Raw genomic sequence first — 72089 nt, 5'->3', positions numbered from 1 at the left:
CGGTTTGATGCATAGCATGCGGTGTTGATTGCCTCGGCCCACATCTTCTCCGAAGTGTTGTACTCAACTAGCATTGTTCTTGCCAAGGTGATCAATGTCCGGTTCTTTCTTTCTACAACCCCATTTTGTTGTGGTGTGTATGTTGAGGAGAACTCATGTTTGATTCCCATTTCATCACAATACTCTTCAATGTTGGTGTTGTCAAATTCTTTGCCATTGTCACTTCTAATTTTCTTGATCTTGACATCAAATTGATTTTGGGAATTCTTTGCAAACATCTTGAATATGGATGCAACTTCGGTCTTGTCTTGCAAGAAGAATGTCCAAGTGTACCGGGAGAAATCATCAACTATGACCAAGCAATACTTGTTGCCTCCAAGACTAGCATATGTGGTTGGTCCAAATAGATCCATGTGAAGTAGCTCAAGCACTCTTGAAGTAGAGAGATAGGCCTTGGTTGGATGAGTGTTTGCAACTTGCTTGCCCGCTTGACATGCACTACAAAGCTTGTCTTTTTCAAATGTCCCATCCTTCAAGCCTCTAATCAATTCTTTCTTCATCAACTTCTTGAGTGTGCCCATTCCAACATGTGCTAACCTTATATGCCACAACCAACCAAGTGAGGTCTTGGCGAATAAGCAAGTCTTGACATCAACTTCATCGGATGAGAAATCAACTACATATAAGTTGTTGTGCCGGAAGCCTTTGAATATCATTTCATTGTCATCCTCCTTGGTCACAATTACTTCCTTCTTCTTGAATAAGCATTCAAAACCAAGATCACAAAGTTGTCCAACCGAGAGCAAGTTGAAACTCAATGATTGCACATAGAGCACATTGGTGATGGAGTTATCATTTGATATAGCAACCTTTCCTAGTCCTTTGACCTTGCCTTTTGAATTGTCACCAAATGTGATCTTCTCTTGGTTGTCAACATCTTCATCAAGAGAGGTGAACCTCCGGGGATCTCCGGTCATATGTTGAGTGCAACCACTATCAATTACCCAATGTGATCCACCGGTCTTGTAGTTCACCTACACACAAGAGATCAAGCTTGAGATTTAGGGACCCACATTTGCTTAGGACCGTTGACCTTCTCTACTAGTTGCTTTGGCACCCAAATCTTCTTTGGCCTTTGCTTGTTGGGCGGCCCCATGAAGCTAACCTTGACCTTGCCACTCTTGTCTTTCCTTACAATGTAGTGAGCATTGAATGCAAATGGTCTAGCATGCTTGGGCAAGGGAGGTGGTAGTGGTGCCATACACTCATGAGCAAAGTGTCCTTCTTGACCACATTCAAAGCATCTCTTTGGCTTTGGCTTGCTTGGTTGATCATGAGTGGCTAGTGACTTGATGAGCTTTGTTTGATGAGCCTTGTAGCTAATCCCACTCTTGTCCATCTTCATGATGGTGTTCATGAAAAGCTCACTTTGAAGGTCCTTCCCTTTTGTGAACTTTGCTAACCCCTTGGTTAGATGTTCCTTCTCTTTCTTGAGCTTGCTATTCTCTTGAGTTAGCTTCTTGATGATTGGGTCATTGTTGCTAGCTAACTGATTCAAGATGAATGTCTCATCTTCTTCTTGCTTGTCATACATTAAACCAAGCTTGAGATATTGGTTTTCTTCCTTGAGTAACTTGTTCTCATATGCAAGCTTCTTGTCTTGATAAAGTGACTCAATCACAATAGTCTTGTGCTTGGCTTGCTCTTGCAACTCTTTCTTGAGCAGGACAATTTCTTCCTTGAGCTTGATAGTGTCCTCATAGCTCTCGGCCACTACCACTTTCTTGCCCTTGCAATCAACACATTTGCTTGTGCTCTCCACAAGTAAGTCATCACAAGATGTGGCTACATCAAGCTTAGCAACATGGTTAGTAGCAACATGTGTTTCATCAATTGCAAGTTCATAAGCAATCTCAAGGTTGTCATAGTTGGCTTTTAGAGTTGTTAGCTCTTCTTTCATTGCTCTATGTCTAGTGATAAGCTCATCATGAACACTCTCAAGTTTATCATGTTTTTCTTTGAGCTCTTTTAAAGAGAGTTTGAGCTCCTTAAGCTTGGTAGTCATGATCTCATTTTGATCTCTAAGCTCATCACTAGACTTAAGCTTTGCTAGAAGTGTTTCATTTTCAAGTTCAAGTTTCTCATTTTCACTTCTAGATTTTCTTATGACTTTTATATATTTGTTTAGCAATTTTACAAGTTCATCATAAGAGGGTGATTCATATTCACTCTCACTCTCACTACTCTCATCCTCACTTTGTACCTTCCGGTCACCTTTAGCCATGAGGCATAGGTGTGTAGAGGATGTAGATGGTGGTGAAGATGATGGTGATGGAGCATCGATGGCAATGGTGGCAACCTTCTCATCATCACTCTCATTGCCGGAGGAGTCACCACTTGAGCTCTCAATGTCGATGAGCCAATCACCAACAATGTAAGCCTTGCCATTCTTCTTCTTGTAATGCTCATTCTTCTTGCCACCTTTCTTCTTGTATGGCTTCTTTTCATTCTTCTCATCATCACTTGAATCATCTTGCTCTTTGTTCTTCTTCTTGTATTTGTCCTTCTTGGGCTTTGGACATTGATGAGCAAGATGGCCAAGCTCACCACAATTGTAGCAATCCATCTCGGAGATGGGCTTTCTCTTGCTACTTGTGAAGAACTTCTTCTTCTTGGAGTCAAAGTTGACTCCATTCTTGTTGAGCTTCTTCAACATCTTGGTGGTTCTTCTCACCATGAGGGCAATGGATGCATCATCATCACTTGAAGTTGATGACTCAACTTCAATCTTCTTGGCTTTGCCCTTGTGAGAAGCTTTGAGAGCCAAGTCCTTCTTCTCCTTCTTGGCCGATGAGGAGCCATCTTGGGGGTTCATGTGCATATACATCTCATGAGCATTGATCTTCCCCAATATGGCGGTTGGTGTAGCGGTGGAGAGATCGCCTTGATGAAGCACGGTTACTATGTGCCCATATTTCTCAATGGGAAGCACACATAGTATCTTCCTTGCGACATCCGCCGCACTCATTTGAGTGAGCCCAAGTCCATTAAGCTCCTCTACAATGACATTCAAGCGAGAATACATTTCATTAGCATTTTCTTTGGGAAGCATTTCGAAAGTATTGAGCTTGTTCATCACTAAGTGATAGCGTTCCTCGCGTTCACTCTTTGATCCCTCATGGAGCGCACAAAGTTCCTTCCATAGAGCATGGGCGGTTTTGTGGCTCCGAACGTGGTTGAACACCTCTTTGCAAAGACCTCTAAAGATGTGGTTTTTGGCCTTTGCATTCCACTTCTCGTTTTCTTGCTCTTGTGGAGTGAGAGCGGTGTCTTTTGCCGGAGGGGTAAACCCTTCGGCCGCGGCTTTTAGGCACTTTGTATCACATGCCTCAAGGTATGACTCCATCCGTATTTTCCAATACGGGAAGTCATCCCCATCGAACATGGGTGGCGGTCCATCCCCATTAGACATCTTTCTCTAGGCGGTGAAGCCTAAGTAATGAGCAATAGGCTCCGATACGAATTGAAAGGATCAAGATGCCCAAGAGGGGGTGAATTGGGCTTCTCTAAAAATTTAAGCAACCTATAAGCTCAAATTCAACCCCTTGTGCCTAGTGTGACTAGAGAGCTACCGGATAAAAGTTTTGCAACCTAGTTCCAATCCTATTCTAGCATGGCAATTCTAAGAATGTAAAAACACAAGGTAAATGCTAGAATGTAAAGGAGTAGTGGAAGAAAGTGCTCGACGATGTTTTGCCGAGGTATCGGAGAGTCGCCACTCTCCACTAGTCCTCGTTGGAGCACCCGCGCAAGGGTCTTGCTCCCCCTTGGTCTGCGCAAGGACCAAGTGCTCTCTACGGGCTGATTCTTTGACACTCTGTCGCGGTAAATCGCCTAAAACTGCTCACAAGCTTGACACGAGCCACCCACACGAGACACTCCGTCTACGGGCTGATTCTTCGTGCCTCCAATCACCACGGAACCATCTAGGTGATGGCGATCACCAAGAGTAACAAGCAAAGAACTCTCACTTGACACAAACAAGGCACTAGAGAGTGGTGGATGCACACTTGACTCTTGGAATTCACTAGAGAAGGATTCTCACAAGAAATCACTCAAATCTCAATCCTCTCTAGGCTCTTGCTACTCTCTTGCTCCACAACAAGTTTCTCTGATGTTCAAATGGGCAAGAGACCTCTCATGGACGAGGTGGAGGAGTATAAATACCCCCCACGAAGTCCAAAGGTCAGCCAACCGTTTTCCACTGAAAACGGGGTCATCGCACGCTGTTGATGTTGCACCGGACGCTCTGCACCGAGCGTCCGGTGACACCCAACGGCTAACTGTACCTGCGTCTGACAGGTCACCGGACGCTACTTCCTAGCGTCCGGTGGCACCGTCCGGTGCTCCGGGGAGTTTTACAAACTCCCTGAGTTTAAGACCGGACACTACCCGGTGCGTCCGGTGCTAGCGTCCGGTGCTCAGGGCAGGTTTACAACCTCCCTAGGTATGGGACCGGACGCTGCCCGGTGAGTCCGGTGCCAGCGTCCGGTGCCTAACCCTAAGCACCGAAACCCTCCAACGGCTAAGGACCTCAGCGGACGCACTCACAGAGCGTCCGGTGCCTCCTTAAGCACCCTAACTTCGTCGAAACGCGATCGTTCCAAAATGAAGTTGGTTCCTCTCGATCTAGGGACTATCTCTGAGCTACCTAGTGCTAGGTTTAGCAAGTGTGCACCATACCTAAACCTAAAGCCTTGCCTAAGTCAAGCTACTAGATCAAAGCCCCTCTTAATAGTACGGTCAAAGGAAAACAAAGTCCTAAACTACTCTAAGTGCCCTTCTTCACCATATGGCACTTAGACCTAGTCTAGTCTTGACGATGTCCATCCATCCTTTGAAAACCGAAACGATTTCCACTATTAAGTAGGCATGTACGTCCCTGTTCATCGAGTACCTATTACCATGACCTCACTAATGACTTTGCCTCTGCAAAACACCCGTTAGTCATAGTAATCAACATTGTCATTAATCACCGAAATCATTAGGGGCCTAGATGCTCTTTCAGAAGGCTTGGTCATGTTGGAATGAAACAATTGAATAAGTTGATGAAGCATGATCTAGTTAGAGGCTTGAAAGATGTCACATTTGAGAAAGATAAGCTATGTAGTGCATGTCAAGCCGAAAAGCAAGTTGGTAACACACATCCTAAGAAGAGCATCATGAGCACATCTAATGTATTTGAGTTATTGCACATGGATTTATTTGGGCCAACAACATACACTAGTATTGGTGGAAACAAGTATGGCTTTGTGATAGTGGATGATTTTACAAGATATACATGGGTATTCTTTCTTGTTGATAAGAGTGATGTTTTTGCAACTTTCAAATCATTTGTCAAGAGAGTTCACAATGAGTTTGAAACAACCATCAAGAGAGTGAGAAGTGACAATGGTAGTGAGTTCAAGAATACAAGAATTGATGAGTTGTGTGATGATTTTGGAATTAGGCATCAATTCTCGGCTAAGTACACTCCACAATCAAATGGGCTTGTTGAGAGGAAGAATAGGACACTCATTGATATGGCAAGGTCTATGCTTAGTGAGTATAATGTAAGTCATTCTTTTTGGGCTGAAGCAATCAACACGACTTGCTACTATAGCAACCGCCTATATTGTCATCCTATGTTGGAGAAGACACCATATGAGATCTTGAATGGTAGAAAGCTCAATATTGCATACTTTCGAGTTTTTGGTTGCAAATGCTACATATTGAAGAAAGGCACTAGACTGAGCAAGTTTGAAAAGAAATGTGATGAAGGCTTCTTGCTTGGTTACTCCACTACTAGTAAGGCTTATAGAGTTTGGAATTTGGCTAATGGTACTCTTGAGGAAGTTCATGATGTTGAATTTGATGAAACAAATGGTTCCCAAGATGAAGATGAGAATCTAGATGATGTGAGAGGTACTCAATTGGTCAATGCTATGAAGAATATGGATGTTGGTGATATAAGGCCTAGAGAGATGATTGATGTTGAAGATGACAAAAATCAAGTGCTCTCTAACTCAAATGTGCAAGCTAGTGTTTCTCATGATATATCTCAAGCTAGTACAAGTGGTGCTCAAGTGAAAGATCAACAAGTGGCTAGTTCATCATCTCAACAAAATGGCCAACCAAGTACAAGCAATCAAGTTCAAATACTCCAACCAACCAATATTGCAAGAGATCATCCATTAGATCATATTATTGGTGATATATCAAGAGGTGTGCAAACTAGATCAAGATTGGCATCATTTTGTGAACATTTCTCATTTGTGTCATCTATTGAACCAAAGAAGATAGAAGAAGCTTTGGTAGATGTTGATTGGGTAAATACTATGCATGAAGAGCTAAACAATTTTACTAGAAATCAAGTATGGGAGTTAGTAGAGAGGCCTAAGGATCATAATGTGATTGGAACCAAATGGGTCTTTCGAAATAAGCAAGATCAAGATGGGATAGTGATAAGGAACAAAGCAAGATTGGTAGCACAAGGTTACACACAAATTGAAGGTCTTGACTTTGGAGAAACATATGCCCCGGTTGCTAGATTGAAAGCGATTAGGATCTTGTTAGCCTATGCTTGTGCTCACAATATCAAGCTATATCAAATGGATGTGAAGAGTGCATTCTTGAATGGATATATAAATGAGTTGGTTTATGTTGAGCAACCTCCCAGTTTTGAAAATGACAAGAAGCCCAACCATGTTTACAAGTTGAAGAAAGCATTGTATGGTTTGAAACAAGCACCTAGTGATATGACCATGCCACCAAGCAAGATGTCACAAGCTCCAAGTCAAGCCACACCCACTCAAGTTTCACCTACACTGACACCAGCTCAAGTCATCGATGGACCGATTACTCGTAGTCGTGCAAAGAGGCTACAACAAGAGGTCCACGCACTACTTTGTGAGATTCATTTTAACATTAATGAGAATTATATACTACCTAAGTGTTGTACCTTGATTGTACTCAGGTATATAGAAGAAGAGAAGGAAGAATCGGACCATGAAGAACGGACCAGTGCGAGTTCCAGAAGAAGTCAAAAACGGACCAGTGGAAGTAAAAAACGGACCAGTGCAAAGAATCTTCATAACTTTTTACTCACAAAAGCTATGAAGGTCCATGAGCACTTGTTGCAAATCTTGACTAGTCTACTTTCCAATGAATCTAGTGGCGACCAGTTTTGATACACCATATTGCCTGTAGACCAGAATTAGTACAGACTGCTCAGAAGGTCAACAGTCTATCATGACAGAATGTTGATACAACTTGCCAAGTAAAACTGTACCAATCTACAATGTTTCGTGCTGGTTGGCATACATTGCTAGAAAGCCCTTTGAGTCTAGTTTCACACCCAAGAAACGGATCATCATTTGGACTTCCCAATAAAAAGTTATAGTCAGTTTATTTGAAACTGCTCTGGAGGCCAACAGTCACGCGAAGCCACTTCGGGAATCCATTTCGAGGGGACCTTTCACATAGCCTTCCCTCAGAAACTCTATTTCGTTTTCATACCTATCTAGCAGGGCTGTTGCTAGTATAAATACCCCCTAAGGCTCATTGTAATCTCAAACTTTGATAATTGAATGCGTGCTAACAAATCCAGAGAGTGATCTCTACCCCTTTGCTCTTGTGATTTCCTCACGGGATTACATAGGCGGCGGCTTCATCCGCTCCCAATTGGTGCTCCTACTCCCTTCAAGGTATTCCTTGATTGATTGTAGGCTGTGTTGGTTGGTTCCTTGAGAGTGTGGTTGGGCGAATCCTCGATTCAGGTTGCCGGTTAAAGACGGTGGTTGGCTTCGAGTTTTATTTGCCAGGTTGCACTAGTTATCGCTGCCTGCAGCAAGTTATCCGGCTGTTCTTCAGCTAGTTATTGGTGTTCATCCTACGTCGTGAAGATCGGGACAACGTGACGCATCATCTGGTATCAAAGCTTTCGTTACCACGGTAGGAATTTTATCCTTAGCTACATATATATTTTGCTTCGTCCTATCCACCAAAAAAGCCAGAAAAATATATTGTTTAGACCTTTGTTTCAATCTGTTATTTTAGTGAGTTCGGTTAAGTCGCAGTCCATTAGAGTCTTTGTTTTAGTTGCTGATCATTTATCCTTCGCATGTTCTTTGTGCCTCTTTTTATCTAAAAATCCCCAAAAAAAATCTCTATAGCCTATATCATCCTTTGTGTTAACTTTGATCCTATCTAGCTACTGGTTGTTGTTTCATTTTTGTCTTTAGTTGTGCAAGTATCATAATCTGATCCCTGTTATTAGTTCTATATATATATATAAAAAGTGTGTCAAAAAAAAGAAAGAAAAGAAAGTGCAAAAAAAATAAAGTGAAAAAAAAAGTTGAGAAAGGTTCAGAGAGAAAGTGTGAAAGATTAGTTGGTTTATGTGCACAAGTGCTGAAAGTTTCATATCAAGTTCTACAACCAGTTTGCTATCTTTGTTTGGTGCAAAACTTTGGTTGGGTCGACTGCAACACTTGCATCCCAATCATACTCCTTGTTTGCATCAATTCTGAAATTTCTTTGCGTGTGTGTGATCTATTTATACACTTCGAATCTTTTGATCAGCACTAGGCAGAGAACTTCTAGTTTGGATCGTTACTTAACTTTACAACAACTAGAATTCAGATTGCATTCCTTGTGTATTACTCCCCACCAAGCTCCACATAAAAAAAACCATCGTAATCGGTACTCTCTGTTCTTGTATTCGCCTCGCCATCACTTTCAGTTGCCACCACACATTTGTTTTCCTTGTAATCTGCAGCAGAGGAATTCATAAGAGCCTTGGTGGTTAGAGAGGTGAGTTGTGAGGGCCACCAAATTTTTATATTCCACAAATACAAATTATTTGTATTCAGCTAACCTTACAGGAAGATGGGTGATGGAATAGAGGATTGTGTCACTTTGGCACAATTTAGTGAACTCCGACAAAGCATAGAAGAAAAGCAAGATAGGTTGACACAAGATCTTCAGAACCTTATGACTGAGATCAGAAGGCGTCGCCAACCTCATGATGGAGCAAGCAACCATGGTGAAGATGGAGATATGAGTGATAGAAGTACTGCTAGTAGAAGCTCAAGGGAACAAAGAAGGAGGAACCGAGGTAGGGGAAGAGGTCAAGGTCGAAGAAATCATGATGATGAAGAATCCAAAAAAGAGGATGATGATGATCATTCTCAATATCGATATGGTCGCCGACATCGTAGAAGAGGCAATCATGAGGAGAGGCTAGGAAAACTGAAGTTTACCATGCCAAAGTTTGATGGTGGGTCTGATCCTGAAGCTTATTTCACTTGGGAGCTGAAAGTGGATAAAATCTTTCGCTTGCATAATTATTCAGAAGAGAAGAAGCTAGCAATGGCATCTCTGGAGTTTGAAGGATATGCTCTGATATGGTGGGAGCAGCTCCTCAGTGATCGTGAAGAAGATGGAAGACATCCTATTGCAACTTGGGATGAAATGAAGAGAGAAATGAGAAGTCGTTTTGTGCCGAAGCACTATCGGCGTGATCTTTTTGATAAATTGCAGAATTTGAAGCAAGGAAGTCTCTCTGTTGAAGAGTATTATAAGGAGATGGAGAAATCTATGATTAGAGCCAATGTGTATGAAGATGAAGAGCAAACTATTGCACGTTTTATGGCTGGGCTGCATCGCAATATTCAGCGCATTGTTGAGTTTCAGCCATACCGATATCTTATTGATTTGGTACATCAAGCAACCAAAGCTGAACGTCAATTGCAGCAAGATGCTAAGAGCAGCAAGTCCTTGTCCTTTGGTATGAGGAACTTCTCTGGAGGAAGCAAATCAATCACCAAGTTTTCTACTGAACCATCCATGGTGAAAGGTTCAAGTGGAGGCTCACGATCTAATTTTCAGGGTACTTTTAGTGGAAAGAACACTGCTGTCCCAAGTTCAAAACCAGCAGCATCAAACACTACTTCAGTGGGTTCCACTTCCAAGAGTAGTGGAATTCAGTGCTTCAAGTGTGGAGGCCGTGGACATGTATCAAGAGAGTGTCCAAATAATCGTGTGGTCATTGTGAATGATAGTGGAGAATTTGAATCAGCTAGTGAAGAGGAAGCTGAGGAAGAACATGTTGGTGAGGCCCATGAAGATGAGGAACATACTGGCTGTGAATTTGAGCATGGTGCTGCTCTTGTGGTAACTCAAATCTTGAGTGTTCAAATGAAAGAAGCTGAAAATGGGCAGCGACATAATTTATTTCAAACCAGAGCAAAGGTACATGATAAGGTGGTGAAGGTGATTATTGATGGAGGGAGCTGCCATAATCTTGCTAGTCGTGAGATGGCTGATAAACTTGGCCTGAAGCTGCTACGACACCCTCATCCATATCATGTACAGTGGCTGAATGATTCGGGAGATATCAAGATTGGATATAAAGTAAACATTCCATTCAAGATTGGTGAATATGTTGACACAGTAGAGTGTGATGTGGCGCCCATGTCGGTGTGTCACTTGCTGCTTGGAAGGCCATGGCAATATGATCGATATAGCCAACATTGTGGGAGAACAAATCAGTTTACTATCAATCTAACGGGGAAGAAGTTTGTTCTCAAGCCTATGACACCCCAACAAATCATGGCTGAACATTTACAAAAGAAATCTGAAATTGTTCCAGTGAGTAGAGAGGAAGGAGAGCAAAAGAAATTGAGTGCCATCCACAATTCGGTGAGTGAGTGCCACAAGCCAAATTTGAGAGAGAAAAAGAAAGGAGAGGGAGAGAATTTTGTCATGCTAGCCACAAAATCTGAAATGAGAGAAGTGAGGAACAACCCCGAACAAGTGCTCTTTGTACTTGTATACAAAGACATTTTAATTTCAGCTAACGACATGACCTCTCTTCCTAGTGTTGTGTCTCATCTTTTGCAGGACTATGGAGATGTCTTTCCAGAAGAAACACCGGCGGGACTACCTCCAATTCGTGGGATTGAGCATCAAATTGATCTCATTCCAGGGGCTGCACTACCTAATCGACCACCATACCGAACCAATCCAGAAGAAACAAAGGAGATACAAAGGCAAGTGCAAGAACTTCTTGATAAAGGTTTTGTTCGTGAAAGTTTAAGTCCTTGTGCTGTTCCTGTAATTTTAGTACCTAAGAAAGATGGTTCTTGGAGAATGTGTGTTGATTGTAGAGCTATAAATAACATCACTGTTCGCTATCACCATCCTATCCCATGTTTAGATGACATGCTTGATGAATTAAGTGGTTCCACCATATTCACTAAAATTGATTTGAGAAGTGGATACCATCAGATAAGAATGAAAACAGGGGATGAATGGAAAACTGCATTTAAAACAAAATTTGGGCTGTATGAATGGTTAGTTATGCCTTTTGGTTTGACTAATGCTCCTAGTACTTTCATGAGATTAATGAACCATGTCTTGAGAGCTTTCATTGGAAAATTTGTTGTTGTCTACTTCGATGATATCTTAATTTACAGCAAGTCTTTTGAGGAACATGTGAATCATATTCGGCAAGTCTTGGAAGAGCTTAGAAAGGAGAAATTATTTGCTAATCTTGAGAAGTGCAGTTTTTGCACAGACCATGTTGTGTTTCTTGGCTTTGTTGTTTCAGGAAAGGGCATAGAAGTGGATGAAAGCAAGGTGAAAGCCATCAAGGATTGGCCAACTTCAACAAATGTAAATCAAGTAAGAAGTTTTCATGGCCTTGCTGGTTTTTATAGGAGGTTTGTGAGAGATTTCAGTACCATCGCTGCTCCTTTAAATGAATTGACAAAGAAAGGTGTTGACTTTAAATGGGAAAAATCACAACAAAATGCATTTCAAGAATTAAAGAAACGTTTGACTGAAGCACCTGTACTTGTTCTTCCTGATTTCACTAAAACTTTTGAAATAGAATGTGATGCTAGTGGAATTGGGATAGGAGGAGTTTTAATGCAACAAGGAAAACCTGTAGCATATTTTAGTGAAAAACTAGGAGGTGCTCAACTGAATTATTCTGTGTATGATAAAGAATTATATGCTTTGGTGCGTGTGCTTGAAACATGGCAGCACTACTTATGGCCAAAAGAATTTGTTATTCACTCTGATCATGAAGCTTTGAAGTACTTGAAAGGACAAGCAAAACTGAACCGTCGTCATGCCAAATGGGTTGAGTTCATCAAAACATTTCCATACATTGTGAAATATAAGAAAGGTAAGGACAATGTTGTTGCTGATGCTCTGTCACGAAAGAGTGTGTTGCTAAACCAACTTGAGGTAAAGGTTTTGGGACTTGAAAGTTTGAAAGAACTGTACAGTAATGACCCTGAATTTTCAGAACCATATAATCATTGTAAAAATGGAAAAGGTTGGGAAAAGTATCATATACATGATGGATTTTTGTTTAGAGCTAACAAAATCTGTGTTCCAAATTCTTCGGTTAGATTGCTTTTATTGCAGGAGTCTCATGGGGGAGGATTGACAGGCCATTTTGGATAAAGAAAAACCTATGAGCTGCTAGAGATCATTTTTATTGGCCCAAGATGAGAAGAGATGTCATCAGATTCGTGGAGCGATGCGTTACCTGTCACAAAGCTAAGTCTAAATTGAACCCTCATGGTTTATATACTCCTTTACCTACTCCTAAAACTCCTTGGGAAGACATAAGCATGGATTTTGTCTTGGGGTTGCCTAGAACTCAGAAAGGAAAAGATTCAATTTTTGTTATGGTTGATAGATTTTCAAAGATGGCTCATTTTATTCCTTGTAACAAGAGCGATGATGCTTCACATATTGCTAATTTGTTCTTCAGGGAAATTGTGCGGCTGCATGGAATGCCTAGAACCATTGTATCTGATCATGATGTCAAGTTTGTGAGCTATTTTTGGAAAACATTATGGGCAAAGCTCGGAACCAAGCTTTTGTTCTCCACCACTTGTCACCCTCAAACTGATGGACAAACTGAAGTGGTGAATCGCACATTGTCAATGTTGCTGCGAACTATGGTGAAAAAGAACCTGAAGGTTTGGGAGGAATGTTTGCCACATGTGGAGTTTGCATATAACAGGGCAGTACACTCTACCACTAATATGTATCCTTTTGAAATTGTATATGGGTTCAAACCTATTGCTCCGATAGATTTGTTGCCCCTTCCATTGCAGGAAAGAACCAATATGGAAGCCTCCAAGCGTGCTGCATACATCAAGAAGATACATGAGAAGACCAAGGAAGCAATTGAACTCAAGGCAGGACGCAAGGCTGCAAGTATGAACAAACATAGGAAGAAGGTGTTATTTGAATCCGGAGACTTGGTGTGGATACACTTGCGCAAGGATCGCTTTCCTCAGCAGCGCAAATCAAAATTGCTGCCACGAGGAGATGGTCCATTTCGTGTTCTTGAGAAGATCAATGATAATGCATACAGGATTGATCTTCCTGCAAGTTATGGCGTGAGCAACTCCTTCAATGTTGCTGATCTCTCACCATTCACAAGTGAAGACACTTTAGAGTCGAGGACGACTCCTTTTCAAGGGGGGGAGGATGATATGACCATGCCACCAAGCAAGATGTCACAAGCTCCAAGTCAAGCCACACCCACTCAAGTTTCACCTACACCGACACCAGCTCAAGTCATCGATGGACCGATTACTCGTAGTCGTGCAAAGAAGCTACAACAAGAGGTCCACGCGCTACTTTGTGAGATTCATTTTAACATTAATGAGAATTATATACTACCTAAGTGTTGTACCTTGATTGTACTCAGGTATATAGAAGAAGAGAAGGAAGAATCGGACCATGAAGAACGGACCAGTGCGAGTTCCAGAAGAAGTCAAAAACGGACCAGTGGAAGTCAAAAACGGACCAGTGCAAAGAATCTTCATAACTTTTTACTCACAAAAGCTATGAAGGTCCATGAGCACTTGTTGGAAAGCTTGACGAGTCTACTTTCCAATGAATCTAGTGGCGACCAGTTTGGATACAACATATTGCCTGCAGACCAGAATTAGTACAGACTGCTCAGAAGGTCAACAGTCTGTCGTGACAGAATATTGATACAACTTGCCAAGTAAAACTGTACCAATCTACAATGTTTCGTGCTAGTTGGCATACATTTCTAGAAAGCCCTTTGAGTCTTGTTTCACACTCAAGAAACGGATCATCATTTGGACTTCCTAATAAAAAGTTATGGTCAGTTTATTGAAAACTGCTCTGGAGGCCAACAATCACGCGAAGCCACTTCGGGAATCCATTTCGAGGGGACCTTTCACATAGCCTTCCCTCAGAAACTCTATTTCGTTTTCATACCTATCTAGCAGGACTGTTGCTAGTATAAATACCCCCTAAGGCTCATTGTAATCTCTGACTTTGATAATTGAAATACAGAACCCCTTTGTTCAGCTGCGTGCTAACAAATCCAGAGAGTGATCTCTACCCCTTTGCTCTTGTGATTTCCTCGCGGGATTACATAGGCGGCGGCTTCATCCGCTCCCAATTGGTGCTCCTACTCCCTTCAAGGTATTCTTTGATTGATTGTAGGCTGTGTTGGTTGGTTCCTTGAGAGTGTGGTTGGGCGAATCCTCGATTCAGGTTGCCGGTTAAAGACGGTGGTTGGCTTCGAGTTTTATTTGCCATGTTGCACTAGTTATCGCTGCTTGCAGCAAGTTATCCGGTTGTTCTTCAGCTAGTTATCGGTGTTTATCCTACGTCGTGAAGATCGGGACAACGTGACGCATCACCTAGAGCATGGTATGAGAGGTTAAGGGATTTCTAACTCTCTAAAGGGTTTATTAATTATGGGTAAGGTTGACACCACTCTCTTCACTAAAAAGATAGGCAAGGACTTATTTGTGTTGCCAATCTATGTTGATGACATTATATTTGGCTCAACCAATCAAGAATTTTGTAAAGAATTTGGAAATATGATGGCAAATGAGTTTGAGATGTCCATGATTGGAGAGCTTAGTTACTTCCTTGGTCTTCAAATTAAGCAAATGAAGAATGGTACATTTGTGAGTCAAGGCAAGTACATCAAAGATATGCTCAAAAAGTTTGGAATGGATGATGCTAAAGCTATTAGTACACCTACGGGGACAAATGGAAACTTGGATAGTGATGCTAGTGGCAGCATGGTGGATCAAAAGTTATATCGGCCTATGATTGGAAGCCTACTCTATGTGACTGCATCAAGGCCGGATGTGATGTTTAGTGTATGCATGTGTGCTAGATTTCAAGCCTGACCAAGAGAAAGTCATTTGAAAGCAACCAAGAGAATATTGAGGTACTTGAAACATACACAAAATGTTGGATTGTGGTATCCCAAAGGAGCAAATTTTGAGTTGATTGGTTATTCTGACTCTGATTATGCGAAATGTAAAGTTGAGAGAAAGAGCACATCAGGCACATGTCAATTATTAGGAAGATCACTTGTGTTCTGGTCATCAAAGAAGCAAAATAGTGTAGCACTTTCAACCGCTGAAGCAGAATATATTTCAGCTGGTAGTTGTTGTGCTCAATTACTTTGGATGAAGGCTACTTTGAATGATTTTGGAATCAAGTTCAAACAAGTGTCATTGCTATGTGACAATGAGAGTGTTGTGAAGCTCACCAACAACCCAGTTCAACATTCAAGAACAAAGCATATAGATGTCCGTCATCATTTTATAAGAGATCATCAACAAAAAGGGGACATTTGTATTGAGAGTGTGGGCACCGAAGATCAACTTGCCGATATATTCACCAAGCCACTTGATGAGAAGAGGTTTTGCAAGCTAAGGAATGAATTGAACATACTTGATTTCTCAAATATGTGTTGATGCACCCCCACTTATATGACATGCCTCTCCTTCGAGCAAAGTAAGGTAAAATTGATTAACATGTCATCCATCCTTTGCTAAGGATTTGTTTAGTGCATCTAGTCATTCCTCACATGTCCTAGGCTCATTCATGAAAATAAAATGAATTTAATGCTTGTATGGTACCACTATTGCTTCTATGTTTGAAATGATCTAGTGGTAGCATATGACATGTTTGTGGGCTTGCAATCCTAGTGTTTGATCTAGAAAATGAGCTATAAGTGTTTAACTCAACATTGTCAAGATAACCCTTGAAATGAGGTGTCAAAAAGCTTGTCATTGGATCAAACCGAGTTAAATATCTTAAGCAAGTAATCTAGATTGAACCAAATTTAGGAAAATGATCCTCACATAACATGATTTCATACAACCTATCTAAAATTTGAGCTCACCTTTTGTGGTCATCGATGACAAAGGGAGAGAAGTAATTCACAAAGATAGGTTTTGCTAAAAGAAGGGGATCAAATTATTTTTGAAGCACACAAGTAGGGGGAGCAAGCTCATAAACTTGTATGTTGCATTTGAATGTGCATCACATATGCTTGCTTGCATAGCACTTTTTTTAATACACGCTTGTGTGATGTATGCTAGTTGTAAAATTGATTGATGAAATGAAAAACTAGCATGTATAGGATGATAGTTAGATGTACCTTGCATGTTTTATGTTTTTCAAGTGGTACTAGAGCCTTGTTTATAATGTTGATCTCACGAGGTATCTAGTGTTTATGTTTGCAAGAGCTATCTAACTAACATGGTGCTAAGGATGGTGTTCAAATGGCAACTCTGATTGGTATCACGCTTCAAAGGTCCATTCTTTACACCTTAGCATCATTTGGTAGTCATTGTCTCCTACGTTTCCGATCTAAGCATATGTGCAAGCTTTCAAATCCAAACTCTTAGCACATATGTAGGGGGAGCCAATGCTACCAATTTGGGTTTATGAAACTTGTCCATATCCTTTACACATGGTAAAATGCTTGGGCAAGCAACATAAGCCTAAAAAGTTTTTATTGAATATCTTTGTGAAAAGGTTGTCATCAATTACCAAAAAGGGGGAGATTGAAAGCCCTAGTTTGGTTTTGGATAATTGATGAAACCTATGTGTACTAACCTTTGTCATGAGTAAAATATAAAGATAGGTTGGTACACACCAAGTGATGGAGCTAGATGATGGTCATGATGATGGAGGTGATCAAAAGATGATATTCATGTGCTCCAACTTGGAAAAGAAGAAAGAGAAAAACAAAATGGGCTCAAGGCAAAGGTATTTTTAATAGGGCCATTTTGTTTTGCCACTCAAGACACCTAGTGGGTGTGAGTGGATTTAGGATAGATAACCGTACTATAAAGAGGAGAAATCTTTAAATTGCAATGGTTATCTAGTGCCACTAAATATATTTCTCATTTGCATTTATCTAGGGCTTAGTGACATGGTGAGCTGCATGCGAAAGCCTTTAAAAATATTTGTGAAAAGCTAATTTAAATGTCCAATTTATTTTGGAATATTTTGGTAAATTAGCTACTTGAAAAGGTGCTGAAAATTAACACAAGGTGAACTGCTGTCCAGACGTAAAAGAACGCAAGCTGCTGAAATAAGCTGAAAGTTTTTGCAAGTAGCTGAAACAAACTGGAAGTAGTCGCAACTAGTTAAAACTAGTGTGCAGTCCAACAGCAAGCAGGAGAAAGAAAGCTGGAAGTAGTTGCGACCAGTTGGAATTAGTTAAAATCAGTGCACAGCTCAACAACAAGCATATGAAGGAAATTGCAAGAAGCTGGAAGCAGTCACAACCAGCCGCAACCAGTTAAAACCAGCGTGTAGGCCAACAGCAGGCAGGTGAATGTAAGTTGGAAGCAGTTGCAGCTAGATAGCTGCTATTTGCTCTCTATCTCGTGCGTAAGAATGAAAAGGCAGGGACCATGCTTGCATACGTGCATGTGGTGGAGCTCTTGCCATGATAAATGAGAGAGAGAAAGAGAAAGGTGATTTGCATGCATGCATGTAAATGTGAACACACTTTGAGAAAAGGAGGCAGCCATTGACCTATGCTATTTATAGTGTGGGGTCCATTCAAGTACAAGAAGACTCTTAATTAATTTGAGGTGCTGCTTGTCCATTCAGAGTGGAGAGTAGCAGGAGTGCATGCGCGTGGACTGCTAGGAAGTTGCGTCTCTTTGCTGCTCACTCATTTATTTTATGGGGCCCAGTGCTGAGAAAATACAGAGAGCCACTCAATGCCTGTGTTGCTGCCCGTTGTGGCAAACTGTACTGTAGTTGCCCGTTGGAAGAGCTGGCTGGCCAAATAATTTAGGCCGAGCGCTCCACTTCCTCTCCCTCGGCTCTCTCGGGTACACAGAACAGAACGCTTCACTTCTTTCTTTCCAGAGAACAGAGAACTCGAGCTCTCCTCTCCTATCTCTCCCAAGTGCTAATCCTACGAGAGATTTTTTTGAGAGGCCTGCGTGATTGATCCAGTGAGCTCGTGAGCATCTCCTCCCTCTCCTCTCTCTCTCATAGCTTGGTGCTCATCTGAGAGAGGATTGAGGGAAACCCTAGGTGCATTTGAAACTGCATATTCTTGTGGCACTAGGTGATTGTTGTGATTGTGGATTTCTTATTACTCTTGGTGATTGCCGTCACCTAGATAGTTGTGGATTTGTTGATTGGTGAGGGGATTTGGTGATTGTGTCCGCCCCCAATCAAGGTGATATTTGTAAGGGGTTTTTGGGCTTATTCCCCGGCGGAGTGCCAAAAGCTACTTTAGTGGATTGCTCGTGTCATTGAGCTACCTCACTTGTGGATAGGTTCTTGTGGCGTCCATTTGTTGGGCTAGGTTTGTGAAACACCTATTAGCCACCAAACCACCAAGTGTTGGTCGACACAACGGGGACTAACGTGCCGGCAAGCACGTGAACCTCGGGAGAAAAATATTGGTGTCAATTTTGTGATTGATATTCTCTCGGTGAATATATTGATATATATATTGTGATTGGTTCATCCTCTACACATTGGTATAATTATCTCTCATCTCTTTACCTTCTTGCAAATTAGTTGTAACTAGTAGATCCTAGTTTTAGCTAGTTGTAACTAGTTGTAAAGAGTAGTGACATAGCCATTGCTTGTGCCTAGAGATCATAGCAACTAGAATTATTGGATAGGTGGCTTGCAACCCTATCCAAGCTAGAGCAAAATTGCTTTACGCCTTTTGTTATATTAATCCTTTGCTCTAGTGCCTTGTAGATTTTTTAAATAGGCTATTCACCCCCCTCTAGCCATATTAGGGCCTTTCAAAATGTCAACAAGAATTTTTGGCGCCATTGCCGGGGAAGGTTTAAAAAGCTTACTAGGAAATGGATAATGAGCATCACTGCACTTACTAATAGATTGAGCAACACTAACCCTTCTCTGCAGGATTACCCTTGTTTTGTCTACTTGTATATTTTATGCAGGGTAATGTATGAGGAGAATTGATCTTCCAGAAAACTACATTGATAATCCTGAAGCCTTATTTAGGAGGACCAGGGCCAAGTTGAGAAAGACATTACAATCATCATCATCATTATCAACAACTTTGTCTCAGCTTGACGGTTCTTCTGATTTGGAAGATCATTCAACTTTTGTTAGAAGCTTAACACCAGTGTTTGAAGCCATGGCCGACAAATCACTTCGTGAGTTCTCAGCTCCCACAATGGATAACATTCGTACTGGACCTACTGCGGACATTGACAAATCTTTTGAGCTCAAGCCTGCGCTGATCAACATGGTGCAAGCAAGTCAGTTCTGTGGGAAAGCCCATGAAGATGCTAGTGCTCATCTCCAACACTTCCTGGAGATTTGCAGCACTTTCACTATCAAGGACATCCCTAGAGATGCTATACTGCTTCGCCTCTTCCCGTTCTCACTCTTGGGGAGAGCAAAGCAGTGGTTCTACACTAATAAGGAGAAGAATACTACATGGACACTTTGTTCCACCAACTTCCTAGCTAAGTTCTTTCCCATGGGCAAGACCAATGCTCTTCGTGGGAAGATTTCGAGTTTTCACCAGCAACATGATGAGACAGTCCCAGAAGCTTGGGAACGCTTTCAAGACTACATCCTAGACTGTCCTCATCATGGCATGGAGAACTGGCTCCACATGCAGACCTTCTATCATGGCCTCAGCAATAGCACTCGTGAGACCAAGGATGTTGCAGTTGGAGGTGCATTCCTGTCATTTACTATACCTCAAGCCACAGCTCTTGTGGAAAAGATGGCCTCTAACCAAGGTTGGAGTGAAGAGAGAACTCAGACCCGCAAGAGAGGTATGATGCACCAGCTAAAGGAGGTAGACATGTTGTCTGCCAAAATGGACCTGCTAATGAAGGGGTTCGATGATAGAACCGAAGAGAAGAAGGAAGTCATGCAAAATGGACCTGCTAGTGTGGAGAAACTGGGCACAGTGGAGCTCGTTGCCCAGAGCTGAAGGAGGATGTGAACTACCTCAACAACAACAACAACAACAATTACTATCGTCCTCCTCAGAATCAAGGCTGGAATCAGCAGAGGCCTAACTACTCAGGTAACTACTCAGGTAATTATTAAGGTAACAATTCTTATAATTCTAATTCCTATCAGCCACCTTTAAGAGAGTTAGTGCTTAATCAAGGCAAGCTAGTTGAGAACCTTTCTAAGAAGCTAGCCTCTCATGACAAAACCTTAGAAATAATAAATAATAGAATGGATAGCTTCTCTAATGCCATTAAGACCTAGCTTAGCTTTAATAAAATGCTAGAGTCTCAGCTACAGCAGTTTGCCAACTTTGTACCCTCCGCCGGCCAAGGTAAGATTCTGGGACAACCAGAAGGATTAGAATCTGCACATCTTGTAGACATATTTGATGTAGGAACCTTCTGGAGTGACCCACTCAGGGGAGCATGGATCAGCTCGTCTCTGCCACCTAAGAAGGGCGATCCAGGGAGACTGGTCATACCGATCTCCATTGGATGCGAGGATTTCAATGAGGCTATCTGTGACTTTGGTGCAAGCATTAGCATAGTGCCCAAGGTAATATGTGAGAAACTTAAAGCTTCTTTATCCTACACAACCATGTGCTTGCAGCTTGCGGACCAGTCACTCTGCTACCCCATGGGAGCCCTGGAAGATGTTTGTGTGTGAGTGGGAGGCTCGTACGTGCCCACAGACTTTGTGGTAGTGGATACAGGGAGTGATGAGAGGTCCCTGATCATTTTGGGTCGACCCTTCCTGAACACTGCCGGCGCCAGCATCTACACCACTGCCAAGATCATATTCAACATATAAGGCAGGAAGGAGATCTTCTCCTTCAAAGATAAAGTGTTGAGATCTCCAGCTCCTCCTCAGTACCCTTATGAGCTGGAGAGAGAGACCGTCAACCGGAGGAACAAGGTCCAAGTTCAGAATCAGAACAAGAAGCAGGCAAAGCCTCAGATCAAGAATAACAAAAGAAAGAAGACAGAAACAGTGATGATGGTCACTGCAGTCCACAGAGGGCGTGACCACCTGCTCAGGTCTTTGGACCTAATTAAGAAAGATGACTTAGGAGTCCCGACCATTCAATGCTCCATCAACAAATGCTTTTTCTACAAAGCCATCTGTGACACGGGATCGGGCGTCTACATAATGGCTAAGGTAACTTATGAATTCTTATATGGTAGTATGCCTTTGGACCCCACCTATGCGCAGCTGCAGATGGTGGACTAGTCTGTCTGCTTCATGGAAGGGATAGCCAAAAACATCCCTGTCCAGATCGACGACCACTACATTCCTACAGAATTTCTCGTCGTCGACATGGGAGAGGACTACGATCCACCTATCATCCTAGGAAGACCATTCCTCAGCTCTACCAAGGCCATCATCTACATTGGGACAGGAGAGATTCACTTCCACTTACCATTAGAGAAGGTACGCCGTTACTTCCACCCTGATTTTATTGTTGAAGAAGAACCCAAGAAGAACAGGTCAAGGAGAAGGCAGCATACCTGTCGTCAGAAGAATAAGATCATCAAAGATGGATGGGCTGACTATGAAGGAGAGGTGTCCAGATATGAAGATTGGTACCCTGAAGAGAACATTATTCCAGAAGAGGTGCCACAAGAAGAAGAAGAGATAGTGATCCCACAAACCTCCTCTTCCAAGTCATCCTCTCCAAAGAGACAGGTATGGAAAGTTAAATCAAATTCAATCTCTACACAATGCACAACACCACTAGAGGCGCCCTCTGACGTGCCCTAGAAGATGAGGGACCTTCTTGTTCCTGTCCTGTTCGGAGGGTGTGAAAGCACCAAACGCTACGCCAAGAGGTAACTTGGTACTTATCTGCATTTTCCCTCAACATTGCATTCTTTCTTTAGTATATTTGCTTTTCTCAATTGCATCATTAGTTGCATTCTCACTTTACTATTTCTGCATAAGAAAAAGAAAATAAAATTATGTCATGTATTGCATTGCATCCATTAAAACTGCTAAGCCCCATGTGAGTAAATGTGTTGTACAACAGCTCACACAATTATCCATTATGGTGGCGTAAAAATAATTTTACATAAAGCATGTTTTATTTCTTGTTTGCATCCTTAAAAAGAAAAGCATAAAATATATTTATTGATCCTGCTGGAAAAGATAATCAATTAAAGAAAGTTTTAGACATCCAAGGCTTAGAGGTTTATCACTAACGCTTAACCAGTTCCACAAGCTTTGTTGTCTATTTGAGTCTTATAGAATATTCAAGGATCAAGAAGAGCTAACAGCAGAAGGACGTCTTGCCTCCTGTCGAAGTGTTGTCATCAACAGTTAAGGTGTTGTTTCAACCACTGTTCGCCTAAACGGCCATTTAGACCGTTTAAACGCCGTGTAAACGCTACACAATGATACACCGTTTCCGTTTAATCATCTGTTTAGTCCGTTTAATTGACCGTTTAGCCCGTTTAATAGACTGTTTAGCCCGAATAGTGGCTAAACGGCAGGTGACCGACTGTTTACCGTTTAGCGTTTAGGAAAACATTGGTTTCAACAGCAACCCTCCATAAGCCTCCGGAAGGACCAACACGCCTTCACTGCTATCAGCAACATCATCAGACTATGTCAACATCCAGCTTGGGGGAGAGCATCCCCCGTGTACCAGCTAAGTATCTCCTACCTATCCTTTTTAAAGTATTTATTAAGTGTGCTATTATTAGAAACAACTAAAAAGAGCCATAACCTTAGAAACCCAATTAAATATTTCCCTAAATATTTTAAAGTGCTTGTTTCAATTTAATCTTGTTAGATAAACTATAGGAGAGCTCTATGGAAATCTGTCTAAAATGAACCCTAGAAGAAACTCACATATGGAGATGATGAATAGTTGCTCTGCCATAATTCCTTTTAAGTGCCTAGTTTTTAACCTTGCACTCTCTCTAGTTTGGACACAACTGTTTAGACGTGAGATTTGCTCTGAACCTAAAACCTATGGGTTGCGAATGCTTGATCTAAGTCTAAGTAGTTGGCGGGTATGATATGAGAAAGTTTTGAGCTGCTATCCCTCTTATTCCTAGAGATACTAGAGTTCTAGAGAATTTATTTTGAAAATCTTAAATTGCTGCATGATGAGTTTCTTTATGACTGAGAGTTTAAAATTCCTACCACAGCCATATACACATGCTTACTAGATTAGGAAAGCCATCCATTTGTAGAAACATTGCTTACTAGGCATTGAGTGTAGTTATGCTGTGTGACCCTTAGGAGCTAGTCATGTAGTTAAAGTCAATATTATGTGCTCACCCATTGACCTCAGCTACTTCTGTCCTCAGAAGTACGCATCTTCTCATTAATCATTACACCACATTCTGTGCCACTTATGTTCCCACCAGTACCACCTCCATATATACATCCACTACATATTGTGTTGTTTACCATCCTAGAGACACACACCCATGCTGCTCCTACTCTGGGAGTATGCATTCATCTATTCATACATATTTCCTATTCTTATCCACTTAGAAAAAAATGTTCTACTCTTACACTGAGAGTGAACACCCAAAAATATTTGTCACTATATTCCTTTGTTCCTATCGTAAAATAAAGCTCCAATTATTCCAGTCGATACTCCCAGAGTTATATTTCCAGTTAGAGGTTGGTTGCTCTAAAAAATCATCAGAAAAGAAAAGAAAGAGGACAAGTGTCCAAACAGATAAAGAAAGAAACCAAGTCCTCCTTTTAAAGTTTTCAGAGTTATCAAAAGTGAGTTAGTTATCCCCAAGGAGCAATTATAGAATTAGATTGTCGCCATCAGTCATCATTACCCCTCATACTCTTTCTTCACCATATCACTCATTTCACTCCTCTTCATTCTCATGCACATATGACTTAGCTGTGTGACTAGTTTTCTTTGGATCCGTGGCTTAACTATGCAATATATGAAAGCATGTTTTGAGTTGTCTCCCCACCTATGAGCTCCACATAAGCCTATTAGATGTAGGGTGAGAGAGAGAAGGAAATACCACTATGCCTTAGTTCCACAAATACCACATATTCTGATAGCAGAGAGATAAGGCATACACTATACATGCCTTGGAAAGGATCCAAAAATACCACATATGAGAGACTAGAAAGAGTCATACAAGGAATCTCTGAGTTTTATTTGAAAATCTTGCAAAAACTCCTAAACAATAGTTGATCAAAGAGTGAGAAACATAGTTCTTGACTTGATCATTCTGCTTTTCAACTACCTAAGACCCAAGAGATAGCTATAAGCCCCATGGTCTAAGGTAATATGAGCAGGTCAGGATAGTTCACTCTAATCTAGAGGAGAGTTCTTGTTTAAAAGCAAGTGTACTTTTGAGGCGTAAAACCATCGTAGCAACTCCTAATCCATCACTAAGCTAATCCCTGCTCAGAGACGAGCAAGAGGTAAGCTTGGGAGCTTGTTGACGGTAGATAAGTCCTATTTTTAACCGTCAACGTAACATGAGAAAGGATTAAAATCAGAATACAACATAGAAGTAGGGGTTATACTAACAGAATTCCACTAGTTTTGGTGATTGTCTATTTCTGCAAGGGATATCAAGAAAACACTAAGAATGGCCCACACGTTGGGATTACATAGAGAGAAAGGGCAAATAGGTAAAATTTCATAATTTGGGAGACTCCAGAAGATACCAGAGCGAAGATGGGTGCCAGGTGGCACTACCACCTGGGCGGCCGCCGATAGGGGTGGGCGCCCGCCCCTCCCCCTGGCCAATCAGGTGCAAGCTCGTGGATCCAGCCCTAACTGACCTTGGAGATCAAGAATTATCCGTTGGATGAAGTTGGTTTGATCCGACGGCTATGGTGCATTCCCGAAGACTATATAAACGTCCCTGGAGCCCCTGGATAAAACCCTAATTCATTAGCAAATTCATTCTCCTCATTCATTCCTTAGAGCCAGAGCCACCATCTCAATTAGAGCTTCGTAGTTTAGTAGCATAGCTACATAGGATTAGATCTAGAGGGAGTCAAGCCTAGCTTAGAGTCCAGATCTGTTAGGATTCTCGGTAATTGATCTTTACTTATCTTTATTTTATCTTTTGTTCATCATACTATGTGTAGTACTTTGTTCTATTCTATTATATCAGATATGACTTTGCTCTATTTTCTTATATTCTTGATTATATTGTTTTTAGTTTACTTTGATTATATGCTTAGTATAGTTGGACTAGAATTATGTTTGTGCAATGGATCGTATATCGCTTGCCTGTTAGGCCGATGGGTGAGTGATAGATATTGTGTAGGCATGGTGCCTAGACTGTATTTATCTGCGATTACACCCTATATTTCGGAAAGTGAGGTAGATCGCGGGGGTGACAGCCCTGTTGAGTCCTTCGTAACCCTCCTCCCGTTTATAGGACTAGTAGAACAAACCTATTGCTTAGGAGAGATTGTTATAGCTCTACTCTTTCTAACTGATATCGCATTGCATAGATGTAACCTTTTCCCACCATGATTGCTAAGTGTAATTGCACTAATCTGAGTATGCTAGACTTTATAGGATAGAATGACTTAGGATTTATTCTTCTAATATCGTCCTAATACCATGCTAGTGTTGCATATAAACTTAGAGTAGACTAATGAGATGGATATCATTATTTTATGTGGCTATATGCTCTGTGTTATCTTTTACTTATCATTCATATCATTATATATTTATTTCTGCTCATATTGTGATAGCTTACCCTGCATTGAGGAGATAGATAAACACATGGTAATGCTCTCTATTATTAAAGTGGCAGTGCTCATTGCTCATTATCCATAGTAAAGCTACCTTCCTAGTGGTAAAAATATAAATAACGATACCTGGAATACTTCCCGGTTAAAATGCTACAATGGTGTATTTTCTGTGCGCTTGCGGAAACCTTTTTAGAGTCAGTCATATTATTCTAGATGCAATCATTAAATATCACCAGCATTTTGGCGCCATGCTAGGGATGACAACTTAGCTTAAGTGGCATTAGAAATGTCAACACTCATTGGACTGGCCGCAATTGTTTAGCGGGCCAATCTGCTAAGCCCGCGAGAGGTCCACTTCATCCGTAAAAGACCGCAGCGCTAGAGCGTGGCAACTATGAAGGCGAGAACCCCGTCGCAGCGAGGTGGACCGCCATGCGCTGCACTCGTCGTTGTTGACACTTCTAACACCACTTAAGCTAAGTTGTCATCCCTAGCATGGCGCCAGAAGTGTTGGTATAAAAAACTGCTCCACTAATAAATAAACAATATGGGATCCACAAGCGCACAAATTAAATATCATTGTAGCATTTCACCGGAAAGTAATTCCAGGTATCATTAATTTATATTTAGCTCAAGGGAAAGAACTAAGGACTTAAACTATGAGATCAACTTGCAAAACACAACTACTTATGAGTGGTTGATTGTACTATCACATACTTTGGCAGTGAGGGTAAACCATGATAAATATATAATATAATATAAGGATAAAGCTCAGGGTAAATAAACACTCAGAGATTAGAAATAGACTACTCATCTAATAAATAGGCTAGACTTCTGACTAGTCCAAGAGATTGAAATTCTAGTTAGTTCTAATTCACTATGTCATTCACCTACTCTAAAGCCACACTATCATATATAGCACAAGAGACTCTTCATCTATGTATAAGGATCATTGCAACATAAAGCCAAGTCATAGCAGGACTTCCTACACAACTTTGGTTCTGCTAGTCCTATCAACGGGGGATGGATTACGAAGGACTCAACAGGGCTGTCACCCCCGTGATCTACCACACGTCCCGGCCAATAGGGTGCATTTGCAGGTAAACTACATCTAGACACCATGCCTACATGTATTCTACCACCTAACCCTCCCGCGAAGAGAGCTAAGCGCTTTGCAAACATATACATAAACTCATTATCAATTATAACCATATTAAATGTAGAACTAGAGCAAACTAGGAACATAATAAATAGAAACATATTGCAAGTAGAATAAAGTCGTAAGAAAAGATACAAGATAATACCAATTCTGTAGACGAAGATCCGGAAGTCCGAGCACAAGCGCCTGACTCTTCCTCTATCTAGTCTAATCCTATGAAGAAATTGATGAATTGGAGTAGCTATCGTAATTCTCTGGTGGAGCTAACTCTAAACCCTGGCTCTGCTAATGGCAACCTCTGATTAATTTAATAATAGAATGAATTAGGGTTTTTCCCAGGGGCTACGGGGCCGTTTATATAGTCTTCGGGAATGCACCACAGCCGTCGAATCAAACCGACTTCATCCAACGGATAATTCTTGATCTCCAAGGTCAGTTTGGGCAGGATCCGCGAGCTTGCACCTGATTGGCCAGGGGGAGAGGCGGCCGCCCATGGTGGAGGGGTGGGCGCCCATCTGGCAGTGCCAGCTGGCTCCGTCTTCGCTCTTGTGGCTTCTGGAGTCTTCTAGATTATGAAATTTTATCTAAATGCCCTTTCTCTCTATGTAATACCGACGTGTGGGCCTTTCTTGGTATTTTTCAGCTATCACCCTGCAGAAATAAGTATTCACCGAAACTCATAGAATTCTGTCAGTGATAACCCTATCTCTAGCAGGTGTTTACAATTAAGTCCATTTTCATGTTAAGTTGACGGTTAAAATTAGGAGTTATCTACCGTAAACAGTCGTTGGGGACGAGGTGTTCACCGCCAATGACGAGGAGCACAAGGCCAACCTGGTCCATGTGCGCGGCCGCACGGCTGGGCTACGGCAACGTGCCGGTGCACGTGTCGAAGACGGGGTGGCCATCCAAGGGCGCCACCGTGGAGAACGCTCGCTAGTAGAACCGCAACCTGCTGATGTCGTGCTCACTAACGTCCATGGCTATGGTGGCGTGAATGTGAGGACAGGTGACAATGTGATGTGCATCACTGATTTTCCTCATTAATATAGTAGAAAATGAGACAATATGATATATTAGTGAGACAATATGATGCGGGTTGCAGGCGGACTATCGTAAAACCCGCAAAATACTGGTGGCTCCATGCGGGACTACCGCAAAGCCCGCGAGAGTTCTCATGGCTTGTGCGGACGCTTCGTGGACAGCCGCAACCCGCCCCCGCTTGCAAGCCGAGTTTGGGCTATAAATACCAACAAGCTTTCCGGCGTCGTTATCGGAAAACAGTTACTGTGAACCCTAGCCTAGCCTTTATCTTATATTTTCAAAAACACAAAAAATAATATATATATAAAAGAAAAAAATCTCTCTTCTTTCATTTAGCCCTTTCCTTTACATTTTTTAAAAAGAAAAAAAATCTTTTCCCTTATTTTCTTTTTAAACCTTTACCTTTTCTTTTATCCTTTACCCTATCCCTTCTATTCCTTTACCTTTCCATCCATTGTGTTAGCATGGACGATAAGATCCCTTTCTATAAATATGCTAGCCCCATGGCCATATACCTCAAACCACCAAAACATTCAAAGCCTATCACAGCGGATGGTTTTGAGATAAACCCGAAATTCATAAATCTTGTTAAGAAAGAACCCTTCTCGAAAGGCAGTGGGAAAAATCCATATCCACACATGCGAAAATTTAAGCAATTTGTGGCATTATTCACATAAAATGTGTGTCTGATGAGACCATCCAATGAAAACTATTTCCATTTTCTTTAATGAGAAAAGTTAAATATTGGTATAAACTTAATATGGATTGTGTGCAAGAATATTGGGAGAAGCTACACAATCAATTTCTATGGGAACTGCTAGCGCTCGGACATCCTAACCTTAGGACGGTCAGGCTAGCAGCGGCCCGGCCCAGTCTTTCATTGCGTGCTCGCCCCCACGACATGCGCTGTCCTGCAATGTTCTGGTCCCAGCCCCACCATCGCAGCATGCGCACCACCCCCTCTCGTCGCTCCCAGCATTGAATACCCCGCCTCCGCCTCCCAGCCATGCGAAACATGCGCATCCACGCCCCACCTCCACTCCCAGTAATGAACCAAGAGATCGTGTGCAATAGAAACATAAGATTGACATGAACTGAAACATCAAGGAACATGTTGTTGCAACAAAACAAAAAAAACTGAAAAACAAAACTAATAGCATGAACTGAAACAATATTTTGAACACACAGAAATAACAAAGAGAAGCAAACTGAAACGACATGAGTACCCCAACTGAAACAACCCAAAACTCACTATAAAAAATTTTAGAAAAACAAGTCGAGTGCTGTTGAAACAAACCGGAGAATCTGTTGAAACAACGAGCGGGTCTGTTTTGAAAATCATCAGAGAAACATCGCCGGAAAACTCCACTAAAAACACATGAAACACAGCCTTAGATCTGGTGAATCAAACAACGAAACGCAAAAGAAATAAACAAAAACCACGTCGGAAACATAGCTAGTCGCCGGAAGGGAGGAACCAGACGAGAGAGAGGGGGGACGTGACCTACCCGGACCGGATCCCTTGGATCCACCGTCGCACCCCATCGCGGGTAAGCAGGGACCTCGCCACGACCGCCATGGTCGGATCCGCCCCCACCCCACTCGCCGGAACCCTAACTCCAACCACTGGAGATGGGGGAGGAGGAAAGTAAACGGGGAGGGCGCGACCACCATGGCCGGATCCATGCCACCTTCATCTCTGGTGGCCACCTTCATCTTCTCCGGCGGAGCCGTGCCTAGCTCCTCCCCTCAGTGGCCAGGATCTAGATTCTAGAGTCGCTGGACCTAGCCCCGGTGGTGCTCGACGAGACGTACCGATCTGCTACGGAGGTGCGGCGCTCGCCGGAGCTGCCCACGGAGGCGCGTAGAGGCGGAAGAATGTTGGGAACGGGGCCGCGACAGCACAGGGCGAGCAGCACGGCAGGCAACGGCGGGGGAAGCGCAGCGGGCGCGAGAGGAGGCGGAGAGAACGAGGACCTGTGTGGTGGAGAGTGGATGAAGTGATGGCAGGAATGCATGTGGGAAGTGGGTCGGGGGAGCATCCAAGACCGCGACACGTGGGCAGACGCGCGACGTGATAGGCCGCGCGGTCGAATAGGCCCGCACCACGCCGTCCTATAATTAGGACCTCTAATCTATAGCATGACCGAATTTCTATTGAAATTCTTCCCCGTATCCAAAGTGGCTAACCTACGGAGTAACTTTAAAAAAATTTAGCAATTTAAACAAAGCCCAATTTAGTATGCACAAATCTTGGCAGGACTTTTGCGTTATAAACTAAACGGCCCTGCTACCGAGTTGGGCTTGTTGGCCCATTTGGCACCTAGGGTTTGCGGTGTGAACCCTATATATATCGGGAGCTCCCCTTCTACCTTTTCTTCATGATTGGACAATATTTGTCAAATAAAAACGAAAGTGCTACAGTATCAAAATCCAAAAAAATTTTGGATGTAAACAAGCCCTAAGGCAGCCGCCGCCGCAACGTGGGTGAGAGGAGGGCGATGGAGAGGAGGGCGATGGAGAACGGGGGTGGGTGGAGCCACTGGAGGGCGATGGAGAACGGGGTTGGGACGAAGCCGAGGTTACCAGTTATGGAGATGGTCATGTGTTCCACTTGCTCCAGATTTGTGTTTAGGAACGAGCGCAAGCACGAGGTGGTGGAGGTGGTGGCGGAAGCCGAGAAGATGCGGGACATGTTGTGGGCGGTGCTGCTGCACGGCCCCCTCCAGAAGATGGAGCCGGCTGAGGCGAACAAGAAGCAGCGGGAGATTTTGCAGATGAGGAGGACGATCCTGATGGAGACCAAGATGTGCCCGGCTTGCTCCGGTTCGCCGTTAGAGCCGTGCCCGCCTCGCTTCCGTTCGCTGTTAGCCAAGAAGCCCAGGCCCGATGAGGAGGACAAGGCTGGATCGAAGAGCTCGAGGGAGGAGGTCAACGAGTTCATGGCCATCCTTCGGTCGGAGTGCTGGAAGGAGATTGCGACGGATGACGAGGCGATGGTGGCAGACGCCAGATCGTCGGAGCACAAGTTGAAGCGATCGAGGGAGGATGGCAAGAGATCTAGCAGCAGACCCAAGGAGAAGAAGAAGGCCGAGGGCGATGATAAGGAAGGCAGCCGATCCTCGAAGAAGAAGGCTAAGAGATCGAACGAGGTATTTCTTTTATTTCTGTTTGGTTTCAGAGTAGCTTTCTTTTGATTTTATTTCTGTTTGGTTTCAGAGTGGCTTTCTTTTGAATCCAAGAAGGATAGATAGATGGGAATAGATAAAGGAAAACAAATGGTTTCAGAGTAGCTTTCTTTTGAAGAATAGATAGATGGGAATAGGTAAAGGAAAATTAATGTTTTCAGAGTAGCTTTCTTTTGAATCCCAGAAGGATAGATAGATGAGGATATGTAAAGGAAATTAAAATATGTATTTTAATGACTTATCTCATTTAGCTAAACTGTTTTAAGTCTGACTTTCTATATCTACATTAGTATTAGTCTCGGAATGCTTTTAAGCTGGAAATAGCTTGTGTAGAATTTATATCTGATATAGAACACTCATATCGACAGAATAGTTTGTGCTCTTAGTTTGCATTTCTTTTCATATATTTAGTTTGCATTTCTTAATGAAATAGAAATTGTTAACTGACATAAGGAGGGCAGTGGATTGAAGGAGGCGGAGATGGAGCGCAGCAGATCGATCGATGAGGTGTTGTTTGAGGGCATCTTCGAATCAGGCTGCGGAGATCTGAAGACTAAGGTGCATTTTAGGAGGGTGCTCAAGAAGACTATTGAGAGTAAGCCCCCTGTCAAGATTGAATGGGAGCCAATGAAGGAGGACATTGAATTGGCTGGTGGAGAGTGGAAGACTAAGATGGTGACTCAGAGGTTGGACAAGGGCTGCGTTGATCGTTTGATTAATCGGCCCTGTCCTGAGCCTGTCACCTACAATAAGTGTTTTACAAGCCGAGACGCTTTTGATGCTCTTGCTAACCTAGATAAGGTTCATCGCTTGTTCCACTGGTACTTGCAGTACCAGTCCATCATCAAGGGGTATGCTGAGTACCAGAAGGAGGTCACCGATGGCGTAGGTAATGACTGGGGTATGTATGCTGGGTACCATGAGGAGGTTACCGATGGCGTAGGTCATGACTGGAAGTGATGTTGAGGAGGTTACCGATGGCGAGTTCATGTTGCCTAGCATAATAATATAAGTGATAACCTTGCTTGTTTCAGAGATATTCAAGTGGTATATTTTGTCATATGAGTAACTTGATATGCTATTCTCACATCTTTAAAACTAACAGAACTCGCTTATCCAGATGTTATTTACTTAATGTCTCCGTATCATTGTCTCATGTCTTGAGAGTTAATAGTTGCTATATCCTAGATGTTATCATTGTCTCATGTCTTGAGAGTTAATAGTTGCTATATCCTAGATGTTATTTAAATGAGCTATTGTTGATGTCACGCTGGTCATGCTATCCGTTCCACAAGGGATCTTTGCAAGAAACTCGAGATTTTACCAACCAATCTGTCAACTGTCATAGCACAAGCAAGACTTACCACTAGATGAAGCTTTTGACCAAAGGGAATCAACTCAAACTAATTGCATTGATAGATCAGGCCATGGATATCTGAGATTACCTTGAACCAAATTCCCACGCAAACGTGAGGAAAAGATGAGATGCAGCAGCGGGGGCAGAGAGTGTGAATCCAAACCCTACATGAATGCCTTGGCACGGGAGGAGGGTCTTACTGCTCGAGGAACAAGAAAGTGACTCGGGAAAACGAGATGTAGGCAAGTCCGGAAAATATATGCGCTCATGGGAACCTGGAGCCCGAGCAACTGAACTTGACATCCGGTGTGGCCATACCAGAGCTCCGGAGGAAACTATAAGCGTGGCGTATTTCAAAACCGGTAAAATTGCGAACTTAAGAACAAAACCAATCCCGAGCTTTACACTTGTAACAGAAAGTCCCTTCTTATGATAATGCCATTGGCATGCTACAATTTACAATCCATCACTCGTAAATAAATAAAAGCAGCAGGGCATCCGCTATCTACTTATGGATCGTCAGCATCGTTCCAAGTCGGCTTACACATACAGACAGGCTCGTTCACCCTTCTGGTGCTAGTTGTCGTCCATGGATTCCTCCTCAGGATGTATATACTGCTTCATGTATTCTTCCTCGATCGTCTCCTTCAGCAAAGTTAACCTTTGGATGATCACCGGGTCGCTCATCTTTCTCCCATCCATAAAATCCGTCTCCTCCTTGTTGAGATGGTATGAATCGAGCAGCATTTTGATCCATTTGTGGAGTTCTTTGGGAGTTCTGCATGCAAAGACCCGATTATGCCAACTAAAATTATGCCAATGCATAGAAAGTATCTTTACTATCTTATCCCAACCTTATTCTCAAATAATAAAAAAAGATCCGCTCAAAAGTAAAAATGGCACCCATTTATTGGGCAGCCAACTGACTGCTTTATAACAAGACAAATTCAGTCTATTCTGGCCTTCAAATTTCAGCCTCTATTTGAAGTATGAACATTTGTTCCACAATGCAAATCCAATGCATCAGCATAAAAGACAATGTTCATGCACAGTTCACATGGACACATGAGAATCTGAAAATAATAGTTAAGCACCAAGGCAGTCCCAACATTAACTAGTTGAGCTAAACAAAATCGGAAAAGGTCAGCAGCAATTGCGAATTATCATTTCATTAGGTAAAATGTTATAATTTCCTCATTAAGAATCCATTTTTTTCTTCCAAACATATTACTCTGATGAGAAACTTCTGCGGTAACACATAAGGAACTCAATAAGCTATAATGTTATTGTTTATTAAAGCATTTTCGATAACAGTACCCGTACATATTCATGCGTTCAATTTTATATTATACATGCTCATTAAGAATTGACTATCTCATGACATAATGATTTGACAAGCCAGCTTAACACTTGATAACATTAACTCGCAGTTAAGTGGAGCATGTGACTAGAAAAAAAACTTAATTTTGAGGATAAACTAATCAAACTCCCACGAACAATCTAATCAACTGAAATAACCAGTAGGCGGCTTTGCTCATGTGGCGCATTACAGTGACACTGGTGTGGGTCTAGAGTGATGTGGCATATTGTGTAGTTAAGTTTGTCTATGCCAGCATGTCACATCAGTAAAACCACCCTCCAAGGTCCAAAAGGAAGTTATTTTGATTTTTGAGAAGTAGTTGTCAAATATCAATAACTAATGGGATTATGTAGACTTATTCCTAAAGGAAATGAGAGAACAAGAACAGCTACATGTCTCCGACAAAACTGATATGCCACATCGTGAAGACATTTGCAATAATAAAATCAATAGCGACAACAAATGAATATCTTTGTTGAAAACTCTTACGTGTAAAGAGCATCTTCATCCTTGGCTTCATGCTCATCTCCAGGAAAGAAAGCAGTTGCAAGAGCACCAAATCTCTCCTCAGGCTCTTCAATATTCAGCAAATACTTCAGAAGCTTCATCTCAGGAGGTGAGATGCTCTTGAGGCTTTCTTTTGTAGTTGTATAAATATGATACATTATGTCCTTGACCTATGCCATGGATATGAATGTATAAATATGATACATTATGTCCTTGACCTATGCCATGGATATGAATCAGCAAATACTATGTACAATGTTTAGGCACTAGTTTTATAATAATGTCATTTACCTATTCAAAATCTTAGCCAATGTTACTTACTTCACCATACAACTAGTAAGTGCCAAAAAGGTTTGTGGTTTTATACAACATGTTGGTGATTCAGATTTCAAATATGAATTGGAAATAGAATCCACTTATGTCTTGTTTGGCAGAGATCTACCTCCAAGAATTATTAGAGCTGAGTACTCCTAGACTTCTAGCTTCAGAAATCTGAGTTGGAGTTGGAGTTGGGTTTTCCTACATCCAGACCCAGGAATGTGGAGTTGTAGCTATGGTTACAGTTTACGAAGGCTCACTGAATCCTAATAAGCATTCTTACAAATAATATGTTTTCGACTTCCATAACATTTTCCTATTCAAGATTTACATAAAACTAAAAAAATAAAAATAACATTTCAAAGAGAATATAAAGGAAAAAGAAACTTTAGGTAAAGTTACCAAACAATGAAGCCAGGTGGTATTACATCCACTCTCAGGATAACAAAATGTTATGTTACATTTCTTATACATATATACGAAATTTTCATTACTTAATGCCTGATTTCTGCGGAAGCACAAACTGACAAGATGGCTATATTTCTAGTCTCGGTAGTCTATGTTGTTTGATAGTACCACAGTGGAACAATCAACACAATGTCTCATAATGCGCTGAGTGTAACACCAACAACCCAGGTGGGCAAGAATTTAGCAAGAAAGCATGCTTAAACACAGGGAAACTTATACAACTTTGTTTATATTGAATTAAGACTAACCTTATCGTTCATAGTTTTAGATTCTTTTGCAGCAGCCCAAGCTCTGTTAATAAGAAGAATTAGAGATGAATCAAGTTCTTTAGCCTTGGCTAAGCTTTTGATCTTGTCACAAGCACCATCTAGTGAAGAGGAATTCAGTATATCATCAAACTTCAACTGAGCAGATTCGATATCCAACTGTTCCAGTGTACAATCATATGCATGAATTGCAGATAGGCATTTGGCTCCAAGCCTGACTATTCCTGCATAATATTGAGAACTAATCAGCTCATAATACAAATTACCATATTCAGAACAATAACTAAAAGTAAAGTAGATACACTGACCTGCCAATTCACACGACAAGAATTTGGTACTGACCAGTAACCCCATGTTCATTAGAATATGTTGACCTTAACAACCAACCCAGATGAAGCAACAAACAAACTAAATAAAGACAATCTAGTGATACTTCTATGTGCTGCATGTAACATTTTTGTTCTTCTGCAATCTTGGTTAACCAGAAATCATGAACCATGTGTTCACAAAACAAATAAAAAACAAATAATCAATTTCTCAAATGTGATCTGTTTCTGTAACCTTATTATGGTGTGATTATATTTTAGCGGCTAATCACCTTTGGTATGAATCAAGTAATAAAGTGTGATATGTGAGTAAAAATTGATAGAAGGTATGTAGTTACCATCTCGCTCATCAAGGCCATTATAAGCATTCACAAGGAAATTAAGATGGCGGAAGAACTCCCCAGTGAAATCCTTCCGTCGTCTTGCAACAATAGCATTAATATCTGCAGGGTTCTCTCTGAGCTCATTGAAGAGTTCCATGTGCTTCTCTATTTCATTGTCTATCTGAATTCAAAACATGAAGAATATCCACATAGTTAAGAGAGCATCTGGATACTTTTTTGGTTTGAATATATTGCACCTACTCTGACAATAATATCATGTAATCTTAATACATGGGGTTCTTAAGGTTGATGTGAGAAAAATTATACTGGCAACTATGAAAACTCAATTAAAAGGGTGATTGTATGTAAGGAGAACAGATAAGGACTTACCTTCTTAACTTTTCTAGCAAGTACAACCAACTTTTGTTTCAGTGAAGGATCAGTGTCCATATCTATGCGGACTTGACAACGCTTGTAGAAGTGTTCCCTGTACCTTCGCCACTCCTCTCTAAACACCAATAACTTTCTCCAGTCCTTTGTTTCTGGTTTCTTATACATGAATAACTCAATGAATTTGTCGCAGATTTCAGTCATAGTGTACCCCATTGCAACTTCGGCCTCAGTTTGGTCTTTCACACTAGCAATTGTAGGACTAGCTACACAACCTGTAATTAAATGTAGGTCATGATGTAGGACATATTTTTCAAAGTTATAATGTAAAGATGAGCATCTGGACTTCTGGAGCATACACACAGAGAAAAAAGGCACACTTGTGAAACAAGGGAAAATAATATCCAACTCAGTAACGTTACCCAATTGAATGGCAGTAAGATGCACACTCTAATTATTTTCATCTGATTTCAATTGACATATCGACCCAGGTAATCCTATCAGAGATTTGGGCCCCTTTCTTACTGTTACCACTTACCAGATGTGGGCTCTAGATCAAAATTTGCACCTCCCATTATCTCAAAAATGTTAAAAATCTGCAATGCTTGGATTCCATCTTTTATGATCAACCATTCAATTGAAACAGGTGGTCAATTTATTGGAATTTTGGTTTAAGGAATATCGCAATTGGCCAAAGAAACAAAAATACTTGCACCTCATAACTGAATCCCTTCAGCGCTCAGCAACATCCAATGTGGCATTGCAGACATTCATCGAACACCTCTAAGGCAACCCAAACGTGGTGTAACCTACACGAATTGGCCAAACAAGGAAAGGAATGCAGTCGCCTCTGAGTCTTAGCGAATTATCAGTCCCTACTTCCTCGCCCCAAGTTGCTTGGATTGGCTAAAAAAAGTTGCTAGCAGCTAAAAAAAAAAAACTTGTAGCAAATCCAAACAGCTCAGCTTACAGTAAAGAGTTTATAGTCCATCTTGAACTATTCAACCACCTGGCTTACAAAAAACTACTAGAGCTGAATTCAAGAATCGACAAAAAAAGGAGGGAGGAGGAGGAGGAATGTATTTGTGCCTTACGGGGTGGTGGTGGTGGAGCTGCGGCGAGGCGGCCGCGCTGAGTCGAATGGGGAATGTGTTCGGAGGCGGAGGAGGAAGAGAGGGAGTGCAAATGGGCGGCGGCCGTTGACGCAGGCGGTGGTCGGGGTGAAGCGCGGCAGAGGACGCCCGGGTTCGTCGCCATCGGTGCCAGCACGGTGAGAGGAATCGGCTGTACGAGTGGTGGTGGACTGTGGTTTAGGAGGCTTATCGCTTGCCTCGCCAAGCTCGTGCAGCAACCGTTTCCCTGGACCCGCGGGCCTGCTGGCTGCCGAGGCGGCACTTGCCTCGTCGCGCGCGAGGTGGACGCCGAGACCGCTGCCTCGCCGGGTTGGAGGGACACCGGAGGCGCAGCTCGCCCTCGCGTCGCCGGAGCTTCCTGCCGTCTGCGGGTAAACGGCGAGACTGGATGAGAGCAACTCCCCAAAACTAAGCCCTTACTTTTTAATTTAGGTGCTCTCCCTACTTCTTGGGCTCAATTTTTTTACTTCAACTCCAACGGTAGCACCTAAATTTGGACCTCCAAACTTATTCCAGAGAGAATGACACAAGGGACCCACTCGTCAGTGTCCTTTTCTTCTTCATCTTTCTTCTTCCTTTGGACATGGACACAATTAGAGCATCGAGCCGGTTACCGTAGAGTGTCATGCACATATAAGGGTAGAGAGAAAAGGAGCATGCGCTAGGGCTAGGACACGCGATAGAGGATGGGGGCTGCCCTGTTGGGCCAACAAGAATGGAGTCTGGGGGAGAAATATGGGTGCCCAGCCAAATATGGGGTCTGGAGTAGGGGCCCTGCTGGAGTAATGTTTTTAGTCTGGGCACCTATATTTAGCTATTGGGGCTTGAGTAGGGGCCCTGCTGGAGTTGCTCTGAGTGGCGAAGTGGATAATAAGAAGTGCTGAGTGGGCTTCTTTTTAGTGGTTGAGTGGGCTTCTTTTCTTTTCTGCTCTTTTGGGCCAATCCCCGCGCGGCGCGAATGGCAACAAACGCAAGCGGACTACAAAGCCTGTTGCCATGCTGCCAAATGGGAGCCCAGCGTGCGCAGAAAGGCCCAGACCGTGCAGTTCATGACGGCCTGGCACGGTGATGCTCAACTGGACCATTGACACTGCTGCACGCAGGCCAGGCCAGCTCGTTCTCTAACTACTAGTACACGAACCGTACCTGACATGGCGGGACATGTCGTGTTGTGCGGCTCATTAGACTATCCGCACTCATCTTTCTCTAAATTCATCCCCTATCCATCCTAGTCATCAAGATTCTCTACTCTGTACTACTTTCTTCCGCAGTCATGTTACTCCAAATTCACCCTCTATAGCTAATGGGGTCCACACGTCAACATTTTTATATTTTTTCTCTCTCCTCCCTCTTCTCTCTCCCTCTCTTTTCCCCCTCCTTTCTTCTCTCTTCTCCCTTCCTTTTTTTCTCTAGCGGTGCAGAGCAGAGCAGAGCAGAGAGCGGGCCGATCCGGCGCGCGCGCAGGACGCCGCTGCTCACGTGCGCGCGGCCGACCGGTGGTGCCCGGCAAGCCCGCCTCGCGGTGCGGGCTCCCCTTCGCCTTGTGACGGCGGCCTGGCCCTCGACTGGCGGCCGGCGAGCTCCATCCTCTCGGGACGCGCGCGCGGCCATGCCTGCGCCCACCCAGCTCTGCTCCTCTGTTTCCGTGCGGCCGCCGCAGAAGGAGCCAGCGAGCTCGACGCGGGCGCGGAGCATCTCCGGGCGGCGGCCTCCCTCCAAAACGACATGGCGGCTCGCAGCGGGCTCCTCTCCCTCCGGCGGGCGCGGTCTCCCCTGTGCCCTCTCTCTCTTCACGGCGGCCGCCAGCGCGAGGTGGTTGGCGGGGACGAGCTCGACAGTGCCCCTCTCTCCCCTCTCTCTCTCTCCATGGGCGGGACCCACTCGTCCTTACCGGGAGTGGGCATACCTCCGGTTCAGACAACGCAAGATCGATCTTCCAGAACGATAGCGCACTTGAATGGCGTACCCGGTGCAGGCTATTCTTACGGAACGTGTTTCCTGGAAGTGGGTACCGGAAACGTTTCCAGTACCAACTGCGGCTTGTCTTAGACTATCCGCACTCATGTTACTCCATATTCATCCCCTATCCATCCTAGTCATTAAGATTCTTTCCTCCATACCACTTTCTCTCCCAGTCACGTTACTCTATATTTCTACTCTACATCAACCATCTTATATTTTATTCATCCATCCCAACTACCATCGTAGTAGTACTACTCCGAGCGCGATGATATCGACGGGCATCGTGGTGCGGCGCGTACGGCCTACGGCTTCCCCTGCCCTCTGCCCTGCCCCCGTCCTCGCCGCCTCTCCTCGCCCTCTCCTCCGGTGGATGGGCGGCGCGCTATGTAGGAGCGCCATGACTGCGTGCTGCAGGAGCTGAAGGAGCGAGGGCGGCCGGGCGGGCACGGGCGGCGGGCGCAGCCCTCTCCTCCTCCATCGTCGGTGCGGGCGGCGGCCACGGCTCCTCCTGTCTGGCGAGCGCGCAGTGGCCCCGGCGAGGGCACCGCCCGGCGCAGAGGCCAGCGGGCGCGTGCGCGAGCGGCCAGCGAGGGAGCGGCAGGTGAGCGAGCGCACGAGCGAGCCTTCTTGGAGACGAGGCACCAGCGGACGGGGCACCGGCGGTTCGGCGAGCGCGCGGCGGGGCTCCCTCCCTCCCCGCGTCGTCCATGGAAACCGCGGGTGGGCACGGCCATGGCTTCCACGCAGCTGGCTATAGCGTGAGCGCGGCTCTGGGTGACTCCGGGCGACCGACCATGGCGAGCGGGCTTGATCTGCCGGCGGTGGGCACGGGCTGCCATGGCCAGACCTCCTCTCCTCCTCTGCCATGGCCCCTTCTCTCTTCCCCTTCGGGGCGCGGACGACCGTGGTGGGGCGTGGTGGGGCTAGTGCACGCTTACCGTTTTCGGGCCGTACATCGCTATCTGTCGCGTGTGGGGCGTCTTCCGGATGTGTACTGGAGCCCTCCCAGTACCCCGCTGCGGGAGTTCTTTATGGGAAACGATTTTACCGGGTCACTTCCAGTAGCCGCTGCAGACAGTCTTAGACTCTCCACAGCGTTGTGGTGCTCCAAAATTATTTACGCCTGACACCAGGCCTAGATGCCGCCTCTCCTTGTATTCCCACAGTGTGTATCGATGCTTCTCATGACCGTGGACCCCACACAAAAGAAAAATCCCCTTCCTCTTCCTTGAGCAGATCCGGGGCTCCACTTGCCTAGCAACGGGAGGCCGCCCGCAGCCTGCTCGACCTCGGCAGCGACCGGCGGTGCGAGGGCGCGCGCCGATGGGGGCGGCTCCCGCAAGTGGTGGGCGCCGTTGCTGGGTTCTTCCAGCCAGCCGCACTACATCGACGCGCGCCCGACGGCAGCGTTCGAGGAGGGGCCAGAGTAGGCGCGGTGGCAGCGTCCGAGGAGGAGGGGCCGGAGCAGGAGCGATGGCCGGTGGCGTCGTTGGTCTCGGCCAGGCGGTTCGGCGGTCTCGGCCAGGCGCTCGGGGAGGTGTCGGCGGAGGCCGCCCGGACAACAGAGTGCTCCCCGCGCGAGTCTCTACTCCCCGTGCATCGGCGGCCGGTGGGCCCCCTCCCCAGCGCAGCAGTGATGGCCGGCAATCCCGCTGTCTCCCAGGCGGCGGTGCCCGCTTTCGAGCGGAAGAACTCCACTCCGCCTTGAGCGCAAGGCCGAGGCCACCAAGACGTGAGCGTAGCAGGGAATATGATTTTTACTCGACAAGGCATCCGTGACCCTACATGTCACAGCACCGCTCACAACGTTGGGCACTGGTGCCTGAAGCCCTTTTTCCTGTCCAGGCACCGCAAAAAGAGCACATTGTGGCCAGTCTTAGACTATGTGCACCTAATATCCTCCTCTGTGCATCCCAATCATCAAAATTCTTTCATCTATACCTAATTTTTTTTTTTCACACTCGTCATCCTCTATAGGTCTCCTCGATACCAACAACCAAAAGTGGGCCCCGCCTGTCACCCTCTTTTCCTCTCTCTCCCCTCTCCTCTATCCTTTTTCCTACCGCACTGGAGCCCGCTGTACTCGTGTCACGGGGAGCTCGGAGGCCTCCATCACATGCGCGGCCACACTCGCGTCAGCGCCGGGATCACCAAGCTTCTCGACGAGCACGCGACGCACCCAAGCGCGCGCCGGCGCGAAAGAGCTTGACCCGTGACGGGAGCAACGTCACGGCGACGAGGTTGCAGCGCAGGAGGCGCCGCACGGACCCGTAGCTGGCACGGGTGATGGTGTTGTTGTTCTCACCGAGGAACATGACCGACACGAGCGCCGGCCGGTGTGCCAGCGCCGCACTGCGGTCGATGAGCTCCTCGTGCGCGACATGGCAGTCTGCGACAAAAACGGAGCGACCCCCCGATGTGGAGTGCCAGCATTGGGCCGTACCGCACAAAGAGGCGCCGCAGCAGGGGCTCGATCTCGGCAGGCGAGTTGGTGAGCCACACCACGCTGCCAAGCAGCGGCAGTGACGGCAAGCCCAAGGGGAGGCGGCGCCTACCTCGCGTGCGAAGCGGGAGGAGGAGTGTGGCTGGGATGAGGAGCACGGTGGGGAGGAGTCGCGTTGCATCCATCGGTCGGCTCAGTTGCGTGGCATCATCCATTGGTCTATTTCGGATCAATGAATGGATCAGAGTGTGTACCGCCAGCCAGTAGTGGAGATGGAGGTGGGTGGATGGAAGCAGATTGGAGGCATCGAGCCGTAGCAGCAGCTTCCTTTGGTGGGCGTAGGCTCCCTCTAGCTGGCACGGGACGGTCGCAATGGACGGGCCGGCCCCCGCGGAGCTCCTCTGCTCCCTCCAGCGCCACGAGCTCGCGCTCCCCTGCATTCTCTGACTGTCGCATGTGTCTCGCCCGCGCTCCTCTGCTTCGGACCGACCCTCCCTACTCCCTCCCAACTGGCTGCCCTCTCCTCCCGTTGCGACGGCCCTGGTCCCCTCCCCTCCCCTCCCCTCCACGCGGCGGAGCAGATGCGCGGGCCCTATGTTAGGCGACGTGGTAGTGGATGGCCGCTATCCACCTCTAGATTTGGCGGACGATGATTTACCGGACCCGATGCGGGCTTTCCATCTGCTAAGGCCTTGTTTAGTTTGGGAAAAATTTTAGATTTTGCTACTGTAGCACTTTCGTTTGTTTGTGGTAAATATTATCCAATTATAGACTAACTAGGATCAAAAAATTCGTCTCGCGATTTACAGGTAAACTGTATAATTAGTTTTTGTTTTCGTCTATATTTAATATTTTATGCATGTGCCGCAAGATTCGATGTGACGGGGAATCTTGAAAAATTTTGGAAACTAAACAGTCCATCATGGAGGAACGCATAGTGTTCCCTGGTGCGGACAGTCTTGGGCCAGGTTCATGTCGTGCGCGTTCAAAGGCTATTGCTACGTGGAACGGTGTGGGGGTGGTGTGTCACGCCTGGCACTTGTGCACGCGACACGTGAGGGTGGAGATAGCACTGGCTGCATGCGGCCGCGAGGTGCTTAGACTACCCACACTCATGAACCTCTGTTTTCGTTCTCTATGCATCCTAGTTATCAAGATTCTCTCCTCCATATATGTTTTTTCTACACCCATCACTTTGTGTATCTTATACTCTATACCAACTACCAATAACGGCCCCACTTGTTATCCTCTATAAATTTTATCTAAATATATTTATGTGAGCTCCTGTTTTGATGAATTTATTGAAACAAATTCAACGGTGCAATTGAAATTTAATTTGATGTTGTGGTTTGTGACGTATAACATTTTTTAGTCGCTAGAAAATAGTGGGCCCGCCTGCATGCTGTCACTTCTCTCTCTCCCCCGTCGCATGCCTGTGGTCGCTACGCGCAATAGCGGGCCTCCTGGATATCGCCAGATCTGACGGGTGACCGGTGGTTCCGGAACGTTTGCAGTATAGCGCTGCAGCTTCATTTTACCGGATAACTTTTCTCTAGGATCATATAGAGGTGCCACTGCAGATGGTCTTATTTTCCAAAGTCAAACGGTGGTTACTCCAAAGAGTCCAAACACCAAATCTGCATGTAAACAGAGCGTGACCAAGGCTGTGTCCTGTGGTGTGACTTATTGATGTATAGATTAGTCTCCACTCAGTGAAATGAATTGCCAGAGGCCGCCGGATAGGTGACGACAACGCCAAACACTAAACCAAACGAAATTTTCAAAAGTTTTCATTTTTCCCTCCTCGTATACGGTACATATACAGTTATTTGATTAGTGTCAAGAGGATCTGTCTAATCACTATCAAGTTATGTTAACCCCACAAAACACTATCGGTTATGTTAACCTCACAAAATAATAAAAAAACACATTGCTAAAAACTCACGACAACACACGCGCACACACAAACATAACACACATATACACGTGCACACACATAAACACACACAAACACACTCACAAGCATAACAAAGCGAGAGGAAGTAGAGGGCAAAGAAGGAAGCCATGCACGTATAGATGGCCACCGTGCCGGCACGGTGCTGCGGCGTGTCGCGCCGTGCCGTGCCATGGGCCAGGCCTGCGGCCCACGGCACGACACATGAGCTTAGGGTTTAGGGTTTAGGATTGACGTGCCGAGAGCACGACGTGCCGCCGTGCCTGCCGTGCCGCTGTGTCGTGCCGCTGTCGCCGTCGGGGAAGGCGAAGCTGGTTGAGAGACGGGACACGGTAGCGGCTGCCGCGGTGGTGGCGGAAGGCGCGCGCGGCGAGGACGAGGACCAGGAGGAACAGCGCGGACGTGACGGCGAAGAGGAGGAAGATGGCGAGCGCGGCCGCCATCACGGCCGCCTGCACGGCGACCGACAGGAGCCGCGCGCCGGCGCACGGCTGGCCGCGCTGGTGGTGCCGCGGGATGCCGGCGGCCGCGGCGCGCCCGTCGTTGTGCTTATTGGCCTCTTCTCTTCACGGTCCGGCAGTCCCAGGGCGAGCTCGGGCTCGGGCACAGCGCCGACGCCGGCGGCGGGAGTGGACGAGGCCATTTGGATTCGGATGAGGCGGCCGACGGCTGGCGTCCTTGGCGTGGCTCGGGCGCTCGGCAGCGCAGGGTGCCGAGGACCCGGGGTGGAATGGAATCGGTGGAGAATTGGAAGAAGGGGGGCGACGGGGACGATGGCCACCGTGCCGATGGCCGTGCCGTGCCTCGCGCCAGGCCGGCGGCCCACACACTGCACTGGCCATGGGCCGTGCCGTGGGCCGGATGGCCATATATACATGCACGCGCCCAGAAAGATGGCCCGTCCCGGTGAGCGGCGACGGAGGGAGAAGGCAATGGCCCGCCGGGGACGATGCCCATGTTAGAGAGAACCGCTATAACGCCAATGACGGGCGAGCTTGCGCTGGGGACACTCGCAGGAGAAGCCACGCCCGCGCCCACGCTGTGCCGACGGTGGGGCGTGACAGAATCCTTGGTGACATGGCGGCCTGGGAATGAAGGAACTTGGAAAGGAGAGCTATGCGAGGGAGGGAGCACACATGTCGTTTGGCCATGCGAGCCAGATGCTCGGATCAATTGGATAGAAATCCGATTGATAACATACAACAAAATAACCGGTTGGTAAGAAAAAACGTACCTATCATTTGTAGATACTCCCTCCGTACATTTGGAAGTGTCACTCTAGATTCTGTGCCATCTTATTTAACCATTCGTCTTATTTATTTTTTAAAAAATATTAGTTATTTTTCTAACTTATTTTATCGTTAGAGATATTTTAATAATTTATTTATTTTATGTTTTGCTAAAAAAAATTAAATAAAACATTTGAGTGGTTGAGTGGGCCTTTCTTTTGTGCTCTTTTGGCGTAACCAGACAGACGGCCCATCCACAGTGCACACGCTCTTGCTTTCTTTCGTGGCTGCTCAGTGCCGGCCCACTCTCGATGGAATGGAATTTTTTTGTCACACCGTCACACGGGATGTCAACGCACGGGCACCTCCAACACGGGATGTCAACACACGGGCACCTCCAACCCGACAAGTGCCGCCAAACGTGGCAGCGACGCCCTTGGCTTCCATTCCACTTTCGGTAATGCTTCGCCTCGGCCCGGCCCATCACACCCGCGTGGCCTCGGTGGCTCCGCCACCGCGCGATACACACGACGACCGGCACCCACACATCCCACTCTCTCACACCACTCCTCCCCCTGCTCTCTCTCTCTCTCTCTCCAGGGTTGTAGGATCTCTGGACGTACAGGAAGTGGCCTAGAGGGGGGGGGGTGAATAGACCTGTTCAAAATTTTTCAGCAAAGTGTATCAGTCACACAGGCAAGGGCGGCAGTGAGGCCCTCCCAGGGCGGCACTGCCGGCCTCTACAGAAAAACAGGCAGAAGCTTAATTGAAATGATTCAAAGTTTACCCAGGGAAATTTAGATCGACTAAATTTCCAAGCTTCCTGCAAGATAGTAGAGCACGAGTATGTAGCTAGAATGTGCTGGAGCCTCCCCACCAAGTAGATCGGCCTCAAATCCTAACACAAACTCATACACAAGTGAAAGCACACAAGACACACGATTTTTACCGTGGTTCAGCTGTTGCCACAACAAGGCTTGGCCTACTCCACGTTGTTGAGGCGCCCACACTAGGACCGGCTTAGCCACACAGGCTTACCTTCTCCTCGTTCTCAAAGCAAGGATTTTACCCCTTGCAAAGAGTGAAGAATGTATTAGCTGCAAGGGTAACCTTACAAACCTTCCCTTGGCTGCCACACAAGTTGGCAAGCTCTAGGGCGACGCCTAGCCGGCTAGGAGCAAGCTCCAAGAGTAACAAACTCAAGGCTGCCGGCCAAACGTGAACCAAAAGCTCTTTTTGACGCTGGGAATCAATGGATCTGCTCTCCAATCGAAGTTTGCTGCCTTTTCCCTCAAGTTTTGATGGTTGGAATCAAGGATTGGCTTGGGGGCTTGAGGAGCAACAATGGAGGGAGAGAGAAGTGAGCTCTGGTCTGTTTGCAACGGTTGGGAGCGAGGAAGATGAGCAGATTACCGTTTGAGACGGTCTGGAAGGGTATTTATACCCAGCTCTCCAACTGTCACAGGGTAGGGCGGCAGTGCCGCCCTTGCCTGAACCAGCCTGAAAACACCAAAGTGTAGAGAGAAAGATATGCTGGTTAGGCTTGGGTCTGAGGATGTTGAGGAGCTTTTGAGCCTTTGGTTCACAATTTGATCAACAAACTTGGAGTCCCTCTTTATAGTACGGCTTTTCCTATACTCAAATTCAAACCGAAAATAAATTAAACCTCCTTTGGAGCTAGGAAAGCCATCCTTTAGAAATGGGGGATCCTCCATGTTATTCAACAACCTCTTTGCTATATTCCCTGCTTGTCATCTCAGCAAAACTCATTAGTTCCCTAATTCGGTGGTCATCAACGCCAAAACCCACAATAGGCTTGATTGCACTTACAATCTCCCCCTTTTTGGTGATTGATGACAACCAAATTAGAGCTTACAAAAGATAATAATCATAACTGAGATTTAAATGGTCATGGGCATAGGAGCTCCCCCTAAATGTATGATTGGAGTTTTGAATACTCAAACTTGACATGAAACTCAAGCCTCATGCATTTAGCAAGTGATGGAGGACCTCCCCCTATGTCCATGACCTCTGTGGGGTGCAACAAACTGTGTCACAAAATAACCGTGTATGCATATGACAGTTTATACAAGCAGGACAGCATGCTGCTGTAGTAGAGGGCCTCACTGCAGCCCTGGTAGGGCGCCACTGCCGCCCTTGCTACACCAGCAAGCTGACAGAAATTTCAAAAAGCATTACACCACACAAACAGTTTAACCAACAGAATTTAAACTAATAATTAAGCTTGACAAGCAGTTCACAAGTACATGTTCACATCCGAAGCAAATAGAGACAAGTAAGTAGCATTATTACAACTTAAAAATAGTTTTTGAAGAAGCACTCATGCTCACAAACTAACAACTAACACTCTTATCGGATCTGAACATGAAGATCTGTAGCTGCAGTAACGAAGTCCAGTCGAAAAGAATTGACCCCTCTAATTTCTCTAATTTTCTCCCCCTTTGGCATCAAGTACCAAAAAGAGAAAAGAAGAGAGAAAGAAGAGAGAACAACTCACTCATCATCGTCGTCATCGTCACTGGAAACCACGGCACGACCAGCCCTATGAGTAGTAGCTGTGAAGCGAGAGGCACGCGTAGAACGTCGAGGAGCAGCCGCTGAAGTGCTAGCCCGCCGCTGTCTAGCATCATCCCTGAACTGCCTATAGACACTGCCTAGTGTCTCCTGAAGATCTGGATCATCATCATATCCCTGGTGCTCATCATAGCTGCCATGTACTTCATCAGACTCCGTGTCAGATAGGTGAGGAAGATCTGGAAACTGAGGAGGTGGAGCCACGGGTGGAAGAAGAGGTAGACCCTGAACCTCTCTAGCTGCATTTATTGCATGCCTGCTCTCCATCCTGTCATCATACTGATTTTGTGCCATGTAAGAGCAAGTGCTAAAAATAGCCTTCACCCATTCTGCCAACTTCTGAAAGCGCTTCTTCTTCCTTCCATCTCTCCTCTGTGGCACACTGAGGCCTCCCTCACTATGGTATGAGCTCTCTACTGCAGGAGGTGGGGCTGTTTTACCACCTTTGGTTTTCTTGATGTTATACACAGTGTGGCTACAATCCTTAGGATATCTGACTCCAGTCACTCTCTCAATCATAAACATCAGATAAGGAGCATAAGGAAGTGACCTCCTCCCATCATCCATAGCATATGCCAGCTCTACCCATATGAACCTTGGAATATTAAATTTATCCCCTTCTGGAAATCTGGACAGCACATTAGTAATATGGCCATTGAGATCAGTGGCATTGTCTTTTGGGTTGAGTGTCATTTTGATAAGATTGTTCATCACATAATAGAAACTCTTCAACCCAGTCCTCCTGTTGTTCACTTGGGTTGGATCCTCCCACATAAAACTCACCTCATGTGGCTCAAACCTTCTCTCATTGTGAATTCGAGAGTAGGTTCTATGGTCATTTCCAAAACCCAATATCCTGCAGAAGGTAATGAAATCAATCCTATAATGAGTACCATCGGTCATCCAATGAACCTCGTCATTGTCTCTGTTCCAGAAGTAGGTAGCATGAAACTGGGCAAGTATCTCTCTATTCCAGTCATATTTAAAGGACATGAGAGTGGACAGCTCAAATTTATCACATACTTTAATTGCAGCATCAAAATCAGGCTCCTCTTTTGCTTGCATAGCATCAAAGTCAATGAAATGCATCTCACAAATCTTTCCCTTTCTAGCTGGTAGAATAGCAGTGGCATAGAAATTTGAATGAAAAACATTCCAGAAACGATAATCAACACCACTTATCTTGCTGTGAGCATAGGGATCCATCTCTCTAGCTTCCTCCACAGCTTTCCAGCTTGCTGCATAATTGACTAAGGGATGATCCACTGTGTCATTTGGTGCCTTGAGTTCAAACTCATCAGTGCTGTCCCTTATGTAGCTCTCATCAAACTCTATAATGTGCAGGGGAGTGCTAGGACAACCTATGGGAGAGATGGTGAAACCAGCCTGCTGCAACATTTCTTCTTGCTGAATATACTGCTGCCTTGCTGCTCTATCATCTCCAAAGAAAACTCCAGAGCTGCTGCCTCTCCCCCTGCCTCTGCGAACTTGTTGCTTGGTGGATATTTTCCTCTTTTCTCGGTCCATCTATTCCAAAAATGAGCCAAAACAGAAACTGTACATCTGGCATATAGTAGAGCATATGTAGAGTCAATTGATCAAGTGAGATGTGTAGAATATGGACTGTGGGAACTCCCCCTAACCAAACAGGTCAGGTGAGGGCGGCACTGCCGCCCTGCAGAGTTTCTGCAGTCCCTACTCTACACTTCATCACTTATTCAATTTACACACATGTGCACCACTGTCCATCATACAATTTCTAAGACAGTTCATAAGCAGACTAAGTCTAGATGAGCATGGGCTTAAAGAGGATGAACAAACGAACTAGGATAGATTTAATCTATGAACTTTAATCGATTCACTTTCCCTTCAATGTATTGAAACTGCAGAGAAGCAGTTGCCAAGGCCGGCACTGCCGACCTTAAGCTCCGGCACTGCCGGAGGGCATCTTTCAATACGTCGAGAGAAATCAAATCCATTCAAATCCATCCACTAAACCTCTTCCTAATTCATCATCCATCCCCTAGAAACTGAAACTTTTGCCCAAAAAGAGACATTGCATAGATCGGGATAGATTAGGGTTTCACCTTGCTTTACTTCCTTGGATTGAGGGGATGAGAGAAGAATGTCCCTCCTTGGAGAGGAAGCAGCCCACCCAAATGCACCACTGGAGAAGACCAGAGAAGGCCTTCCCCTCTTCTCCTTCTTCCTCACGGTAGAGAAGAGGCCGATGGGGAGAGGTCCCCTGGAGCCGACGTGAGGGAGAGAGAGAGACAAAGAGGGAGAGGTGCGGCGCAATGTGGAGAAGAGAGAGAGATCACGGGCACAACTAGAATGAAAAGAAAAGTGGGCCCGTGAGATACAGTCCAAGGGAATTTTACCCTGAACCGCTTAGGGCGGCACTGCCGCCCTCTAAGGGCGGCACTGCCGCCCTCCTTGACAGCAGAGGGAATAGAAGAAAATAACTTTTCTCTATTGCTTTAGATATGAACACATACAGCCCAAACACCATGACTAGACACAAGGAAACAATCAAACTATAGTCATGATATTTGAGACAGATTTTTAAGAGGTTTTGAAAGACATAATTAAATCTTTTCAAGCATTTTCTCCTATGCATACTTGTTAATCAAACAAGGTGTGTGCTGGAGTTCAAACCACGTTACGAGAATCCAAGATATTCAGTTCACTACGCAAAGCACAAAACCTTGTCTCGTCTAGAGGCTTAGTGAAGATATCGGCTAGTTGCTTTTCGGTGCTCACATGGCGAATTTCGATATCTCCTTTGGCTTCGTGGTCTCTCAAGAAGTGATGTCGGACGTCTATGTGCTTGGTTCTTGAGTGACTTACAGGGTTGTTTGCAAGTTTTATGGCACTTTCATTGTCACACAAAAGTGGGATTTTGGTAAATTGACATCCGAAATCACGAAGGGTTTGCCTCATCCAAAGTAATTGAGCACAGCATGCACCGGCTGCAATATACTCGGCCTCAGCTGTGGAAAGGGCTACACAATTTTGCTTTTTAGAACTCCAAGACACTAAGGACCGTCCAAGGAATTGACATGTCCCCGAAGTGCTTTTTCTATCTACTTTGCAGCCGGCATAATCAGAATCTGAATAGCCAAGTAGATTGAACTTGGAGCCCTTAGGATACCACAAGCCAAGGTTAGGAGTGTGTACTAAATATCTCAAGATTCTCTTAACAGCCACTAAGTGACATTCTTTCGGATTAGCTTGAAATCTAGCACACATGCACACACTAAGCATAATATCAGGCCTAGATGCGCACAGATAAAGTAAAGAGCCGATCATGGAGCGGTATACCTTGATATCCACGGCCTTCCCTTTATCATCAAGATCAAGATGTCCATTAGTTGGCATGGGAGTATTGATAGGCTTCGCTTTCTCCATGTCAAACTTCTTCAGCATATCAAGGGTGTACTTGGTTTGACTTATGAAAGTCCCTTCCTTCAATTGCTTGATTTGAAACCCGAGGAAGTACTTCAGCTCACCCGTCATGGACATCTCAAATCTTTTTGTCATGATCCTACTAAATTCCTCGCAAAACACTTGATTAGTACTACCAAATATTATGTCATCGACATATATTTGGCACACAAATATATCATTACCAATTTTACGAGTGAAAAGAGTAGAATCAGCTTTGCCTATTTCAAAGCCTTTCTTGAGCAAGAAATCCTTAAGGCATTCATACCATGCTCTTGGTGCTTGCTTGAGCCCATAGAGCGCCTTTTGGAGTTTATAGACATGGTTTGGAAACTTGGGATCTTCAAAACCTGGTGGCTGCTCAACATACACCAACTCTTGTATAGGGCCGTTGAGGAATGCACTCTTGACATCCATTTGGAACAGCTTGAAGTCGTGATGGGCAGCAAAGGCTAAAAGCATTCGAATTGCTTCAAGCCTTGCCACCGGTGCAAAGGTCTCTTCAAAGTCCAAGCCCTCTACTTGAGTGTAACCTTGAGCCACCAATCTTGCCTTGTTCCTTGTTACCATGCCGTTCTCATCTTGCTTGTTGCGAAAGACCCATTTGGTGCCAATCACATTGGTATTGGGCCTTTCAACGAGAGTCCACACTTGGTTTCTCTCGAAGTTGTTGAGCTCTTCTTGCATGGCCAAGACCCAGTCCTCATCCGCCAACGCCTTCTCTACCTTATCTGGTTCAATGGAAGACACAAAAGAGAAATGTTGACAGAAACTTGCTAAATGTGAACGTGTCAACACTCCCTTTCGAAGACTTCCAAGGATGTTGTCGGCAGGATGATCTCTTTGAATTGTTTGGCGTAGTGTTGGATGCTCAACACTGTCTTGTTCTTCATCTAACTCTTCATCAGCTTCAAGCTCAAAAACTGGTGCAAGATCCAGCCCATGAGGTGTTGAGGAAGTTGCTGCTGCTGAGGGAGGGGCGGCACTGCCACCCTGGACAGCCTCACTGCCGCCCTGTTGCTGAGCAGCAGGTGTGGCTGACACATTTGCATCGAGTGCATCAGCGGAAGACTTGTCAGCAGCATCTTGGGGATCCTCCTGAGCAGTGGCTTTTTCTTCTTGTGGCCTTATGTCACCAAGAGCCAATTGCTTGATTGCCTCACATGGTGGATCCTCCTTTCCTGCAACACTTTCATCAATATGCTCTACTTGAGAGCCGTTAGACTCATCAAATGAGACGTCTACTGCAACTTCAACTCTACCAGAGGTTTTGTTGTAGATGCGGTAGGCATGCTCATTTGATCCATAACCAAGAAGAATGCCTTCATCAACTTTAGGTGCAAACTTAGAGGTTTTGGGCCTTTTATTGAGTATGAAACACTTGCACCCAAACACTCTAAAGTATGACACCCTTGGTTTGTTACCGGTTAGCAGCTCATATGAAGTCTTCTTGAGTTTCTTGTGTAGGTAGAGACGGTTGATTGCATGGCAAGCGGTGTTGATTGCTTCGCACCAAAATAGGTCAGAAGTCTTATACTCATCAAGCATTGTTCTTGCCATATCAATAAGTGTTCTATTCTTCCTCTCTACTACACCATTTTGCTGCGGGGTATATGGAGTTGAAAGCTCATGCTTGATGCCTTCATCATCAAGAAATTCTTCAACTTGGGTATTTTTGAACTCGCTGCCATTATCACTTCTTATTTTCTTGATGGACAGCCCAAACTCTCTTTGTGCTCTTCTCACAAAGATCTTTACTTTCTCTTGTACCGGAGATTTCTCAAAGACAAAGAATACCCAAGTGAAGCGAGAATAATCATCAACAATAACTAATCCATATTTGTTACCCCCGATGCTTAGGTAGGCGACCGGTCCAAAGAGGTCCATATGTATCAATTCCAATGGTTGAGTGGTCGTCATGATACTCTTTGGTGGGTGTGGTACACCTACTTGTTTCCCGGCTTGGCAAGCACCACATATCCTGTCTTTCTCAAATTCAACATTTGTTAGTCCAATGATGTGGTTGTCCTTTTGGAGTTTGGCCAAGTTCCTCATGCCAACATGTGCTAGATGGCGATGCCATAACCAGCCCACGCTAGATTTTGCCATTAAACAGGTCTCAAGCTTGGCCTTACCTTTGTTGAAATCAACTAGGTAAAGCTTGCCCTTCAAGCGACCCGTAAAGACAATAGAGGAATCCTCCCTCTTAAAGACTTCCACACCTTTCTCCGTAAAGAGACAATTGTAACCAGCCTCACACAATTGTGAAACTGATAACAAGTTGTATCCCAACGGATCCACATGCAAGACATTTGAAATGGAAGAATTTGTTGTGATAGCAACCTTACCAAGACCGACAACTTCCCCCTTGGAGTTATCACCAAATATGATAGATTCTTTTGAATTTGTAGTTGGGGAATACGTTGAGAACATACTCTTCTCTCCGGTCATATGATTTGTACAGCCGCTGTCAAGCACCCAACTTGACCCACCGGAGGAGTATGCGTGCAAAACAAGTTTAGTTCCTTGGTTTAGGTCCCCAATCTTTCTTGGGGCCTTGCATGTTAGTCACAAAAATTTTAGGAACCCAAATGGAAGTGTTAAGATACACATTTCTGCCCTTGCCAACATATTTGGCAATCACTTCCCCTTTGCTGTTATTTTTCAACACAAAGGAAGTATTCACAATTGGGCTTTGTGTCTTTGCCTTTGGTTGATAGAAGCTTTTCTTTGGAGTCCTCCTGTTTTGCTTTCTGGGTTGCTGGGACTCCCCCTGAGACTGGCATACCTTCTTTTGTGCTTTCACAGGCTCAGGTTTGAGGTTGGTAGCCTTCCCTTGTCTGGGGAGGGCGGCACTGCCGCCCTTCAGGGCCTCACTGCTGCCCTTGGCTGGCCAGTGGGCTCGGGGCTGCTTTTGTGCCCCCTTCTGTGCAGGCTGCTCTGCACCAACCTTACCTTTGCTCGTGAATTTAACACATTCAATACCATTCACCAGATCTCTTCCATTGGTCTTTCCTCCTTTAGTGTGGCCAAGTCCATCCTTGACTTTGGGATTTCTCCCATCCTTGTAGTTTGGCCTATTTTGCTGAACTTCTTTACCTTGTGGTTTGTTCTCACACTTGGTGTTCAACAAATGTGTGAGCCTTGTGATCTCCTTTTTCATAGCCTCCATGTTTGCAAGATTTGTGGAATACATGTTTAAGTCAGGATTATTGCATTTTCCACAACTTTCACTAATGGAGGGAGTACTAGTCTCATTTGACTTAGAGGACTGTGAGGTACTTTCCCAAAGAAGATTGTATTGCTGCTCAAGACCTTTATGCTTTTCATCTAAGCCATAATACTTTTGCTTGAGTGCATCTACTTCCTTCTTTGTGAGAGTGTGGCTTTCTTTTTCTTTCTTTATACTTTTCTTTAGTGCAGCCACCTCACTCTCCAATGAGTCAATTTCTTTAATTTGAGCCAGATTTTTCTTAGCTTGCTCCTTGATGTCATCATTTCTTAAATCAATTTCATTATTGAGATCTAGTACTTCCTTCATTAGCCTAGAGATGTAGACTTTAGTTTTATGATCACACTTTTTAGTCATTTCATTAAATTCATCATCACTAGAGTCATCTTCACTAGAGGAGTCACTTAGTTCACTGCTAGAGATTTCTTTGGGGATTGGAGAGGATTTGGATTTGGTTTGTACCTTCCCACCCTTTGCCATAAGACAAATGTGGGGGCTGCCATTTTGCTCATCATCGGTCATGTTGTCGAAGAGTCTTGGTGAAGATGTTGACTTGAGGATAGCCATGGTAGCCACCTTCTCATCTCCACTTGAGATCTCTTGAGTTGAGTCCCATTCATGCCCGATATGTGCTTCTCCAACCCTCTTGTAATTTCTCTTGTTGTCATGCCTTTGTTCCTTCTTTTTCTTTGCCTCTGGACATTCTGCAACAAGATGCTCGGTGCTGCCACAGTTAAAGCACAATCTCTTCTTCTTGTTTTGGAACTTCCTTGGAGTGAACTTGAATCCATGTTGCTTCAGCCCTCGTCTATGCTTGCTTATGAAGAGAGCAATATCATCTATCTTCTCATAATCACCGTCATCACCATCACTATCACTAGAGGATGAAGATGGATCACATTCTTGAACTTGCTTTGCTTTCTTGAGCTGACTTGTTGATACTTGCTTGCTGCTCTTGGATTTGCTGCAGCCACCTTGCTTGTTTGATTGCTTTGCCTTGAGTGCTATATCATTGACCTTCATGCCTTCTAACTTGGCTTGCAGCTCGCCAAGCTTTCTTCTCTCATTAGCCTCTTCTCTTTGCATGTCAAAAGTCAACAATCTTCCAAGCACATCACTTGGGGTGAAGTGCTCGAAATTCTTCTTGTCTCTAATGAGAGTGACCACGGTCTCATTCCTCGGTGAGTATGCTTCCAACATTACCTTCACAACTTTATGGTCATCAAGGTCACCACCATAGCCTCTAATTTTTCCAACTAGCACCATCAACCTATCAAACATTTCTTGTGGCCCTTCATCACCAACAATCACAAACCTATTGAGCTTGGCCATCATCAAATCAATTTTGGCCTTCCTCACTTTGTCAACACCTTCATGAGCTAAAACCAAAGTATCCCAAATTTGCTTGGCCACATTCACATTCATCACCCGGTTGTACTCATTTCCATTGAGAGCACTAAGAAGAATGCTTGTGGCTTGATTATTGAAATGGACAGCAATCATTTCTTCATTTGTTGGATTCTCTAGATCTGCGGGTTCCTGAAATCCATCACAAACAACATCCCAAAGACCAGGGTGAAGAGCTCCAAGATAGCGACTCATCAAATGCTTCCACTTAGCAAAGTCGGTCCCATCGAAATGAGGCAACTTGCCAGCGGGCACGTTGACAAGACACTTCTTGTCTCGGTTAGACAAATAAGAATAGTTAAAGGATACAGCGGAGTATTTCTTTTTGTTGCTGTTGTCCTCCTTCGTTGATTTGCCCTTCTTGTCCTTCTTAGAGCGGTTATATGATTCATCATCATCACCATCATCCGTACTAGATGATAGCTCACTTGATGATGCATCATACACCTCCTTTTCTTTCTTCTTCTCTTCTTCTTTCTTTGCTGCCCTTCTTTTGGCTCGCTCTTCTCTTTTGGCTTTTCTTTCTTCTTTTCTCTTCTTCTTGGTAGCAAGCTTTTCATCTTCTTTTCTTTTTGCTTTAGCTTCTCTTCTTGCTTGCCTCCTTTGCCTTCTCTCGGGGTCGGTAGTCATACCACTATCAGGCTTGAGGGTGGAGTTGCTGGCTGTTGAGACTGATAGCTCACTGCTATCACTCTCAACCAGCACATCCTCAGCTTGTGCAGCTGGAATAGACTTATCCTTTGCCCCCAAGCTTCCTGCAACTTCCATACTTCACGCGGTGAAGCGTATACGAAGCAACACAGCTCTGATACCACTTGTAGGATCTCTGGACGTACAGGAAGTGGCCTAGAGGGGGGGTGAATAGGCCTGTTCAAACTTTTTCAGCAAAGTGTATCAGTCACACAGGCAAGGGCGGCAGTGAGGCCCTCCCAGGGCGGCACTGCCGGCCTCTACAGAAAAACAGGCAGAAGCTTAATTGAAATGATTCAAAGTTTACCGAGGGAAATTTAGATCGACTAAATTTCCAAGCTTCCTGCAAGATAGTAGAGCACGAGTATGTAGCTAGAATGTGCTGGAGCCTCCCCACCAAGTAGATCGGCCTCAAATCCTAACACAAACTCATACACAAGTGAAAGCACACAAGACACACGATTTTTACCGTGGTTCAGCTGTTGCCACAACAAGGCTTGGCCTACTCCACGTTGTTGAGGCGCCCACACTAGGACCGGCTTAGCCACACAGGCTTACCTTCTCCTCGTTCTCAAAGCAAGGATTTTACCCCTTGCAAAGAGTGAAGAATGTATTAGCTGCAAGGGTAACCTTACAAACCTTCCCTTGGCTGCCACACAAGTTGGCAAGCTCTAGGGCGACGCCTAGCTGGCTAGGAGCAAGCTCCAAGAGTAACAAACTCAAGGCTGCCGGCCAAACGTGAACCAAAAGCTCTTTTTGACGCTGGGAATCAATGGATCTGCTCTCCAATCGAAGTTTGCTGCCTTTTCCCTCAAGTTTTGATGGTTGGAATCAAGGATTGGCTTGGGGGCTTGAGGAGCAACAATGGAGGGAGAGAGAAGTGAGCTCTGGTCTGTTTGCAACGGTTGGGAGCGAGGAAGATGAGCAGATTACCGTTTGAGACGGTCTGGAAGGGTATTTATACCCAGCTCTCCAACTGTCACAGGGTAGGGCGGCAGTGCCGCCCTTGCCTGAACCAGCCTGAAAACACCAAAGTGTAGAGAGAAAGATACGCTGGTTAGGCTTGGGTCTGAGGATGTTGAGGAGCTTTTGAGCCTTTGGTTCACAATTTGATCAACAAACTTGGAGTCCCTCTTTATAGTACGGCTTTTCCTATACTCAAATTCAAACCGAAAATAAATTAAACCTCCTTTGGAGCTAGGAAAGCCATCCTTTAGAAATGGGGGATCCTCCATGGTATTCAACAACCTCTTTGCTATATTCCCTGCTTGTCATCTCAGCAAAACTCATTAGTTCCCTAATTCGGTGGTCATCAACGCCAAAACCCACAATAGGCTTGATTGCACTTACAAGGGTGACAACGACGGCGACTCCGCCGCCATCTGTGCTTCCTCCCCTCTCATCCCAGGCGACGCCCGCGCCTCCTCTCTCCTGCCCACGCCCACTCCTCGGATGCGCACACACACGCGCGGCAATGGCGCCTTCCCTTGGTCGCCGGAGGCACTGGGTCCCGTCCATGGCCGTGGCAGAGACAGCCGGATCCAGCGGTGCTGGCTCCGAATCCGCCAGGGACGGCGGTGGATCCGACGAGATCTGGCCGCGGCGTGCCGCGGAATACACGCGATCCAACGCCGATGGCTTCGAATTCGCGAGATCCGGCGACCTCGGTGAAAGGTCCTAGTATGGCTAGAGGGGGTGAATAGCCTAATAAAAATTTCCTTGCAAAGCACTAGACAAATTGATTAGTACTTAAGACGGCGTAGCTCTTCTAGCACTAGCACTTCTAAGCTATGCAAGCCACCTACACAAGTAAGGTCTACACAAGGCTAGTCAACTAACACACAACAACCAAGCAAACTAATGAGCAACTAAATGGTACTAAGCTACATAAGCAATCCTATCGAATAGCTCACTAAGCACCTACACAAGTAATTCTACTAATTTAAGTACAAGAGGGGGATTGGATGGTTATAACGCCGTCGTCGAGTAGAGGTTGAACCAATCACTGGGAGGAAGACAATCAGTAGAATCACAATGAGGAACACCTCGGCAAGAGACACGACACAAGGTTTTTACCGAGGTTCACTTGTTTCCCTTGCAAGCTACGTCCTCCTGTGGCGATACTCCCAACTTGGAGATGTGCACGCACGATGGCATCAACAAGCCATACCCGCTCTCGGGTGCCGCACTATCTCACAAGATGGCTATCCCAAGCCACTCGATTTCACTAGAGTTACCAATTCACGAACTCCCGCGGAGATGGCACAAGAACCCCTCACAAATCAACCGGTGTGGCCTCGAACAATCACCAACTCGAGCTTAACCACCGTCGCTGCCTCCAAGCCGTCTACGGTGCGGGAAACACCGAAGAGTAACAAGAAATCCGCAGCAATCACGAAGAACAAGTGCCTCTAGATGCAACTCACTAAGCAAATGCACTTGATTCACTCAATCTCACTTAGAATCCTATGATCAAGTAAGGAGATGAGTGGGAGGGAGTCTCTTCAGCTCAAAAGGTGCTCAAGTATGCAAGAATGGCCAAGAGAGCCAGCCCAAGGCGGTCAACCTTCTATATATAGAGCCCCCATCAAAATCCAACCGTTACCCCCTCGGGACAGTCAACTTGCTAGCGTCGGACGCGTCCGCAGGTAGGTGCCACGCAGTTCAACGTCGCCTAGCCATTGAAGATCGCATTTGAACCACCAGCGTCCGCCTGACGACCATGAAAACAAGCACTCTGAGTTGCGTCCGACGCATGTCGGACGCGCGTTGAAGCACCGCCGGACGCGTCCGGCGCGTGCCACGTCACCTAGAGCAGCCATCAGTTAGTAGGCGCCGGACCCTGGAGTCCCTTGGACCCACGTCCGGCGCACCGCGTCGGACGCACCGACGGACGCCCCAAGCAGAAACTCCACGCAGCGCCGAAATTGAACGCGCCGGACGCTGGCTCAGCGTCTGACGCTCACCAGACCAGTGTCCGGCGTAGCGTCCGAGGCTCCTCGTCTCCAACGACTTTGTCTCCAGCGCAATAGAAAATAGGCGTCCATTTTCTCGAAAAGCGCCGAATCCCGCCTCGCAAGCGCGGCGGGAGGGAGAGAGGGACCCAAACCCAACTCTACCTGGCAAACAACCACACCCCTTGCAAATGTGCCAACGCCACCACGTGTGAACCTCCATGCACGTGCGTTGGCATTTTTGAAAACAATTTTCATCGGCAAGAGGTTAGTGCTCTAGGTTAGAATGCATATGTTCATGAGTCGACCTAGAGGCACCATTTCAACTTGATTAACCGTGACTTCCCCTCTTGATAGTACGGCCATCAATCCTAAATGAGATCACACCCTCTATGGTGTCTTGATCTCTAAATCGGAAAACCTATCTCTTGATACCTTAGCCTTGAGTCCAAGTCCTTGATCCATTCACCATGTTCAAGTCCACCTTCACTCCAAGGCCTCTGGCTTGTTGCTAATCCAAAGTTCATGCACACTTGACAAACTCATTAGCAACATTGGATGTCATCAATTATCAAAACCAAACAAGTGCTTTCACTCGGCCGTGGATCCGCGAGATCCGGCTGTGGCGGCCGCGGATCCGGTGACGGAGCGACATCCGACCATGGCTGAGCGGGATCTAGGAGGAGGGCGCCGGTGTTTCTCGCGGCGGATCCTACATGCTGCTCCTCTGGGGGATGGCGAGCTAGGGTTCCAGCAAGGGGAGCTCCTCCTCCTCCCTCTCCTCACACCAACCCAGATCTGGTGGAGCGGCGGCAGCGGCAGATCTCCTCGAGGTAGGCATGATCTCCCCCTCCTCCCGCCGATGCGCCTCGCACCCTTGTTTTGTTTCAAGTCGCTCATCTTCTATGTTTCTTCGATTGTTCGGGGGTTGTTTCTACAGGTGATCTTTGAATGTTACTGCAGTTTCATTTTCGTGATTGTCTCTTTTTTTGTTGTTTTTTACGCAATGTTTCTATTTCTATGATTCTATTGTTTCATTGATTTTATTCATCTTGTTTCATTGACCCTTTTCTTTTGAAATTAATGTTCTTCATTTTTTAATCAACAAAACAAAATTTCTTTTATGTTTCACTGAATTTATTTTTATGTTTCTTTTACATCAAATCATTTGTTTCAGTTCTTCCTTTCTTCTTTATGTTTTAGGTTTGTGTTTTTTTTTATTTCAATCGATGTGTTTCTGTGGTTTCAGTATATTTCAGAGTTTGTTTCAGATAATTTTTGTTCTTTGTTTCTTTCTATTTCAACTACATAAGTTTTTTAGATGTTTCAATTCACGTTTTAAATTGTTGCACTGGTTTTTTTCATTTGTTTCATGTGCTTGTCGCGGCAGGCGTGCGTGTCGAGGGTGTCGCGGCGGCGCGGGGGGGGGGGGGGGGGGAGGGAGGGGGGGGGGGCGTGACTGGGGTGTCCGTATCCGTGTCCCGTGCGTGTGCCGCTGGAGGGTGATGGGCCGGGCCCTGCTAGCGATGGGCGTCTTCGATCGCTAACAATTCCCTACCCCAAATCTGAAACCACGCCGGAATGACGAGCGCCGACCCGAGCCCGACCACCGTCGTGTTGGTTCCTGATGGCGTGGAAACGGGCGGGAATGGCCCGCCTCCGCGTCAGCAGAGACAAATTTAAATTTACATGGGATAATATAAAAGAAACAGGTATTGCGAGTCCATACTTCCATAATTCTTATATTTTCATAAAAATTATGTTAATTACATCTCCGAAGAGAACACCCCTGATTAAGAGTTCCAACATGAGTACATGGAAAAGAAGATTACATCATACGGCTTTCTATTACAAACTACCAAAAGGAGAACAGTAGTCTTCAATATCTTGTAGTCGCAGACGGATGTATGCACATGTCTTGCACTTGACGATATGGTCGTCTTCTTTAAGAATGACATTCATTTGTTGAGGAGCTAACATATAGTCGCTAGCTTCTCTAGCATTTTGGGAAACTATGATATGCATATATATTTAACACATGCATGCTTTTATGAATATTTGGTTACATGAGTTAAGCCATGAGACGTGGCAATTCGTTTCGACATTTCTTTGACTACTCCAACCACAACTCTCCCTTTGCTAATGGAAGTTGTTACCTTGTTGCTGGGTTGTGGGTTTCGAGGAGAACCCCACAACACGATCCCCTTACTTGGAAGTGGGAGAGTTGTGGTTGGAGCAGTCTTCATCGGTGATGCCCCCAATATGCTTGGGGCAGGAGTGGCAGACAATGGCATCATCCCTCTATCTTTGGGGTTGATGTTGATGACATCCTTGGCGAAGTCGGCTTGGGAGATGGTGCCTTTTTAGCACGAACAGGCCATTCCCCTAATGTGGTTGAGCGGAAATTTGGCGCCATTTTGGAGCTCGAGGGTGTGACGCCGTTGGGCTTGGAGGAGCTAGGAGCTACCGAGTTGGTAGGCACAGCCTTGCGCCAGCTGGTAGCACATTCATTGGCGTCTGCCATCCTTGCATTAGCAGCAGCTCTTCTTGCCCTCCGCTTGGCAGCTTTGGTCACAACAGGAGTGAAGCCTTCTGTAGGCTTGGAGTTGACTTCCTGGTCTTCAGCAGCAACAACTGGCGATGCAGCTGTGGTGTTGAGTGAACTTGCGCTGTTGGAGACTTGAGTGGGACCCATGGGAACATCGACCCAAAGGGAACCAATGCGGATGGTGATGAACTCTTGAACACGTCCGGCCATACCTTCATATAAGAAAACCATATATGAGTTTTCTTCAATGCAAATTTCTATGTGCATATAATATAATTTCATTTGACATTTTGGGTCAAAGCCATATGATGTAATCATGTTGGAACTCGAAGATGAGGGGTGAAGTATGTCCCACTAGGCGTGCCAGAATCTGATGGCGTGGAAACGGGCGGGAATGGCCCGCCTCCGCGTCAGCAGAGACAAATTTAAATTTACATGGGATAATATAAAAGAAACAGGTATTGCGAGTCCATACTTCCATGGCCCATTATCAGATATCATCCGAGCCGGAACTCCAAATCTATATATGAGGTTAGTCCTTATAAAATTTTCTACATTCTCTGCTTTGACCTCTTTTAGTGCTACAGCTTCAGCCCACTTCGAGAAGTAACCAGTCGCGGCAAGGATAAACTTGTGTCCCTTGGAGGATGGGGATTTATCGGCCCAACTACATCCATTCCCCACATTTCGAATGGCCAAGACATATTTGTTGGATGTAATGGCTCATGGGACTGATATATAAAATTACCATGTATTTGACACTCATGGCATTTCTTTGCGAATTTCATAGAATCATCAAACATTGTAGGCCAATAATAACCTAAATGTTTTAATTGGTAGTGTAATTTAGGTCCGGATTGGTGTGCGCCACACAGTCCAGAATGAACTTCTTTTAAGGCTTCGATTACTTTATGCATGTATAATTTATTGACCGTTTTCGGATCCTAGACCTTTCACTAGAATCCAAGGGCAAATATCCATGAAGCAAATAATCTAGAAAAGGTGTTCTCCAATCACCCGTCTCGATTTCACATGCTTCTATAGTGATGGCTAAAGTAGATGGTGTGTCCTCTTCTTCAGTAAGTATGGGGAGGACTCTTCGTTCTTCTACATGAACATCCATGGTTTGATCTGAATTCAATGACATACTTGCAGCTAAGCTTGCCAATGCATCTGCTTTCTCATTTTGGCTTCTTATAACATGCTGAATTTTTAGATCGACAAACATGGCCATTAGCTCTTTTGCCTTCTTAAAGTATGGCAAAAGCCCTTGCTTTTTTACCGTGTACGTTCCCAATAATTGATTAATTATTAATTGGGAATCTCTGTATACAGAGAGTGTGGTTAAGCCCATATTGTAGGCGATTTCAAGCCCAATAATTAAAGCCTCATACTCGGCAGCATTATTTGAGACCGCTGAAGTTAATGTGAAAGAATATGGGAGTATTGCTTCATCAGGTGTGACCATAATGCTCCTGCACCTGCTCCTGATTTTTGGCAAGCGCCGTCGAAATACATTTGCCATGTCGATTTAGAGACCATAATGCTGAGGACTTCCTCATCTGGTAGATCATCATCAATACGGAATTCATCTGGTATAGGATGTGCAGCTAAAAAATTAGCTAAAGCTTGACCTTTAACGGCTTTTTGAGGCACGAACACAATATCAAATTGTGAAAGGAGCATCGCCCACTTAGCCAATCTACCGGATAATGTCACTTTACTTAAAATATGCCAGAGTGGGTCAGCTCTTGAGACGAGATGTATTGTATGCTCTAGCATGTAATGGCGGAGCTTTTGAGCTGCAAATACAAGTGCTAGGCATATTTTTTCTATATCTGGGTAATTACACTCTGCCCCCAGCAGGGTGCGGCTTAAATAATATAGGGAGACTTCTTTCCCTTCATCATTGGTTCGGCCAAAAGAGCACATAATGACATCGGCATGGCTGCTGTATAAAGAATTAGCGGCCACCCTTTAATTGGTGCACAAAATATAGGAGGATTTATTAGATATTTCTTTATATCATCGAATGCATTTTGACATGCTTGATCCTATTGGAACGGGACTCCTTTTTTCATGAGCTGGGAAAAAGGTTTGCATCTCCCAGATAGATTTGAGATGAACCTCCTAATGTACGCTAAATGACCTTGGAGGCTCTTTAATTCATGCAAGTTTGTTGGTTGAGGCATGTTGACGATTGTCTTTATTTTGGTAGGATCAATCTCAATCCCACGCTTGGTGACAATAAAACCAAGGAATTTCCCTGAAGATACCCCAAAGGCGCACTTCATAGGCTTCATTTTTAATTTATGTTTTCTAAGGCACACGAACACCATTTCCAAGTGTTTTAAGTGTTCTTTCTCATGCTTTGATTTTACGACGATATCGTCTATGTAGCATTCAACAATTTCGTATAATAGTCCATGTAGAATGATGGTCATCGCACATTGGTACGTGGCGCCCGCATTTTTTAATCCGAAAGGTATCACTTTATAACAATATATGCCCTTGGGAGTGCGGAATGTTGTTAACTCTTCATCTTCTGGCGACATTTTTATTTGGCTGTAGCCAGAAAAACCATCCATGAAGGAGAATATTTCATATCCCATAGTGGCATCAATAAGGATTTCAGAGATCCGAATTGGAAATTCATCTTTTGGACATGCTTTATTTAAATCTCTAAAATCAACACATACACGTATTTCCCATTTTTCTTTTTAACAGGTACAATACTAGACACCCATTTGGGGTATTTCACTTCTCGGATGAACCCAGCAGCTATGAGTTTATCAACCTCAGCTTCTATTTGTGGGAGAAGTTCTCGACGATATCTTCTTTGTCCTTGGTTCACCGGAGGAACATCTTTTCAGATGTCCAATTTATGTACGGCCACCATTGGATCTAGGCCTGACATCTCTTCATAAGGCCAAGCAAATACATCTCTATTAGCAGAAAGAAATTTATGGTATTCTTTTTTACTTTCTTTAGATAGATGCTTGCTAATGAAGATTGGACGGGGATCATCATCCGTACCAATATTAATTTCTTCCAACTCATCAATAGTTGGTTGATTTCCATCTTCCATTTGTGGAGATGCTTCAGTAGCGTCAAGAGGCTCGGTAGAAGTCATATTAACTTCATAACCCAAACCATATTTCTCCTCTTTCAATATTTCATCTTGATGTAGAACATTAAGTTGAGCCTAGGACATCAGCTTTTCAAAAGGTGCGAGCTGCCCCCAGCCATCACATAGAGATGGACCAGTAGATATATCATATCCCATCTGTTGCATAATGTAAAGAACTTTGTCATCATATAAAGAGATAGCTAAAGTTTGATCATCTCTATTTAACAAAGTAATTTGCGTAGCCATTTTGCTTTTATTGTCCCTTTCAATTTGGGCTTGTTTTATTTTACGTTGCACCAAAGGTGGCAAGGGAGTTGGAAATGAAATACCTCTATTTTGAGAGGGCTTATTTATGACGCGAAATATTGGATCGCCTTTCTTCCTTTGATTGCTCGGTATGTATCGATATACCTTTTGGCTTGACGAGGTCTCACCAACTTCTATCTTTGGGATATTTTGTTCTAATGGCGATGTTGATTTTGGCTTTGAAATTTTATCAACAGGCTCAAAGTAGAACTTTGCATTAGCATAGAAGGATTCAGCTGTAGTGAATGGCTTTTTATCCGCAAAAATCCTTACTATGTCTCCCGAAGGGTCTTTGTATTTGATGCATTGATGGAGAGTAGATGGAATAACTTTATTTTCATGCAGCCATGGGTGACCAATGAGAGCATTATATGATGTCGCCACATCAATCACATAAAACTTTACATATGTCATGAAATTTTCAAACTTCAGAACTAGTGATATGGTACCCAATGCTTCTTGTCCTGATTGGTTGAAGCCACGAATAACAACATTTGAGTGACACAAATCTCCTTTAGAATACCCTATCCTTTTGAGAGTACGCATGGGTAACAAGTTTATGGCTGAACCACCACCAATCATTATGCAATTAATGGGAAGATCATCAATCTCGCCAAACATAAAAAGCGGTCTGTTATGCTTTTTATTTCCTAATAACAGATCCTCATCATTGAATGTGATACTTTGAGTTTGTGGTATTTTTGTTTCTGTATATGAAACCTCAACCCTATAATCTTCAGGAAATGAAAGTGCGGTAATAAATGCATTTTGCAAATCAGACGAGAGACACAGAGCATCATACACAGACAACATAGCTGGTATTTTCTTCAAGTGCGAAATTACATCATATTTGACCGACACATTAGGAACATGGTCAGCCATATCACTTGGAGTTACATTTGAGGGATTTCTTGGTTAAGGAGATGGTCTAGGCAGTTGACGGCCTGATCTAAGCTGAACTTCATCAACTTCTAATGTCTCTTCTTTGGGGAAGTGAAGAGACTCATCATCATCATCCTCAAAAACTCCGATGGGGAAAGTGTCGTACTTTTCAAGGGAGTCAGCCTCGTGCTTCTTGATATCATGGTAGAAGCATGGGCCTTCACCCTCTTCCATCATTCGTCGTAGAGCAAATCGTCTTGAGAGTTGCTGTCGACGCTCTCTTGATCCTTGGGAACTTGATGGTCCACCTTTTGGGGAGTGGATCCACCGACGGAAAGCCTTGCCTTCATGCTGGCGCTCAACTTGTTGTTTTGGATATCCTGAGAAAGACATATTAACATGCTCAGGTTTTGGCATCATATATTGATCATAAGTTGGCCACATTTTTGGAGTTGCACAACTCACCGAATCATTTTGAAAGGTGGCGACATTTGACGTAGCCGTTTTCTTCCCATTCCTCATGCTTTTTTGTACACCATCATATATGGTGCAATCATCTATGAGCTTCTGTATCAAGTTCTTGACCACAAAGCAGTCCTTAAGTGTATGACCCAGGATGCGATGATAGTGGCAGAAATTTGGGTCATCAAGCTTCTTCAGGCCTCTTTGGTTTGGGGAGTTCAATGAGTCCCAATTCCCTTAATCCCATGAAGAGATCATCCACTTCTTCAACAGGGAAGGAATATTTCTGATTTTGGCGCTCACTAAGAGTTGGTCTCCTAGGAGCGGGTGTACTTCCTTTGTTTGGTACTCTTGGGGCCATGCCCCTATTTTGGAACTTTTGAGGTGCCACAGTTGCCTCCATAGTTTGCATTTGTTTTGGCTTTGAGGAGGTGGGCTTATCTCGTTGGTTGTTCTTGTCCAATGGCACCTTATTAAATGCCCTTGGTGCACGGGATAGGTGATGCATGTAATTTTCTATGTCCATAGCCTTTGAGGACAACTCTTCGAAAGTTATTGGCCTCACGCCTTGCAGGTGAATAGCCATGTCTGGACTCAAGTTGTTCATACACATACGAACTGCTTCATGTTCGGTGATTGGCTGTGGGCAATGGAGGCTCAAATTCCTCCATCTGCGGATGAAGTCTGCGGCCTTTTCATTTGGCCTTTGCAGGGTTTGGGTCAACTCAGTTATTCCCACCATCCTTTGAGTGCTATAGAAGTGCTCTAGGAAGGAGTCCTGCATTTGCTCCCATGTGCGGATTGAGCCTGGTGCCAACTTGCTATACCATGTGAAAGCTAGACCTGACAATGTTTGCACGAACTGGTGAAGGAGAAGGGCTCCGTTGTGTGCCGTATCTTGGCACGCAGCAAGGAAATGAGCCACATGTTCATGTGGTGAGCCAGTTCCATTGAACTTGGTGAATTGTGGCTGGCGATAGTTGTTTGGAAATGGTACCATGTCCACTTCCGGGGGATAAGGTTTAACATACCCTGGGCGCATGGAGTAATGAGTTTGCATGTACTGTGCTTTTACGTACTCCGAGATCATCCTTTGTATGTTTTCAAGGCTGATTTCAGATGGAGGACGAGGAGGAGGACCATTCTGACTAGCCGAAGCATCATTGCCATTATGTCTAGCATTGGCCACCTGCTCATTGAGGGTAGCCAACTCTTCTTCTTTTTGCTGTAAAGCAACCATCATTTGGTTCATCTGCTCTTCAATAGATTGTCCTTCATTTGTGGCAAGCACTTGTTCCGCCTCACCGTGCTCACTCTTGCTTTGCGAAGACCGTGAGTCATCATCACTTGAGGCTTGTGGATCCTCACCATTTGGTGGGTTTGGATCGGCTGAGCCAGAGTTTGTTTGGCTTTGGGTCAAAGGATGATGACCCATCAGAATTTGCTTGCGAGGCTTGTTTCTTTTGAAGTGAGTGGAAGTGGAGGAAGTATCACTTGTGTTGCAAGCTACTTCTTCAGAACCTGCTTCCTCAATGCTCACCAACATCGAAGAGAACACCTCGAAACGATTGCTTGCAACCCTTTTATGAGGGGGTTGATAAGGTATCATTGTTGTACTCCCCAATCTTGGAGTCGATATTTTTATCTCACTTTGGGTGGCACCGGCATGACTTGATGATGCCTCACCTTTCACCCTACTAGACATAGAACTAGTCGGGATTGCCAACTCTCTTTGATTTAAGCTTGTGTGCCTTGCTCGCACATTAGCAGCTTGTTTTGCATATTTTCCTCGCTGTGAATCCTTCTTTATGAACTCATGATACTCGGGCAATTTTGCTAGAGCTTCAGAATGGCGCATGATTTCTCCTTCCATATTATCGGCGGATGTGGATGCTCTAGGCAACATGCTTCTCAGATCTTGCCATATTGTCCTTTCCATAGAAGCTAGGAAAGCTTGCCTCGTAGCATTTTGGATCCTATGATACTCCCTGCTTTGTCGGGCCAAAATTGAATCCACCACATAAGCACATTGTGCATTAGTCATGGAGTCAATCGAGTTGTTAAAGTTGACCCATGCGTCATGGATGTTGCGTTGCCTTCGGCGCTGGCGCTTTGGAGACATCGAATCTTGTATGGAAGGCCATGATGGTTCTACCTCAGACGATATGGGGTCAGAGAGTGTGGCAGCAGGATCCACATGTCCCCTCCTTATGTCATTGAGGGAAAGGTGAATCCCCTGCCACTGTAGCTCATGCTTGTGTGGTTCATTGCTGGGATTATGGACCAGCGTGGGGATGAACTCCGGGGCTTCAACCCGAAGTCGAGTTCTCTTTGGGTGTGAATCACTCTCGGATGATGATGAATTAGACTCCACCATCATAACTTTCCCCTCATCAACAAGAGATGTGTGATATTTATCTTGCCTTAGTTCCACCTTCTCTTTAGGATCGCTTCTATTGTCATCACTTGTACTAACATGGAAGCCATGATTGCATAGCAACTGCTTATGGAGTTTTTGCTTGTCTTCGGTACCTTCCTTTTTAGAGAAAGCTTGGCTCAGAGCATGAGAAATGGCTTCGTTCCACATCCAATTCTTTCGCTTTGCAATACCTGGGCAAGCTGGGCAAGTGTAGATTCATCGTGTCTGTTGGTTCTCGATAAAACACAAATGTACTTGCTGATCTCCTACGTCTTCAATGTCATCCAAAGGGTTAGAGCCAAGGTTAGGAGACTGCATGAAATGGAGATTACAACCATACTCATTCTGCAACATATCTCCGATCATGTATGGCACGACAACATCGGTGCACGCATACTTGATTTGGTTGTCCGTCAGGAGCTCATTATCCCAATCTTTATAACAGAGCGTAGTACCTTTTCCTTCCACACACACGCCCAACAACACTTGTGCGAGAGTCACAAGGCTTGGCACATTGTCCCAATGCTTGCTGAAAGGTCCTAATATGGCTAGAGGGGGGGTGAATAGCCTATTTAAAAATCTACAAACTCACTAGAGCAAGAGGTTAGTAAATAACAAAGCGAAGCTTTTTGCTCTAGCTCTAATGGGGTGTTTGCAAGCCACCTATCCAACAATTCTAGTTGATATAATCACTAGGCACACAAGAGCTTGTCACTACTTACACTAGAAAGCTACCTAAAGTTTCTATACAAGTAAGTAAGCTACTCTAGTTTGCGAGAATGTAAAAGAGATGGTATGAACTTTATACCACCGCGTAGAGTGGATGAACCAAACAATAATTTGAAGTCCAATCACCGGGAGAAATCCAATGAACAATCACAATGGAGACACACAATTTTTCTCCCGAGGTTCATGTGCTTGCCGGCACGCTACGTCCCCGTTGTGTCGACCAACACTTGGTGGTTCAGTGGCTAAGAGGTGTAGCACGAACCTCGTCCTCACTAGGACACCACAAGAACCGACCCACAAGTGAGGTAACTCAATGACACGAGCAATCCACTAGAGTTACCTTTCGGCTCTCCGCCGGGGAAGGTACAAGACCCCTCACAATCACCAAGAGATGGCCACGAACAATCAACAACTCGTGCCAATCCTCCTCCGCTGCTCCAAGCCGTCTAGGTGGCGGCAACCACCAAGAGTAACAAGAAAACCGCAGCCAAATCGATCCCCAAGTGCCACTAGATGCAATCACTCAAGCAAATGCACTTGGAATCACTCCCAATCTCACAAAGATGAATAATCTATGAAGGAGATGAGTGGGAGGTGTTTGCTTAGGCTCACAAGGAAGTCAAGTATGTTAGAATGCCAAGAGTGTGAGCCACAAGCCGGCCAAACACGTATTTATAGCCCCTCAAACAAATAGAGCCGTTGGCTCTTTCACTGGGCAAAACTCGGGGTCACCGGACGCTCTTAAAGGGGCACCGGACGCTCAGCACCTGCGTCCGGTGCTCCAACGTCAGCCACGTGTCGCCTTTTGAACTTCTCGTGTCAGAGTCTAACGGTCACCTGCAGTGCACCGGACGCTGAGCAAGTTGGCACCGGACGCGTACGGTGCACACCGGACTCATGCGCAGAGAGTTTCGCAAACCTGCGAGTCACCGGACGCTAAGCACCGGTAGCGTCCGGTGCTCACCGAACTCATGCGCAGAGAGGGTTGCAAAAACGCCCACACATCGGACGCGCACCACCGGTGTTGACGGTCCTTAATGCTTACATTTAACCGTCAACTAATCATGGAAAAGGATCCAAATGCAACCGACACCCAGACTTAGGGTTTTATCTGATAAGAATTCCATGAGCTTTGGTGTTTGTCTATTTCTGCAGGGGGTTATCAGGAAATACGGAGGAAAGGCCCACACGTCGGGTTTACATAGAGATATTAATGTGTAGCGCAATTTTCTATCATCTAGAAGACTCCAGAAGCCACGGGAACGAATGGGAAGCCAAGAGGGCTCAGGGACAGGGCGCCCGTCCTACTCTCCTGGGCGCCCGCCCACCTCCAGAGTCCAATCAGGACACGTTTCGCGGATCACGCTCCACCGACCTAAAGGATCAAGGAAAACCGTGCGATTAATGTCGGTTTGATCCGACGGCCCAGATTCATCTGAAAAGACTATATAAGCAAGGCCCCCTGGCCCCTAGAGATCATACCTCTTCTACAGAATCAAAGTTAGGGTTTCAATTCTTCATCCAAGTAGAGAGGATCCCTCTAGTTCTTCTAGTTCTACCTCTAGTTCATCTAGATCTAGATCTAGTTCATCTAGTTCTAGTTCTAGTTCCTCTAGTTCTAGTTCTAGTTAGTTCTAGTTGTAATCTAGAAAATAGGGAGAGAGAAGAGGAGAGCGGAGGAGGAGTCGGGTCTGTCGGATCTTCCTCAACATTGTACTTTTGTAGCAACTGGTTCGTTCTTCATCGTTCTCCAAGTTCTTCAATTCATAATTCCTGAGTTCTTTAATTACTTGT

At 44.9% G+C, this 72089-nt stretch overlaps 2 protein-coding genes, 1 long non-coding RNA gene and 1 pseudogene across 5 annotated transcripts; 1 reads left to right on the top strand and 3 right to left on the bottom strand.

Moving 5' to 3' along the window:
• LOC110430703 lies at nt 28963-30154 on the bottom strand. Its single transcript, XR_002448046.1, has 2 exons — nt 29779-30154; nt 28963-29304 (listed from the first exon to the last, which is right to left on the bottom strand). It is a non-coding gene; the product is annotated as an uncharacterized LOC110430703 (long non-coding RNA).
• Nucleotides 30690-32593, top strand: LOC110431290. Of its 2 annotated transcripts, none has more exons than XM_021450268.1 (2): nt 30690-31422; nt 31930-32593. In XM_021450268.1, exons 1-2 carry the CDS (start codon nt 30772-30774, stop codon nt 32416-32418), a joined length of 1140 nt encoding a protein of 379 aa, XP_021305943.1. In that variant the 5' UTR covers nt 30690-30771; the 3' UTR covers nt 32419-32593. The 2 variants fall into 2 exon arrangements, with proteins under 2 accessions (XP_021305943.1, XP_021305942.1); XM_021450267.1 differs by having other exon boundaries at nt 30692-31422; nt 31912-32593.
• LOC8072658 (uncharacterized protein At4g37920, chloroplastic) lies at nt 33165-38314 on the bottom strand. 2 transcript variants are annotated; one of them, XM_021450266.1, is made up of 7 exons: nt 37868-38314; nt 36774-37048; nt 36399-36564; nt 36043-36108; nt 35717-35958; nt 34665-34852; nt 33165-33593 (listed from the first exon to the last, which is right to left on the bottom strand). In XM_021450266.1, exons 1-7 carry the CDS (start codon nt 38028-38030, stop codon nt 33392-33394), a joined length of 1302 nt encoding a protein of 433 aa, XP_021305941.1. In that variant the 5' UTR covers nt 38031-38314; the 3' UTR covers nt 33165-33391. The 2 variants fall into 2 exon arrangements, with proteins under 2 accessions (XP_021305941.1, XP_002437093.1); XM_002437048.2 differs by lacking the exon at nt 36043-36108 and having other exon boundaries at nt 37868-38312.
• On the bottom strand, nt 41928-42751 carry LOC8072657 (annotated as a pseudogene).

Source organism: Sorghum bicolor, chromosome 10, assembly GCF_000003195.3.
Source record: "Sorghum bicolor cultivar BTx623 chromosome 10, Sorghum_bicolor_NCBIv3, whole genome shotgun sequence".
Lineage (NCBI taxonomy): Eukaryota > Viridiplantae > Streptophyta > Magnoliopsida > Poales > Poaceae > Sorghum > Sorghum bicolor.
This window is presented reverse-complemented; position numbering and strand designations above follow the sequence as displayed.

Bases quoted from the DNA above. Each gene is read 5' to 3' on its own strand.
- LOC110431290 (XM_021450267.1), top strand. From the start codon at position 30,772: ATGGAGAGGAGGGCGATGGAGAACGGGGGTGGGTGGAGCCACTGGAGG. The intron at 31,423-31,911 runs GTATTTCTTTTA...AACTGACATAAG, and splicing joins AGGCTAAGAGATCGAACGAG to GAGGGCAGTGGATTGAAGGA.
- LOC8072658 (XM_021450266.1), bottom strand. From the start codon at position 38,030: ATGGCGACGAACCCGGGCGTCCTCTGCCGCGCTTCACCCCGACCACCG. The intron at 35,959-36,042 runs GTCAGTGTATCT...AATATTATGCAG, and splicing joins CTTGTCGTGTGAATTGGCAG to GAATAGTCAGGCTTGGAGCC. The intron at 34,853-35,716 runs GTTAGTCTTAAT...TCCATGGCATAG, and splicing joins CTAAAACTATGAACGATAAG to GTCAAGGACATAATGTATCA.